Genomic DNA, 70,967 nt, shown 5'->3' on the forward strand with positions numbered 1-70,967 from the left:
GCTAACTGCCCGCCCTGCCCCTCTCACCCATCCCCTCAGCCAGTTGTGTTCACAGATGCACCCTGAGAACCTGGAATGGAGCCTAGCATAATGAATGCCTAGCAGGTACTCAGTACACATTTGTTGAACGATCGAATGGCCCAGGACATTTAACGAGGTAGACAGCATCATCCTTTTTCTGGATGAGGAAACTGAGGCGCAGAAAGGTTAAGTATACCTGAGATCACCTGGTTAGGAACTGATGAGGCAGGTTTTAACCCAGGTGCTCTGACTCATAAGCCCTGTGCTAAGTGAAATGCAGAATAAACACAAAGCTTCAATGAGATAACAGTGTACAGGGAGGTGTCGCGTCAGGGGAAGGAACTGGACAGGGCAGGGAGGATTGATCTGATGCTGTGTGCTAGGAATTTCTGGGCCCTGCATTTTACCTGCTTTAGAACTGCAGTGGGCAGAACTGTGAGCACAAATTACCAACACTCAACAGGTAGTTCTCTGCCCAGTCACAGGGCTGGGAACCCAGGCAGAGGATCTGGACTTTTATTTATTTATTTATTTATTTTTGCGGTACGCGGGCCTCTCACTGTTGGGGCCTCTCCCGTTGCGGAGCACAGGCTCCGACGCACAGGCTCAGCAGCCATGGCTCACGGGCCTAGCCGCTCCGCGGCATGTGGGATCTTCCCGGACCGGGACACAAACCCATGTCCCCTGCATCGGCAGGCGGGCTCTCAACCACTGTGCCACCCGGGAAGCCCACAGGATCTGGGCTTTTAGAGCAGGCTGTGCTATTTGCCAAAGTATCTTAGTCGGACCTGCCTTGGCGAATCCTTGCTTCTTCCCCAGCTTCTCCTCCAGGCCATGGTGCCTGGCTGGTGTTCCTGAGAAGGGGGTGCACATGAATCCTGTTAATGCTGAGTCAAGTTAAGTCTGAAGGGGGTGGTTCCCACTTGTATCTGCAGGTTCCAGGTAAGAACTCTGGGTGGCCCGGCCTGCATCTGGCTTTATTTGGGGGAACAATCACTTTACACAAAAATGAGCTTTACTCCTTTGCTTTGATCCATCACCTGCAAAAGTCACAGAATCCAAGCATACGGCAGATGGTGGCTCCCAGTAACTCCCCTACTCAGGAGTGATTATTCATAATTGAGAGGAAGAAACAAAAGGCTCCCAAGTCCAAGGAATAAGGAAAGCAACACTGCTAAGAAATCCCGTTCCTCAGTCCATCCACCTCTTTCCCACCTGCTCAACCAGGCCACTTTCTTTCAGGGAACTGGTATTGTCCTACTTGATCTGAGAAAAATCATTTATCTGCAGTAGTGTATCACCTCTAGTAGATGTAGACATTTCTTTGCCTTCTTCCGTGGGAGAATCCAACTTCAGTGCCAGATGAAGAAAGAGGAGGGTTGGTGGGAATCAGGCCTGCTCAGGGACCTGGTACATGCTTGCTCCCAAACCCAAGAATCTGTAAGATTAAGGACCCCAGGAAGACCCCTCTGAGCCTTTGAGCTATGTTCAACATAGGGCAGTCGCAAGGAGCCCTATCTAGAGGTCCAGAGGCCCTAATTCTTCTTGCCCCTCACGGCCCCTGGACTTCAAGTCAAAGTCCCTTAACCTGTCCCTCGGCCTCAGTGTGAACAGCTAGCTACACCCTACACTGAAGGGAGCAATAAGCACTCCGACCACCCACTGGGGGCCGGGATTGACCTAAGTCCCTCTGCGCACTCCCCGGAGTTGTCCTGAAGGGATGTGTAATGGCAGCTGTGAAAGTCCACAAACCCCCCCAAAAGCCGGAGCTTACACCTTGGGCATCCGATAGACGACGAATCGGGGAGGTGAGTCTTACTTCCTCCAGTCCTCCTCGTCTCTTCAGCGGCCGCGGGCCGGACCTAGAGGAGGGGTTTGGGCTGTAAGGGGGTTGGACCTGCCAGGGCGCGGGGTGCGGGGTGGTCACACCGGGATTCTGAAATGTAGCGGCCCACTGTGCGCGGCAGCCTTCTTCCTCCGCTCCCCCTCCCAATTCCTGCATTCAGCCTCGGCTCCAGGATCGTCCCTTCCGGGCGTCCCCAAGCCCGTGTGGGAGTCCGAAGGGGTAGGACAGCGAAGAGAGGAGCCCCCAGGCCAACCTTCCCACACCGGCGGCCGTCCACGGCAGGACGCACCCGCGCGAGCCCTCCTGCTGACCGTGTTCTCTGTCCTCCCGCTCCGCCACCCGCCTCCAGGCGCGGTCCCAGCTGAGCCTTCGACGACCCGGCCTCCCGCCCCGCCTCGACGCGCGCCCCCCGCGCGAGCCCGCGGGGAGGCAGGGCAGAGGCGGTGTGGTTGACCCACAAAGCCCCCGGCCAAGCTCCTAGGCCGGGGCGCGAGCGAAGCGGAGCGGGGCGTGGCAGGGCGGGGCGCGCCGGCCGGGCCGGGCCGGGCCGGGCCGGGGGTGTCGGATGTCACCCCCAGCGCACACCTCGGCCGGGGGGCGGAGGAGCGAACCACTGAGATGCGGAGACCTCCCCGGTCCTAGAGCGGAGCAGGAAGTGTCCCAGGGGAGGGAGCCGGAGGGCTTCGGCCTTTCCTTTCCTCCGCGTCCGGCGGGCTCCGGAGGCGGTCAGGCCTGCACGGCCCGCCAACTGGGACGCGGCGCGGCGGTGAGTGCGGCCCAGGCGGCCCAGGCTTCTGTGGCCCGCGCGCCCTGCCTCGCTTCCAGGAGCCGTGCGGTGAGTCTCCGGGGAGGGGGATAAGACAACACAAATGTTGTTTTTCAGGCGCCTCCATTTGCTACCATTTCTTCCCTCCTAAGCGGAGCCGTGGTTTTCTGGATGAGCAGGAGACGGGGACTCGGCTAGCCAGGGACGGAGTGGCCTCTGCAGAGAACCCGCCTCAGGAAGCACACCCGGGGGACCGGGCTGGAAGGATGAGGAGCTGCTGCCGCAGACTTCCGCCGCAGGAGGGATTTGAGTTAGACGCAGGGAAGGAGTTCCAGGCTGTGAGGTGAGGAGCCGGGAACTGGGTAAAGTGGAGGTGGATGTGTGTGTATGTGTAGGGAGGGAAAGGAAGAGAGGGAAAAGGGAGAGAGATCTGGAGCGAGGAAAGGCTTGCCCTTTTTCCTGGCATAAAATGCCCATCCCCGCCTCTTTCTGCTGATCCAGCTCTGTTCCTCCGCCTAGAGCTTCTTTGAGCATGCCCCGCCCCCCTGTGGGATCCTCTTGGGACCAACGTTAATTCATTCATCATACATCATTTCTGAGACTCCTATGTGCCAGGTGCTAGGGTGACAGGAACACGGCTGTCTGGTTAGGGATGATGGGCAGAGCCTAGAGCCAGATGCCCTAGAGCGGTCATCTGAGTACTGACTGAGGGTGGGGCACAGGTTGGGTGCAGACCTGAGGAACCTAGAGGCCCTGCAGGTGTGTGATGGCTGAGTTCATGGAACGTGGCAAGTGAGTAAGGCTGAGATTGGGTGTCAGATGCAGGAGCAGACACTGGAGGAAATCCGGAGGCGGGGCAAGCCGTAGTGTGTCCAGCCAGATACCCTCAGGGTCCTTTTATGCCAGTCTGTATTTGTTTTTATGTTGGAAAGCAAAGAGGTATAGAGATTTGGAGTTTTCTGATTGCCATTCAGTGGCTTTGTTGTTTTTCTGTGAAGAACACTTGTCTTCCTGTGAAATGGGAATGAGGCCTGCGTTTTGCATGGAACCCTTGCGGGGTGGGGGCACTGAGCTGTTGAGAGTAAGGTGCTGGCATGCTGGGGAGCCTCATAAACCTGCTGAGGAGGGCAAGTGACCATGCCCAAGGATCTCAGAGGCCTTATGGTGGCGGGGGTGGGGGGACGATTGTGTGCGACCTCATGTGCCATTCGTTTTCCCTGGGTCCCATAGTTTTGAGTAGTGGCTGCTACTCTCTGATGTCGCTCTGTATGTGTTCACTGGGGAGGTGGAAGGGCCCCTGAGCCCCACCCTGCAGATGTGGAGGCTGTGCCATGAGTGCCCAACCTCTGTTCTGCCTGAGAAAGGTCTGTGAGGTGTGTGTGGTTTTCTTCATTGTGGTTTGAAGAGAAGAGAAGGCAAGATGGGTGGAGGCCAGGTGGAAGGTCCAGACATCGTTAAACATATGCTAAAGTTTACTATTCAGACTTTAGTGAGTTGGGTGGAAGTTCATCTGAAAGCACTGATGTTTTTAAATACATAATGTTATTTTTCTGTAAGAAACACAGGATGTGACTGCCTCTTGACTTTCTCCATCTCTTGTCTGGGGATCTTCTAGGCTGTCTGCTTTATTCCCTGCTTCCCAGTGCATATTCCACTGAGCAAGGCCAATTCTCAGTCTGTGTTGGTCTAGCACTGATCCTCAACCCTAGCCACCAGCAGGATGAATTTCCTGGATCAGCTTTTAAGACTTTTCCTGTACATGTCTGTCTTTGTCCTTCTAGCTCATTTTGTAAAGGTCTCAAGGGCAAGGACGGTGACTTTGGCTCTGAAGCCTCAAGATAGCGGCCTTCTCAGCTCGTCTTTCAGGTCCTTTCCAGGAGGACCTGGACACCGAAGGTACCACAGAGCGTTAATTACATCTCTCTCATGCATGCGGCCCTGTTGGTCTCCTGGGATGCTTGGAATGCCAGTGCCACGTTGAAATGCCACTGATTTTCTCCTGGACTCCCTGCCTTGTTTGTCCAGTCACCCAGTTAGGGGAATCAAAATGATGCTTTTGGGAATGGGGTCATTCCTTCTCTCCCTTTGTGTAAGGATCATCCACACTGACACTTCTCACGTGTCCCAGGGCTTCTCCCAAGGGCTGGTCTCTGTGGGCTTTTTCACTTTTCCCATCACCACCCCCAAAAAACTACTGCAGGAGACCAGAACATTGAAGCCAGTGATTTCTGTTTGGAAATAGGGTCGTCTTCTGCTGCTGACCCCCATCAAATCCCATCATGCCCACAGCCCTGTGCCCCCGAGTCTTGGCTCCGAAGGAAAGTGAGGCGCCCAGGAAAATGAGGAGCCCACCAGGAGAGAACCCTAGCCCCCAGGGTGAGCTTCCCAGCCCCGAGTCCTCCCGCCGCCTCTTCCGACGTTTCTGCTACCAGGAGGCGGCGGGCCCCCGAGAGGCCCTGCACCGCCTCTGGGACCTGTGCCGGGGCTGGCTGCGGCCTGAAAGGCACACCAAGGAGCAAATTCTGGAGCTGCTGGTGCTGGAGCAGTTTCTGGCCATCCTTCCCCGGGAGATCCAGAGCTGGGTGCGGGCCCAGGAACCTGAGAGTGGCGATCAGGCTGTGGCTGCTGTGGAGGCACTGGAACGAGAGCCGGGGAGACCCTGGCAGTGGGTGAGCAGAGCGGGCTGGGCTGGGCTGGCTGGGAGGATGGGAAGGGAGAGGGAGAGAGTGGGGCTGGGCAGCAGGTGTGGAAAGGGTGGCCACCTTGTGCTTTGATGGTTTGGTGGGGTCACGCGTCCCCTGGCCAGGGCTGAGGAATTCCATCTAGAGCTATGTGCTTCGGTTATGCCCACGTTGAAGTTTGGTTTCCTAAAAAAGCAGATTCCATTCCCTAAAGGCCCTAATTGGTGGCATGGTTATGTTACCCCCCCCTTTATAGCCCCACACAAGGCTGGGACTGAGCTTCTAGTGGTAGAGTCAACAGTCAGCAGGCCCGGGGAGGGAGGGGTTTGCCCAGTTGCTGGTCCTCATCTGGCCAGGGACCTCTCCACCGAGCTCTGAAAAGCCCTCTCTGGGATTGCAGCTCAAGCACTGTGAAGACCCCGTGGTGATTGACGATGGGGACAGCCCTCCAGACCAGGAGCAGGAGCGGCTGCCAGCAGAACCCCAGAGTGACCTTGCAAAGAGCCAGGACGCCCAGCCCATGGCCCTGGCTCAGGGCCCCGGGCTTCCAAGCAGACTCTCGGGCCAGCTCAGCGGGGACCCAGGTAGGGAGCCCAAGGGAGTGGGGAAGGGGTATTTTGTACCTAGTCCTGTGGACTTGGAAGTAGCCCTTGACATTTTTAGTTCTCTCCTTCCCCCTAAGTAGCCTGGAACCATTTTCTGCGTCTGGTTCTTCCCTAGAGCAATTCAATCAGAATCTCATGAGAGTATCCTCTTCATGGGTGCCAGGTCTTCCCAGAGGGACCTCTGCTATGGGTAGGTGTTTTTGAGGCTGCATCATTTTGTCTCTTTGAGGGCGCACCTCTGGGCTTTGTTGGTCTGGGGGCAGCTGTGCACCGTCGCTGTCCCAGTAGGGCCTGTGTGGGGAACTGAGCCATGGCCATGTCCTCTTGTCTCTCTGAACCTCTCTTTCCCCAGCCAAACAACTTCTGCTCTCATGATTGTTATAATATTGAAAAGAAATATAAAAATGCTTCCTAGGGGATAGGGTGATATCTTCAGGACTTGGAGCATGGATGTTGGCTAGCCATGTCTGAATATCTGTACAAAGTGCACTAATGGCCACAGGCAGGTGGCTTTGGCAGCAGACACACTTGGCTTTGGATCCTCCAGGTATGACCCGGGGCATGCTTCTAAACTCTGCAAGCCTCAGTTTCCTGGTCTGTCCAGTGGAGATAATCTCAATAAAGTCTGTCACATGAAATTTTGGTTTCCCAGTACATATAAAATTTGTGTTTACACTGTAGTCTATTAAGTGTCCAATAGCATTATGTCTAAAAAAAATCAATGTACATACTTAATTGAAAATATTTTTTTGCTGACTATCATATGAGCCTTCAGCATGATGAAATCTTTTTGCTGGTGAAGGGTCTTGCCTCCATGCTGATGGCTGCTGACTGATCAGGATGGTGGTTGCTGAAGGTTGGGGTGACTGGCAATTTCTTAAAATAAGACCACAGGGGCTCTCCTGGTGGCACAGTGGTTGAGAGTCCGCCTGCCGATGCAGGGGATACGGGTTCATGTCCCGGTCCGGGAAGATCCTATGTGCTGCGGAGCAGCTGGGCCCGTGAGCTGTGGCCACTGAGCCTGTGCGTCCAGAGCCTGTGCTCCACAGCGGGAGAGGCCACAACAGTGAGAGGCCCGCGTACTGCAAAAAAAATAATAATTAAATAAATAAATAAATAAATAAATAAATATATATATATATATATATATATATATATATATATATATATGACCACAATGAAGTTTGCCTCATCGATTGAATGGTTCCTTTCACGAACAATTTCTCTGTAGCATGTAATGCTGTTTTATAGCATTTTACCCACAGAACTTCTTTCCTTTTAAAATTGGAGTCAGTCCTCTCAAACTCTGCCATTGCTTTATCAACTAAGTTCATATAATATTCTAAATCCTTTGTTGTCACTTCAGTAGTCTTCACAACATCTTCACCAGGAGTAGACTCCATCTCAAACCACTTTCTTTACTCATCCGTAAGAAGCAACTCCTCTTCCATTCAACTTTTATCATGAGATTGTCACAATTCAGTCACATCTTCAAGCTCCACTTCCAATTCTGTTCTCTTTGCTGTTTCCACCACATCTGCAGTTTCTTCCTCTACTCAAGTCTTGAACCTCTTAAAGTTATCCATGAGGATTGGTATCACCTTCCTTCAAACTTCTGTTAATGTTGATATTTTGATCTCTTCCCATGAATGTTCTTCTTTTTTTTTTTTCTTTTTTTTTCTGGCTGTGCCGCGCAGCTTGTGGGATCTTAGTTCCCCAACCGGAGATTGAACCTGGGCCCTGGCAGTGAAAGCACCGAGTCCTAACCAGTGGACTGCCAGGGAAGTCCCGTGAATGTTCTTACTGGCATCTAGAACGGTGAATCCTTTCCAGGAGATTTTCAGTTTACTTTGTCCAGATCCATCAGAAGAATCACTGTGTATGGCAGCTGTTGCCATGTGAAATGTATTTCTTAAATGATAAGACTTGAAATTTGAAACTACTCTTTGACCTGTGGGCTTCAGAATGGATGTTATGTTAGCAGGCATGAAAACAATGTTAATCTCATACATCTCATCAGGGAGCTCTTGGGTGACTAGTCAAAAAGCACTACTATTTTGAAAGGAATCTTTTTTTTCTGAGCAGTAGATCTCAACAGTGGGCTTAAAATATTCAGTAAACCATATTGTAACCAGATGTGCTGTCATCTAGGCTTTGTTCCATTTATAGAGCACAGGCAGAGTAGATTTAGCATAATTCTTAAGGGAAGTTTTAGGAGTTTTGGAATTGTAAATGAGCACTGGTTTCAACTTATAGTCACCAAATGCATTAGCACCTAACAAGAGAGTCAGCCTGACATTTGAAGCATTGAAGCCAGGCATTGCCTTCTCTCTAGCTCTGATAGTCCTAGGTGGCACCTTCTTCCAATATAAGGCTATTTTGTCTAAACTGAAAATCTGTTGTGCAGTGTACCCACCTTCATTTAATGATCTTGTCTAAATCTTCTGGATGACTGGCTGCTTTACCTTGGATTTTTATGTTATGGAGACTGGCTTTTTCCCTTAAACCTTGTGAACCAACCTCTGCTAGCTTCAAACTTTTCATTTTCAGCTTCCTCACCTCTCTCAGCCTTAATAGATTGAAGAGAACTAGGGCCTTGTTCTGGATTAGGTTTTCGCTTAAGGGAATGTTGTGGCTGGTTTGATCTCTCCTGACCACTAAAACTTTCACCATATCAGCAATAAGGCTGTTTTGCTTTCTTGTGTGTTCATTGGAGTAGCACTTTTAATTTCTTTCAATAACTTTTTGTTTGCATTTGCAGCTTGGCTGTTGGTGCAAGAGGCCTAGCTTTCAGCCTATCTCAGCTTTTGACATGCCTTCCTCACTAAGCTTAATTATTTCTGTCTTTTGATTTAAAGTGAGAGGTATGCGGCTCTTCCTTTCATGTGAACACTTAGAGGCTATTGTAGGGTTATTAACTGGCCTGATTTCAGTAATGTGTCTCACAGACTAGAGAGGCCCGAGGAGAGGGAGAGAAATGTGGGAGCCATTGGAATACACACAACATTTATCAGTTAAGTTTGTTGTCTTATATGGGCATGGTTTACAGCACCCCAAAACAATTAAAATAGTAACATTAAAGATCATTAACAATTACAATAGTAACATTAACACTGATCACAGATTACCGTAACAAATACAATAATGGAAAAGTTTGAAATATTATAAGAATTACCAAAATGTGACACAGAAACATGAAGTGAGCAAATTCTGTTGGGAAAATGGTGCCAGTAGGCTTGTTTGATGCAAGGTTGCCACAAACCTTCAGTTTTTCAAAAAAGTAATATCTGCAGAGTGCAATAAAATGAGGTATGCCTGGATACTCATAAAATACTGAACAGGGGGCCTGAACTGCCCATGATTTGTTTTTGTTTGTTTGTTTGTTTGTTTTTTTGCTGTGCTGTGCAGCATGCGGGATCTTAGTTCCCTGACCAGGGATCAAACTTGTACCCTCTGCAGTGGAATCACGGAGTCCTAACCACTGGACAACCAAGGAATTCCTGCCCATGATTTCTAGTTGAAGTAATTAATCATCATGGAAAGAAGTGGTGCTCTCAGCTTGAAGGAAGTGACCTGTAGTGTGTGAGGGTTAGTTTGGGCAGACTTGTGCTACAGTTGTGCTACAGTTATAGATAGAAAAAGAAAGTATGAGGAGACCAGGAATGCGTTCTTATGATTCACAGAAGTTGTCCTTGTCATTGTAATAAGTTTTCAGTTTTTAAAAGTTACATACTACATTTTTTTATATGTGAAACTGTACTGATTTCTGTACAAGTCAAATTCACACTCCAGCCTCTCCTTGGTTAAAAGTCAAGACAGATGTGCTAGTTTGTTTGGGCTGCCATAATAAAGTCCCACAGACTGGGCAGCTTAAACAACAGAAATTTATTGTCTCACAGTTTTGAAGGCTGGAAGTCCTAGATCAAGGTATCAGCAGAGTTGGTTTCTCCTAAGATCTGATTCTCCTTGGCTTCTAGACAGCCATCTTCTCCCTGTTTCCTCACATGGTCTTCCCTCTGTGTGTCTGTGTCCTAATCTCCTCATATTATAAGAGCATCAGGCATATTGGATTAGGGCTCACCCCAATTACCTCATTGTAACTTAATTATCTCTTGAAAAGCCCAATGTCCAAATCTAGTCCCATTCTGAGGTACTGGGGGTTGGGACTTCAACATATGAATTTGGCAGGGATGCAATTCAGCCCATAACCACAGGCATGAGAAACAACCATTTGCCCAAATAAACAATGCACGTGCAAGCAGCCTGGGTTACGCAGGTTGATGATGGCCATGACAGGACCCTGAGGAGGAGGAGGAGGTGCTTCAGGAACTGTAGCAGCCTCCTCACTTCCTGGTGAAGTTCTGAGATAATCCAGCTACCATGGATGGGCTTTGGGTCAAAAGCCCATTTCCTTCCATTTCCTTGAGCAATAATGAATGGACAAAGTAGGCATGATGAGTTAGCTATTAAGAACACCTTAGGGCTTCCCTGGTGGCGCAGTGGTTGAGAGTCCGCCTACCGATGCAGGGGACTCGGGTTCGTGCCCCGGTCCGGAAAGATCCCACATGCCGCGGAGCGGCTGGGCCCGTGAGCCATGGCCGCTGCGCCTGCGCGTCTGGAGCCTGTGCTCCGCAACGGGAGAGGCCACAACAGTGAGAGGCCTGCGTACCGCAAAAAAAAAAAAAAACACCACCTTAAACGTTCAGGTGATTTATCATTGGGAAGCACTTCCAGTAAAAGCCATATAATTCCTAATCTTGAAGCTTTTCCCCAAAATATAGATTTTGTTTAGAGGCTGAAAGCTTTCCAAAGTAATCTTTAAAGCGTCAATGTGCTCATTTATAATGGTGAAAGATAGGGTAGGGCTGTGTTTTATACCCCGGAAGGTGGTAGGTATGAGAGCAGAATTAAAACATGCCTTCCTCAAATCCATGCCCACCTAGCGTGATCTTCTGGCAGCAGAGTGATGAGGCTGCCTTCTCCTCACACACCCCCACCCAAATGTCACTGCTGGTCTGAGCTGGCTCCTGTCTCAGGCTGTTGTTCCAAATAGCCACACCTGCCCCTGCTGTTTGCTGACAACTTTATGTCCCAGGTGTGAAAGGTGAGGAACACGGGCTTCTAATGTTAGCTTTGACACTGATTTCACATTATGAGCTGTGGTTTAACCTCCCAGATTTTCTCCAAACTGCAGCTTATTCTGTGAAAGGAGTACCTTTTGAAACAGCTCATTGTGACATGGCTGCACCATGGGCCAGGTATGCGGCTCACTTCTTGCAGACGCCTGGGCATGTGCTGGTCAGGGGAGAGAAATCAGTTGAGAATGTAGCAGAGGCCCTTGGTAGCCCAAGACAAGGGAGAGTGAGATGATCCCAGTACTACAGTGTGTACACAGTTTTGAGTGATGGTGGTTGGACACTGTGGAAAGTGCTCTTCCAGGAGCATCTGATAGAGATAATAGTCTTTCTTAAAGAGCTTTGCAATTTATAAACTTATAAATGTATAAATTTATATGACACTGGAGTCCCACAATAATCTTAATTGGTAACAGCTCTCACTGACCCCTTTTACTCCATGGAGCTTTAACCTTCCTTTCCCTTGTATTGTGGATAATACAGCTGAGGTCCCTGGACCTGCAGGGAGTCACATAGCTAGTTGGTGGCAGAGCCAGCTGGAACCCAGGCATTCCGTTACTGCCACCACTGACATGTCTGAAAGCAAAGTGACAGAAATCCTTATTTTGCAAGTGCTTTTTGTTTTTTAAACTTAAATTATTTATTTATTGGCTATGCTAGGTCTTTGTTGTTGCACGCGGTCTTTCTCTAGTTGCAGCGAGCGGGGGCTACTCTTCATTGTGATTTGTGGTGGCTTCTCTTGTTGCCGAGCACAGGCTCTAGGTGCGCGGGCTTCAGTAGTTGTGGCTTGTGGGCTCTAGAGCTCAGGCTCAGTAGTTGCGGCACACGGGCTTAGTTGCCCCGTGGCATGTGGGATCCTCCTGGACCGGGGATCGAACCCGTGTCCCCTGCATTGGCAGGCGAATTCTTAACCACTGCGCCACCAGGATAGTCCCGCAGGTGCTTTTTATGTGCATTGTCTGGTAATCCTCTTTCTACAGGTGAAAAAAGAGACCCAGGATTTTATGAGCTACCCATTTCTGATCTCTTTCAGTCCTGCAAGACACTTCCCTCCTTCAGGAAGCGAGTTTGAGGGACGCACAGCAGGTGACTGCCCTCCAGCTGCCCCCGGTGAGTGATTTCTTCAAGGGTCTTTGAGAACCGCATATTTGCCTCTCTCTAAGCTGCATGGCAGCTTTTCCAGGACCCCAGCCAGCTTGCTGTCTGCCCCACTGGTTGTTCAGCCCTAGCAGAGAAAAACTAATACAGGAAGGGGATGAGTTTGTAAGATGCTCTTTTGCATCCCTCCTGCCTGTGTAGTCCTGGCTGCTCACCATGCTGGCTGTTTGTCACCTTCGGGAGCCTTTGTGCAGACAAAGATGGTGGAAAACAAATGCCCTGGAGTCCTCGTCTATTGTCCTCTTGGCATCTTAGAGTTCCTTTCCTGTGAAAAAAGAGAGACCTCTTCACTCTTTTACACTTCATAGGGTATTTTTTAAATTTAATAATAATCACGGTAGTAGCTATTTCAGAAATACTAGGAAATGGAGGGAAAAAGCACAGATTATTTCAGCACCGTCACACAACCGTGCAGTGAGTTGTTAGGGAGTCTCCTCTGCATTTTCCCCTTCCGTGTTCCCTCACGAGGCTTACTTTCTCAGGTGTCCTCATAGGATAGGGGCTGGTGTTGGTCTGGCAGGTGCTCTCACCCACCTCTTTTCAGCCCAGTTTCTGCCTTTGGCCTTGGTTTCTCACCATACCCCTTCATTTTTATTTCTAACGCTTTCCATTGGCTGGCATAAAATTTAGTTACTATACCACAGAGTCATCTCCTCCCACAAGACTGGGCTGTGTGAAGGTATGGACTTTGTTTTGTTTCTGGTTTCCTGGCAGCTGGAAGACTGAAGGACAGTAGACGCACAGGAAACACATCTCAAGTCTGCTGTCCGCGCAGTGCATTTGATAAGACTTTAAACTTGGGGAGTGGAGAGGGCTCAGTATAGGAAGGAATTAACCAGGGTACATGGGATGGGGTGTCTCTATTCCCTCAGCACTGTACTCATGGGCCCTAGTGCTCCGCACACGTGTTTCAGCATCTACTATGTACTGTGATAGTTGTTGAACACAAATGACCCAAAGGAGATGAAACTCATATTTCTTATTAAAACTTGATACCTTTGACCAGTATGACACACAAGGAGATACAGTGACTTTAATATCTAATGAGCTTTGGTATTCATCTTGTGAAAGGAAAATGTAGATTTTGATAAGTCAGTGCTGTTTTATCACTCTATTGAGGATAGTTTCTGCCTAGTGCACTAGAAATCACCATTGTGAAGGTCTTTTTTTTTTTTAAGTTTTAAAAAAAAATTCATTTGTGGTAGAATGTGCATAACATAAAATTTAGTATCTTAACCATTTCTAATGTACAGTAGTGTTTTTTAAGTGTTCAGTAATGTTAAACATTCACATTGTTGTGTATTTTTTCATTTTCCCAAGTTGAAATTCATCACAAATTTAGTTAATTCCTTCCATTCCCTCATACCCCCAGCCCCTTGAAACCACCATTCTACTTTTTCTATGATTTGACTACGCTAGATAGCTCATACAAGTGGAATCCCACGGTATTTGTCTTTTTCTGACTGACTTATTTCATTTAGCGTAATGTCCTCAAGGTTCATCCATGACTTAACATGTGTCAGGATCTCCTTCCTTTTTAAGGCCGAATAATATTCCATGGTATGTATGTAACGCATTTTGTTTATCTGTTCATTCATTGATGGACACACCTTTTATTATAAATAATGCTGCTATGATCATGGGTGCACATAAAATTTATATATTTTCATTTTTTTACACAATTGTAGATTCACATGTAGTTGTAAGACATAATAAGAGATCCCTTGTACTTTTATACTAAATAGTAACATCTTGTAAAAATATAATACAGTATCACAACTAGCATATTGACATTGATACATATAGGATACAGATCATTTGCTTCACTGGAGGATCCTTCATGTTGCCCTTTATAGACAAACCCACTTCTCTTTTACCCCATGCTCTCACCCTTCTCTGACAACCACGAATCTGTTTTACATCTCTGTAATGTTGTCATTTCAAAAAAATTACGTAAATGGATTTATACGATATGTAACATTTGGGAATTGACTGTCAGCATAATTCTGTGGAGCTTCAGCCAGGGTTATACATGTATCAGTAGTCCATTCCTTTTTTAGTGCTGAGTAGAATTCCTTGGTTTGGATATATCACAGTTTGTTTAACCCGTTACCTGTTGAAGGACATCTAGGTTGTTTCCAGTTTGGGGCCATTTTGCATAAAGCTGCTGTAAACATTTGTGTACAGGTTTTGTGTACACAAAATATCAGTCTTCATTTCTTTGGGGTAAATGCGCAGGCATTCAGTTGTTGGGTTGAATGGCAAGTGCATATTTAGTTTTTCAGGGAACTACTACATCCTTTTCCAGAGTGATTGTACCATTTTGCGTTCCTATGAACAATGTATGACTGATCTATATTTTTCACGTCCTCCCACCATTTGTTGTCACTTTTAAAATTTTATTTTATTTTTTTTAATTTTAGCCATTCTGATATCTCATAATGATATCTCATTATGGTTTAAATTTGCATTTCCCTAGTGACTAATAATGTTGTACATCTTTTCATGTGCTTATCTGTCATCTGAATATCCTCTTATGTGAAATGTTTCTTCATGACTTTTGCCTGTGTTCTAAGTGGACCATTTACTTTTTCACTGTTGTTTTCAAGAGCTCAGTATATATTCTAGATACTTGTCCGTTGTTGGATATGTGTTTTGCAAATATATCCCTCACTCTGGAACTTGTCTTTCCATCCCTTTAACAGAGTTTTTAGCAGAGCAAAAGTGTTAAATTTGGATTAAGTCCAGGTTGAGTTTTTCCTTTTAAGGATCATGCTTTTGGTGTAAAGTCTAAGAACTCTTTGCTTAGTCTTAGATCCCAAAGATTTTCTCCTGTTTTTTCCTAAAAGTTATATAGTTACGCATTTTACATTTAAGTCCATGATACATTTAATCTATGATCTGTGATCCATTTACATTTAAGTCCATGATCTCTAAGTTTTGTATAAGGTGTGAGACTTAGGTCAAGGTTCATGGTTTTTGCCAGTGGACATCCAGTTGCTCCAGCACCATTTGTTGAAAACGTTGTCTTTCCCCCACTGAATTGTTTTTGCTCCTTTATCAAAAATCCATTGAGCATATTTGTGTGGGTCTTTTCCCAGGTTCTCTGTTCTGTTCCATTGATCTATTTGTCTCTCTCTCTACTAATAGTACATAATTTTGATTATTGTACCTATATACTAAGTCTTGAAAATTAGGTAAATTGATTCCTCCTTTTTAATTTTTTTTTCTCAAAATTATTTTAGCTATTTTAGTCCCTTTGCCTTTCTCTGTGAATTTAGAATAATCTTGTCCATATCTATAAAGGGTATAACTGAGATTTTGATAGGAATTTTGTTAAACCTGTATATCAATTTGGGGAGCATTGACATTTTTATCATCTGAATATTTCAATCTGTGAATGCAGAATGCTTCCCCATTTACTTATTTTTTTTTATTTCTTTCATCACTGTTATGTAGTTCTTAGCATATAAATTTTGTATGTGTTTTGTTAGATTTATACATAGGTACTTCATTTTTTGAGCAATTATAAATTTTATTTTTAATTTTGATGATAACATCCATTTAATAGTATAAGAAACACAATTGATTTTTGTATGTTTATTTTCTATTCTGTGACCTTGCTGAATTCATACATCAGTTTAAGGAGGGTTTGGGGGTTTTATTTTATTTTAAACAGTTCCTGGATTTTCTGTGTAGAAAACCATGTCATCTGCAAATAAAGGCAGTTTTCTTTCTTTCCAGTTTTTATGCTTTTATTTCCTTTTCTTGCCTCATTCCACTGACTAGAACTCCCAGTACAATGTTGAATAGCAGCAGCGGGGGACAGACGTCCATCCTTGCCTTGTTCCCGATATTAGGGGGAATGCCTTCAGTCTGTCACAATTAAGTATAATGTTAGCTGTAAATTTTAAATAATTATCAAGTTGAGTAAGTTTCTTAATTTCTGTTTTTCTGGAGTTTTTGTGATGTGTGATTGTTGAATTTGTCAAAACCATTTCTACTTCAGTTGATATGATCATGTGAATTTTCTTTAGGCTGTTAATATTATGGATTGTATTGATTGACTTTTGAATATTGAACCAGCCTTGCTTCCCTGGAATAAATGCCTTCTTGTCATGGTATAAAATTCTATTTATATATTACTGAATTTTATTAGCTATTATTTTGTTAAGGATTTTTATATCTATGTTGATGAGAGATACCTGTCCGTGGTTTTTGTTTGTTTGTTTTCTTTACTGCCTTTGCGTAGTTTTGTTCAGGGTAATGCTAGCTTCAGAAGATTAATTGGGAAGTGTCCCCTCTTCTTGTTTTCTAAAGGAGATTGTATAGAATTAGTGTTCATTCTTTGAACATTTGGTAGGATACTCTAGTGAAACTATAAGAACCTGAAGGTTTGGGGATGGGGTGGGTTGTGTGTGGTATTTTAATTATATATTAAACTTCCTTAGTGGTTATAGGGCTATTCATACTATCTGTTTCATAGTGGATGAGTTGTGGTAGTATGTATTTTTCAAAGAATTGTTTCATTTCATCTAAGTTGTTAAATTTTTGTGTGTGGAGTGATTTGTAGTTTTCCTTTATCATCCTTTCTGTTATCAGCAGAGTCTGTGATATCCCTGTTTCATTCCTGATATTGAAAATTTGTGCCTTTATTTTTTTTTTGTCAATCATTTCAGAGGTTTTCAATTTTATTGATATTTTCAAAGAGCTAGTTTTCTCTATTATTTTTCTGTTTTCAATTTCATTGATTTCTGCTCTCATATTATTTTCTTCATTTAACATGTTTGGGTTTTTTCTCCTATTCCCTTTCTGGGTTCTTGAGGTGGGAGCTTAGATAATTGATTTAAGACTCAAATGTAAGCATTTCTGATGTAAGCATTTTAGTGCTATAAATTTCCCTGCTTTAGCTATGTACTGCTTTAACAAGGTCCCACAGATTATAATACAATGTATTTTTTTCAGTCTCTTCAATGTATTTTTAAATTTCCCTTGAGACTTCTTCTTTATCACACTTTAGAAGTGTGGTGTTAAATTTCCAAGGGTTTGGAGATTTTCCCATTACCTTTCTATTATTGATTTCTATCTAGTTCGATTCCATTGTTTTCAGGGAACACACTGTATTATTTCAACTCCTTCAAATTTGTTGGGAGTTTCTCCTCCTTCCAGGATTTCATGACCCAGTGTATGGTCTGTCTTGGTATATATTCTGTGGACATTTGAATACAAAACATTTTGCTGTTGTCTAGTGAAGTGCTCTATAAACGTTGATTGGCTCCTATTAGTTGTTGATGGTGCTATTGAGTTCTTCTGTATCCTTGCTTATTTTCTAATTGATTGTTGTATTAGTTTTTGAGAGAGGGCTGTCGAAGTCTCCAACTATAGTAGCTGATTTGTCACCTATAGTAGTTGATTTGTCTATTTCTCTTTTCTGTTCTGTCAGTTTTTGCTTCACATATTTTGCAGCTCTTTTGTTTGAGACATACACATTTAGGATTGCTATGCCTTCTTGTTGGACTGACCCTTTTATTATTATATGTAATGTCCCCCTCTCTCTGATAATTTTCTTTATTCTGATGTACCTTATCTGGTATAAATATAGCTACTCTTTCTTTTGATTAATAATTGCATATTAAGTATTTTCCACCCTTTCACTTCCAACCTGTCTGTATCATTAGGTTTGAAGTGAGTTTCTTTTAGATAGCATATAGTTGGGTCATGTTTTTTAATCCATTCTGCCAATTCACTGTGTTTTCACTGATATACATAGACCATTTGTATTTAATGTAATTATTGGCATGTTAGGGCTTAAGTCTGTTCTGTTTTTTTTTTTCTACTTGTTCTGTTTTTTGTTTCTTCATTTTCTTTATCTTGACTTCCTGTGGATTACTTGAACATTTCGAAGAAGTCCATTTCTGTTTGCCTAGTGCATTGTCAAGTGTATATCTTTATATTGTTAAAAAAAATATTCAATGACGCTTGTTACAGATGGTAAGGCAGACTTTATTCAGGACCATCTTGACAGGTACAGGGACCACTGTAATGGAATTTTACAGTGGAGGAGAGAGGTGGGGCTTAATTCCAAATACAGCATGGGCAAATGGGGACTTATAGCTTATAGCCAAGAAGCAGGGTGGGGTCAGTGGATGGAAAATTAATAAGAGAAAGCATCAGGGATAGAAGGGATTCTGGCTAGACCAACCTAACAGGATTCTTGCTGCAGACAGGCCAGGGTGACAAGACATCACCTAGGATGAGGAAGCCAATCAGATGTGGAAGACAGGACGTTCTGGTTAAACTGACTTATGCTAAAATTGAGTTTTACAAGTAAGTGCACAGATGGGCCCAGGGAAAGGTTCAGGAGCCTGACAAAATTTGGTCAAGCAAAGAATCTTTGTCAATATAGCTTTTTAGTGATTGTGTTGCAGGAAAAATGGGGCACGAGAGGATGGTCATGTCCCAGGTCTTGGAGGAGTTCCTGGGACAGCCACTAAGTGAGGGTCCTTGGCTTCGCACAGGAAAGAATTCAAGAGCGAGCCATAGTAGTGTGAAAGCAGTTTATTTAGAGAGATACACACTCCGCAGGCAGTTTAGGCCTTCTCAGAAGGCAAGAGGCAGCACTGAAATATGGGGTGGTTAGTTTTTATGGGCTGGGTAATTTCACAGGCTAAAGAGTGGGAGGATTATTCCAGTTATTTGGGGGAAGGGACAGAGAGTTCCAGGAATTGTGCCACCGCCCAGTATTTTGGCCTTTTATGGTTGGCCTCTTATGGTTGGCCTCTTATGGTTGGCCCCAGAACTGTTATGCGCCTGTGGGTGTGTCATTTAGCATATGCTGATGTATTGCAAGGAGCATATAACGAGGCTCAAGGTCCACTGGAAGTCAAATCTTCCACCATCTTGGGCCTAGTAGGTTCTAACCGGTTTTTGTGGTATCCTGTTCTTAATGGTTGTGTCATTTTTTTAATGGTTGTGCCCTTCCCCCTTCCTTCCTGTCTCAGTTGCTCTAGGTATACATAACTTATCACAAAACTTTACATCCCTTCCCCCTCCTCCTTTTATAATACAATTGATTTAAATAGCTTCTCTACATACATCTAGAACCACGTCAGACATTTACAACCATGTCAGACAATATTATAACTGGTGCTTCAACTATCAAATATTTATCTAGAAAACTTTAAAAGGAGAAGAACAGCCTATCGCCTTTGCTCATATTTTGACCTAACTTTTTCCTTTCTTCCTTTCTTATGTTCCATAGTTCCTTCTTTTATTGTTTCCTTTCTGTTTAGAGATTTTTTCTTTAGCCATTCTTTTAGGATAAGTCTGCTGGTGGCAAATGTACCCTTTTTTTTTTTTTTTGGGCAGCGTTGGGTCTTCATTGCTGTGCACAGGTTTTCTCTAGTTGCCTCGAGCGGGGGCTACTCTTCCTTGTGGTGCACAGGCTTCTCATTGCAGTGGCTTCTCTTGTTGCGGAGCACGGGGCTCTAGGCATTCGGGCTTCAGTAGTTGTGGAACGCGAGCCCCAGAGCACAACAGTTTCAGTAGCTGTGGCTTGTGGGCTTAGTTGCTCGGCAGCATGTGGGATCTTACCGGACCAGGGATCGAACCCGTGTCCCCTGCATTGGCAGGTGGATTCTTAACCATTGTGCCCTCAGGGAAGTCCACAAATGTACCTTTTTTTGATTCATTTGAAAATGTCTTGGGCTTCTGAGGGGGGTTGGGAGTTCCAGCTCCCCATGTGGTCTCCACTGATACAGTGTGTGTTAGGGTGGTGTGGGGGAAGGACTATTATTAGTCAGCAGGGATGGAAGTCCCAGCTCTCTGCTAGGCCTTGGCCTTCTCTGAGACCACCAGTGGGGGTGTTGGGGCACTTCACTGCAGCCTGGTGAGGGTGGAAATCTAGGCTCCCACTCATTCTGTGCTAGCACGAGCAAGTTTGGGGGCCTTGTTGTTTTGTGGTGCTTGGCTGGACTAGAGCAGTTATTGTCTGTCTAGCTACTTTCCTGGTCCTGTGGCTGAGAGAACAGGCTTTTGTTAGGGTTGTATTTTTATCTGTGCCTGTTGGTATTTTGGGGTCACCTGCTCCTTCAGCTTCAAGTTTTGATATATGAGGCAGAAAGAAAAACCAGGGTACTCACCACTCTGTTGTTCCTTGCTATGTTGTCTGAGGTCCCTAGCTGGTGTGCCTTCCTCTCTCCACCTTTCAGAGAGAGTTTGCTATGTTTTTTTAATATATAATTTCCTGGGGTTTAGTTGTACTTAGTGGGGGGAATTAAAGGAATGTATGTCTGCTCCATCTTCGAGAAGGCAGCAGAAGTCTCCTCTGAAAATTTAATTTTAAATGGACATATTTATTTCCCCCACCCATTCTTGTTATAAAAATTGGCAAGATTTAGAAAGTGAAAGGATATTACATGTTTCCAGTTATCTGAGAAGATCTCTGAGTGTTTTGATGAACTTCCTTCTTTTCTCTGCTGTTTTGTTTGTGCCTTTCTGGGATCATGCTGTATTGAGTCCTGTTTTTATGCTTTGTCTCCAGTGTGTATGTAAGCATTTCTCCATATGATATGAAAGCTCCCTGGGTATCCTGCTAAGTGGCTGTGTCAGATTATCAGTGATTGGAGCATCATTGATCCATTTACCGGGACCTGAGACTTGGGTTTGCTTACATGATGCCATGAACATCCGTGCCCACCGTCTTTTGTTCCTATTGCAGTTTGGGGTAGATTTCACAGACACCTATCCAAGGCTTACAGGGGAAAAACATCCATATCTATTTTGAAAAATACATAACTGCCAGTTTTTTCTTCAGAATCTTCAGAACCAGACACCTCTGCAGTGCTGTCTTAGAGCACAGACTTCTTTCATATTTCACCAATAGTGGCAATTACCATCTTTTTCTCATTAAGAGACTTGTCAGGGAGGAAAAAAACTTTTTCTTCTACTCTCTACGTTTCAGTGGCTGGCAAAATGCAAACTGAACTGATAAAAGACAGATTAACAGGTGAAAAATATTTATTTTATAGGGCTATGGGATGCCTCAAAGAAATGAAAGGAAAACTAGAAGGCAGTCAGACCCAGAGAATTATACCATTTTAACTACAGGCAATACATTTATGGAGAAATGACAAGACAAAGAGGATTTTGAGCTTCAAGGGCTGGTAAATTGTGGGAAGGTAGCTATATGTGGAAACTAATGGAAGATAAAGGTTATTTAGTTAAATTTGTTATGCTGTCTCTGGGCTGATAAAGAGTCTAGAGTTCTGTCTGGTTATTAAGAGTCACATTGCCCACCCTGGTAGGAGGGGAGAAGTCCTTCACAAAGGAAAATTTACGACCTGCCTTTAGGCAAGTAGGGGGAGGGTACTTCTGCAGTCTTTCTGTTTCTCCACTGCCTACAGCTCAAAACAACCGTTAAGCCAAAGTGGCATATTTTGGGGTGGTGTATTCTTACCCTCTTCAAGACCAACATCAAGTTCTTTGCTGCAAGCGCTTGTGAGGAGAGCCTGTGGCTTCCTGAGGCTTGTCTTCCACTCTGTGGAACTTGTCTTGGACAGGCTTCCCCCACACTGGCCTCTGGCTAACAGTAAAGCCACTTAAGGGCTGATAACTAGTAGGCTCTCAGGCTCCACCCCAGACCTGCAGGGGCATAATGTGAATTTTTACCAGGATGCTTGAGTGATTGCTATGTACATCCAAATTTCAGAAGCCCAGTTCCAAATGGATTCATCTTTAGAAAATTTTAAAATATTATTTTTATTTTTATCTTTTGCTTTGGCATTAATATCAAGCTTGGGGAAGACTGCCAGAATAGAAAAGACTTGCAAATACTCTTCACTTTAATTCCCCCATTCTCTATCACTATCTCTCTCCCTCTCCCTTCTCCCTCTCTCTCTCTTACTCTGTCTCTGTCTCAGCCCCAACGGCCCCCCCCCGCCATTTTTTTTCCTGAATCTTTTAAGGAGTTATATGCAGACATTCTTCCCCTTTTATCTGTTTGTTCATGCCGAGGGGGCATATTTCCTAAAAGCAAGGGCATTTGCTTACATAACCATAATACAATTTTTACATTCTGGAAATTCAACATCAAAATAATAGTCATAGGGCTTCCCTGGTGGCGCAGTGGTTGAGAGTCCGCCTGCCGATGCAGGGGACGCGGGTTCGTGCCCCGGTACGGGAAGATCCCACATGCCGCGGAGCGGCTGGGCCCGTGAGCCACGGCCGCTGAGCCTGCGAGTCCGGAGCCTGCGCTCCGCAACGGGAGAGGCCCCAACAGTGAGAGGCCCGCGTATCACAAAAAAACAAACAAACAAACAAAAAAAAAACCAAAAAACAAAATAATAGTCATAGAGCATCATGCTTCCCAATTATTAGTTGTCCTATGTCCAACATTTTCTCCTTGGAATTTCAATGTTTGTCACGGCATCAATAGTTCTGAAGAGTGAAGGCTAGTTGTAATGGCAGACTCTGCTCAGATAGGTTCTAACTCACGATGAGATTCAGGTTACACGTTTTGGTGGGAGTGCCAGGCTGGGTTGTCTTTCCCCATGTGTCACGTCGAGGGCACTGAAGTGGGTGTTCCCCATATGGGTCATGTAAGCTCTGATCTCTGGGGTAAGGGCCTCAGGTGGTTTGTTGGTTTGTTTGTTTGTTTGTTTTAATAAATTTATTTATTTTTGGCTGCGTTGGGTCTTCGTTGCTGCACAAAGGCATTCTCTAGTTGCAGCGAGCGGGGGCTACTCTCTTCATTGTGGTGCGCGGGCTTCTCATTGCAGTGGCTTCTCTTGTTGAGGAGCATGGGCTCTAGGCACGCAGGCTTCAGTAGTTGTGGCACGTGGGCTCAGTAGTTGTGGCTCGCGGGCTCGGTAGTTGTGGTGCACGGGCTTAGTTGCTCCGCAGCATGTGGCATCTTCCTGGACCAGGGCTCGAATCCGTGTCCCCTGCATTGGTAGGTGGATTCTTAACCACTGCACCACCAGGGAAGTCCCTCTCAGGTGGTATTTTAATATGACATATATACATATATAAGTTATGTATAATTGTTCCATATTTGTTTATTTTTTATATTAACATTTTTTTAAATCTTCACCATAATGATGACTGAAAGTGGTCTTTATATTTTTGCTTCTTTTAATCTGTTTTTTGAGCTATAATTTGCATATACCTATTTTAAATGCAAAGTTTAGAGAGTTTTTGACAAGTGTCTACACATGTAACCATTGCCCAGTCAAGATACAAAACATCTCCATCACCTCAGAAGTTCCCTTTTTTTTTTTTTTTTTTTGCGGCACAGGCCTAGCCACTCTGCGGCATGTGGGATCTTCCTGGACCGGGGCACGAACCTGTGTCCCCTGCATTGGCAGGCGGACTCTCAACCACTGCGCCACCAGGGAAGCCCCCTTGTGCCCTTTTGCAATAAAGCTGTGCTCTCCTGCCCAGGTCAGCACTGATCTCCTTTTTGTCACAATAGATTTGTTCTTCTTTTTTAAAATTTTACATAAGTGGGATCATATAGTATGTGGTCCTTGGTGTCAGGCTTCTCTTACTCAGCCCAGTATCAGTAGTTTGTCCCTTTTTATTGCTGAGTAGTATTCCATTGTATAACTACATCACAGTTGGTTTATCCAGGGCAGTTCCCTGGTGGTCCAGTGGTTAGGACTCCATGCTCTAACTGCCGACGACTGGCTTCAATCCCTGGTCAGGGAACTAAAATCCTGTAAGTCATGCAGTGCAGCCAACACACACACACACACACTCACACACTCACACACTCACACACACACACACGGTTGGTTTATCCATTGACCTGTTGGTGAGTATTTGGGTCACTTCCACTTTTGGCTGTTATGAATGAAGCTTGTATGAGCATTCATATACAAGTCTTTTTGTGGATGTATGTTTTCCTTTCTCTTGGGCAATTACCTAGGAGTGAAAGTGTCATGGGGAAGTGTATATAATTAATTATAGGAGAATTAGCTGTTTTCTATAATGATTTAACCACTTAGACTCCTACCTGCAATGAATGAAAGTTTCCGTTTTTACACATCTTCACCATATCCTGGTATTGTTATTTTAAAAAACATATTTTGGCTATTGAGGTGGATATCTCAATATGATTTTGATTTGCATTTGTCAGTTGACTAATGAAGTTGGGTATCTTTTCATGTGCTTGTGGATCATTTCTACATCTTTTGTGAGGTGTCCAATATTTTCCCTGCTTTTTGGGTTGCTTATCTTATTGTGTTTTAAGAACTTTTAAAACATATATATTCCAGATAATGTCCTTTGTCAGATATATGTATTAGGAATATTTTCTACCAGTCTATAGCTTGCCTTTTCATTGTTTTAATGATGTCTTTTGAAGATTGGATATCTTCAATTTTAATGAGATTGAACTTATCAGTTTTTTCTTTTATCATTTAATGCTTTTTGTGTCCTGTCTAACAAATCTTTGTCTACCCCAAGGCCACAAAGATTTTCCTACTGTATGTTTTATAGTTCTAGGTTTTACATTTAGGTCTTTGGTTTTTCTTTGTTTTTTTCAGTTGTGTTGCGTAGCACGTGGGATCTTTGTTCTGCAACCAGGGATCAAACCTGTGCCCCTGCAGTGGAAGCAGGGGGTCTTAACCAGTGGACCACCAGTCCCTTTGGTTCTTTTTTTTTTTTTTTTTTTTTTTTTTACTACATTGGGTCTTCATTGCTGTGCATGGGCTTTCTCTAGTTCAGTGAGTTGTGGCTTCTCCTGTTGTGGAGCACGGGCTCTAGGTGCGCGGCTTAGTTGCTCCGTGGCACGTGGGATCTTCCCTGACCAGAGATCGAACCCGTGTCCCCTGCATTGGCAGGCAGATTCTTAACCACTGCGCCCCTTCGGTTCCTTTTAAAATTATATTTTGTGTATGGTATGAGGTGTAGGGTTTTTTATTTTAATGTTGATATTTAGTTGTTTATCACCATTCACTGAAAAGATTTCCCTTTCTCCCATTGAATTGCCTTTGTCAAAAATTGGTTGTCCACATATGTCTGGACATCTGGGCTCTACCTGGTACCCTGATTTATGTTTTGATCCTTTATGCCAAGAACACTATAACTTTATACTTAGTTTTGCAATTGGTAGTGAGTCCTCCAGTTTGACTTTTGTTTTTCAAAGTTCTTTTGGCTACTCTAAGTGCTTTGTATGTCCTTATAAATTTTAGAATCAACACATCAATTAAAAATAAATAAATAAAGTCTCCTGGAGTTTTTATGTGGAATTGAACTGAATTTACAGATCATTGTGAGGCACATTGACATCTTAACGTTTTGAAGTCTTCCCATCTAGGAACATGTTAAATCCTTCCATGTACTTAGTTCTTCAGTGTTTGGATGGGGTACACATTTGGTAAACATTTTCCTTAAGAATTTCATGACTTGATGCTATTCTAAGTGGTAAGTTTTTTTAATATTTCATCTTCCACTTGTTCATTATAGGAATACAACTGATTTTTTGTATGCTGACCTTCTAACCAGCAACCTTGTTAGTTTTACTTATTAGTATAGAAGCTTTTTTGAAGATTCCAGAGGATTTCTATGATTGGATTGTAAGAATTTTGGCCTCTAGGCTTGGGCGAAATTCATCACCTTTCTTTTTGAAACTTTATCAAAGTGAAGATTTTTTTGTATATATATAAATTTATTTTTGGCTGCGTTGGGTCTTCATTGCTGTGCATAGGCTTTCTCTAGTTGTGGCGAGTGGGGGCTACTCTTTGTTGTGGTGCACAGGCTTCTCATTGCAGTGGCTTCTCTGTTGCAGAGCACGGGCCCTAGAGTGCGTGGGCTCAGTGGTTGTGGCTCACGGGCTCTAGAGCGCAGGCTTAGTAGTTGTGGTGCACGGGCTTAGCTGCTCCATGGCGTGTAGGGTCCTCCTGGACCAGGGCTAGAACCCATGTCCCCTGCATTGACAGGCGGATTCTCAACCACTGCACCACCAGGGAAGTCCCCAAAGTGAAGATTGATAACAGTATTTTATATACATTTTTTCATATACTAGTAAAGGTGAACTTTTTTTCATATGTTTTAAAATATTTACTTTCTTGGTTCCCTCACCTTTTTTTATTGGGATGGAAAGGTTTTCCAATTGTGTTGTAAGGGCTCCATATATTTTAAATACTCTTTGCCTTTCATAAGTGGTGTGCCTTTATTCCCAGTTTGTCATTTGTCTTTTAATTTCATTCATGCTTTTTTATTACTATGGATATTTATAATTTTTATGTGGAGTTTCATATGGCCTCTCTATTTTTAGTGCCTGAAAGCCTTTGCAGGGGTGGGGAGGCTTCAAGTTTTTTATTTTTATACTCTTTATGATCAAGGATCAGAATCTAGTTTTATTTCTAAGTAGTTAGCCAACTGTATCAGGCACATCAGATAAAAATCATCTTTCTTTTTCCCCATTGATTAGGGTTCTGTTTTTTTTTATTGTAGATTAAAGTCTTAGGTGTACCAAATTTTGTTTCTGGACTTTTTCTTCTCTTCTGTGTTGGCCTGTTTTTGTTCCAAAGCCACATTGCTGATTTTGAAGCTCTTTTCTAAAATGATCACCTTACTAATTTGTTAAACATTTTCTTGCAGTTCTTTATATGTCATTAATATTACTGATTACTCATATCACCATAAAGTGATTGAAACACTTAGATTTTTAAAAAATTGAAATAGTGTTATCTTTTCTTTTATGATAGTGAAGTATATCCACAGTTGATAACAAGCTGGTTTAAAAAAAATAGGAAGAGCAACTCATTAGAAAATAGAAAAATAGGCAAAGAAAAAAAGCGAGCATCTTAAGACAAAACCCAACTGGCCAATAAATTCATGAAGAGATGTTCATCAAGGTAAAGGGAGTTACGCTGCTGTGATTGCTTCGTACCCACAGTGTTGCTAGAACCTTAGATATTTGACAGTACCCAGTGTTGTTGGCAAGGGTGTATGGAAATAGGTGTGCCAATGTATTGCCAGTGGGAGCGTACTTTAGGTACCCCACTTGAAGAAAGATGTGGAAATACTTAATGTCGGTCAAGATGTATGTTCCCAATGTTCCCTCTACACATCTACTCTGGAGACACTCTTACACATGGATGGGGTGACAGAAGAGAGAGTTCACTGAGCTGGGAAAGACCTAAACATTATGACAGAAGAATAATTCAATGGAATTGTATACATTAAAGTCAATGAACTAGACCTACGTATATCAACGTGAATAAATCTTAACTAGAATGGTGCATATAAGGCAAGTTTAACATTTAAATACTTACAAAAACAGTGCTGTCATTTCAGGCTATATTTGGATGTAGTGGGAGTTTCAAAGCCATGCATAGAATATTAAACACCAAATCCAGAGTGCAGCTTCCCTCTAGGAAGCTCTGGGGGTGGGACTGGGATCGGGAGAAGCTCAGAGGAGACCATAATCCCACCACACCCTTGCAAAGAAAACCTGAAGCAAAGACTGTCACCTGTTAATAGTTTATACATCTTACTAGTGGGTACATGGGTATTTTATTTCAGGGGTGGTTTTTTTTGGTTTTTTTTGGCCGTACCACTCAGCTTGCAGGATCTTAGTTCCCCGACCAGGGATTGAATCTGGGCCACCGCAGTGAAAGCACTGAGGTCCTAACCACTGGACCGCCAGGGAATTCCCTAGTTTTTAATAATATTAAAATATAAATGATACATGCTTAGGTAGGTCTTCAGACACTAGAGAAAAGCATAAAGAAGAAAAGAAACCTCACATATGATTCTGCAAAACATTGTGTTCTACGTTCTTTACACACATTTTTGCATACATCTCTAATTTACTTAGGAACATTTCCTAGAAATAGAATTACTGGATCACAGTGTAAGCTTCTGCTACATTCTCCCAAATATTGTTCAGAAATGTGCAGTTATTTCCAACCATGTATAAAGGCCTGTTTTCCTACATCCCTAAGTACCCAGGGGAGTATCCCACTTTTAATCTTTCCTGATCGAATGGACTTGGGCAAAAAAAAGTATAATAAATAAGTAATTGTAAACATATGCCTGTGGTAACATAAACATACGACTTGAATTTTATTTATATCCCAGATGACTGACATTTTAAGACAATGTATGTTTAGCAAGATTTCTAGGGGCCCATTAGAAAGCTTTAACCAGCAATTCCCAATCTTGACCTCTTGTCACAGTCACCCGTGAAACTCTTCAAAATATTTTTCCTTGAAAGGGTAATGCTATTTCATAATTCAGAAGACACTAGGTGATATTACTGAACCAATATTAAATTTCTCGGTTGTAGAGCAGTTTCTTTTTCTAAAAAATATATTCATTTATTTATTCATTTAAGAAACATTTATTGAAATCTGTTCTGTGCCAGGTATTGTGTTGGACATTCAGCATACATTATCTCTTAGCCCTCACAATCACACCGTCTATCTATTGTTAGCAGTACTATTATTATTTTCTTTTTCACACACACACACACACACACACACACACACACACACACACACACACACACTGTATTTTATTTTTACAAGAGATAAATAAACTGACACCAAGCATTGTAAATGCATGACCACAACAAAAGCAACAATGATGGCAATTACCAAACACGAAACACACTCATACTGTGTCATAATATTGACATTCAGTCCAGTCATCCTCCACTGTAACAGCTCCTTTACTTTGCAGTGAAAATTGATTAGTATATTTTTTGCCGTGTAGAGCAGTTTCTTGACCATGGCTCTGTTGACATTTTGGCTGGATAGTTCTTTGTCGAGTTGGGCTGTAGGGGTGTGTTGAGCAGCATCCTTGGCCTCCACCCGCTCGATGCCAGTGGTGCCCACCCCTCAGTGGTGACAAAAATGTCTCCAGACACTGCCCGATATCCTCTGGGTGCAGAATCGATCCACTTGGTTGAGAGCCACTGTGCTAAAAAAGAATTGTGCTGATGTAGGAGAGTAACATCTTTCTTAGGAGATACACTCTGTCACATGTTGGGGTAATGACCTGTGGTACCTGCAACTCCCCAGATATCTAGGAGAACAAGAGAACATACCCAGTCACCATGTATGTGAGAGGAGGAAATGTGACAAAAGGGCCAAATGTTCATTTATTGACTCTAGTTGAACAGTGGTATATCCTTCATGTTCATTGTATTACTCTCTAGGTTTAATTTTAAAAATTAAAAAGCGCGTATGTGGGGGAGGAAGTGTCCAGAGGTACCAGAGGAGATGCATTGAAAATTCTCCTTAACCAGGTCCCCGCCCACCCGTCTACCCGCCAACCCCCGCACCTGGCCCCTGCCCCCCAGGCAACCGCATGGCAGTAACTGGTAATATTCCAGAGATTTAGATGCAAGGACATGTGTTTAAAATATTGTGAATTCGTTTCCTTTTTTTTAAAAAAAAAACAGATGTTAGTATATTATACAGAAGTACTATGGGTTGCTTTTTTTTTTCTTTTTTTGTGGGTTGCATTTTTACCCCCAAATTTTATTTTGAAGTCCTTTTCAATTAACTGTATAAAGGGCTTTTTAAAAAAAGAAAAAAACCAAATGGAATTTTATTTTAAATGCTTTGTGATTGAAACACTTTGCAGAAAACATGTGCTTGTTAAGCCAATATATAATGACATGCTTAATAGAAATAATACATGCATGTATTTCTGTTATTCTGGGATTAGAAGGTACAAACAGAAATGTCAACTAGACCAGTAGTTGTTCATCTTTCATATTTTACTTCTCCCAAATATTCTATCAGATGATCAAGGTTCCAGATTATTACAAACAAAACAAATAATTTTTCAATGATGTTTACATATACCACCAATTATCATATTAGTATTTAGAGGAAATTTGAGAACCTAGCTTCATGGTCTAACTGGCTAAGAATTACATTTCAATTTTGTAAATGACTTCTTTATTTTTATGGACTCGCAGTATTATGTGGATATGCCATCATTTCAGAAATTAAAATTAATTTTTGACACATTCTCATGGTTTATAACACAAAGTATAAGAAAAGTCTCCCTCCTGCACGTAACCCTGGGGGTCCTAGCATCTTTTGCAGAAGCAGCTGACGGTCAAGACTTTTAGGTGCTGGGCACACAGGGACCATCTAGACAACCTCTGCTTTTTTCATGTAACAGTACACCTTGGAGGGCTTCCTACGCGGTACAGAGAAGCCCTTATTCTTTCTAACGGGGGTGTGATCAGGCCTTGTAGGATGTCCTGTAGCTTACTTAAACAGTTCTTTGTTGATGAGCATAGACCTTGTTTTCAGCTTTAACTATTATCTATGATCATCAATGCTGCAGCGAAGGAGGTCATACAGAGCTCATGCTGCACATGTGCAAAATAAACTATAGAAATGGAATCTCTGCATCAGAGGGTGAACACGTGGGTAATCTGGTGGACATTTGCCTACCTGGGAGTTGTGGGTTGCAGCCTCCCCAGCACTGTGTAGGAAGACCTCTTCTGTACATCCTTGGCCACCCTGTGAGGCATCCACTGTTTGGATTCTGCCAAAACAGATGCATCCAAGGTGGATCTCAGGCTAGAACTAGGGAATCAGTGTGAGCCTGGAGCAGCCTGTCTGCTTTTTCTTTCTCCCATCTGCACGTGTTGCTGGGGGCTCTGCCTCAACCCCGTCTTCCTTCCCACTTGTTTGTAGCATCCCTCCCCTAGCTTGTCCCTGGATTGAGGTGTACCTGTTCTCCTGTGGTTTCAGAACCGGGTTTCTTCTTTCAAGGATATGATCTTCTGCTTCTCAGAAGAGGACTGGTCCCTTCTAGACCCTGCCCAGACTGGCTTCTACGGAGAGTTCATCATTGGGGAGGACTGCGGCGTCTCACTGCCTCCAAGTAAGACTTGATTAACTCTCCTCTCTCCTGAGACCAGGCATCTATGGGGCCCATATCTGACCTCACTGTTCACCTCAAAACCCTGATGGGAGGTCACCTGTACACAGTGGCCCCAAGGCCACTTTGCAGGTTGACCGTTGCCTGCTGCTGTGACATGTAAGTTAGGCTTGTTAGCTGGCTGTTTTGCATACAAAACCAAATGTAACTTGTATCCCTTGCATTTGCTTTTCTTCTATCAGTCTTGTCCTACGGATCTCTTCATTGCTGTTTTTTCTAACTGATAGGCCTGAAAGAGTTGCCCCAGGCCCACAGCTTCCCCTTTAGTGTCCTCCCTCCCCCATCCTCTCCCTGCTTGCTCTGGCCTTTCCACTTCTCTGTGGCCCTGTGTGGCCCCTGTCGGTGTCATGGCCTGTCGTGTGTCCCTCCAACTTCTCTCTTCTCTGCCTGTCCCACAGTTGCCTGGGACAGGCAACGTCTCTCTCCTCCCACCCTGGTTTCCTGTGGGAGCAGATCACTGATGAATGTGTATCCTTCCCTTTTCTGTGAATAGATGACCCAGCTGCCCAGCTGGATCTCTCCCAAGGAGAGGAGAATGAGCCACGTGTTCCAGAGCTGCAGGACCTCCAGGGGAAGGATGTGTCCCCGGTCTCCTACTCAGGTGAGTAGTGATACCAGAACTTGATGAATAGAGCAGGATGGAAGGCCGCTGCCAGCCAGAGGCAGACCTGCTCCCTCTGTCACCGCTGGACCATGTCTTGGTAGGACAAGTCTTGCCTCCTCCCTCATTCCTTACAGAAAGAATATGGGGGTTTTACTTTTGTTAGGTGTGGGGCTTGCACTTCATCAACCAGCAACTAGGATGTAATGGCAATATCTTTCTCCTCTGCTATAAGTGACACCGGGCTTGTGCTGACAACCCAGTGGCCCCTCTACCAGTGAGGTCAGATGCTCTCCAAAGGTCAGGTAGGGGAGGAGGAGGGTGTGCTACCTCTTGGCCGGGCACTGGGCGCAGTGCCTCTGGCCGCTTCACCTGTCTACTCCTTCCAGCCACGTACTGCAGGCAGTGTGAGGAAAGTGAGGCAGGGGGTGGTGCTGGGGCTTAGCTGACATGACACAGTTCAGCAGCAGCATTTCCCAGCTCCCTCCCCACTCCCAGCTTTCTGTGTCACCAGAGCTTGTGTTTGTAACCACTGTGCTGTAATGCCTCGAGATGTCTGCTCCTTCAGGGGGAAAAAGCTCTGTGTGGTGTCGTCAGCAGACCCTTGACCCCTTCCCCTTTGGGACCTAAAGCTGGCCCAGAGCAGATCTGTATTTCACTCACTATCCCCACCTGGAACAAGCATCCAGGGCCTCTGGTGTGGCTAGCTTCCCATCCCATCTCTACCCCAGCAGGCCCTGTCCAGGCTGCATTTATGCAGCGTCTGCGTGGAGTACTGGAAATCCCACCACAGAAAATGGAAATGACAGCAGGGATGGCAGTTACTTGTCCACAGTCAAGTGGAAGGGGCAGAACCAGGATCCACATTCCTTCTATCTAGCTTCAAAACCCACGTTCGTGGTGTTGGCCCATTTTGCCTGCAGATTCATTTGCTCAACAGACATTTACTGAGTGGCTGCCCTGAGAGGGAGCCTAGGCCTACTCTTGGATCACAGCCTGGCATCTGTTAAGATGCAGCCCCCCCAGGTGGTGCTGCAGCTGCAGGGAAAATCAATGTTTTCATTTTCTTCTCTGGAAAGACTTTCCAAATCTCCAGCCATTCCAGACAGAAGAAAGAAGAAAACGGGATGAGCCACAGGTGCCAGAGTTCCAAATCTGCCAGCAGACAGTGCTCCCTCAAAGCACCTGCCCAGGTAAAGGAATGCCTGAGAGGGTGTGGGGGAGTGTGCCCCTGGGTGTGTGACGTGCGGCTTGAGTGTGCATATGTGTGTATATGGTGTGTGGTGTGTGTGTGAGCTTGTGTGTGCGTGTAGCGTGGCGCTGTGATACGGCATGTGGTGATGGCATGTGTGATGTTATGTATAGTGTGTCTGGTGTGTTGCGTGTGTGAGCGTACATGTGTGGTTTGTATGGTATGTGGCATTGTGTGGTATGCATGTGAACACGTCTGCATGTGTGTGGGCATACACGTGTGAGTGTGCGGTATTTATGTACATGGTATGTGTGTGGTGTGTGCATGTGTATAACATCTGTGTGTGAATGTATGCGTGCATGGTGTGTGTGTGTGTGTGTGCGTGCATGCGTGTTGTGTATGTGTATACATTTGTGCTAGTGGTAGGTTCAGGAATTGAACTTTCTGAAATTCCTGCTGACAGTTCCTTGCCAGCTGGCTGCCTGCCCCAGTTTTGTTTTGCTAGGTTCTCTTCCAGCTCACTCGCAATCTGAGACCTTCCCCTCCTTTCCTTTCTCTTGTGGGTTGAGTCAGGATGCTGATGTAGCGCTGTTGACCACCTAGTTTGTGTATTTCTTCCCTGAGCAAGGAAGACCAGACTCCCGGGACAAAGTGTTGAAATTAAAGAACAGGTTTGCAGAATGCTGACAGGGGGACCTCTGGAGAACATGCCCCAACTGCTTTCAGCAGCATTTAGACTCCAAGTGATGCTGGTAAAAGTTGCCAGCTCCAGAGGCGAAGACTAAAATCCCGCCATATTTAATGTCCTCAGTTTTCAGCCGTTCTTCCAAATATCACACCCAAGTCTCCGGTCCTTACTTAAACCCACTGTGTCATGGAGGACTTTCTGCAGCTATGAAGACTGACTCATGTACAATCTGTGATGCCTTTTGGAAGCAAGATTTGCATGATACTTTGGTATTTCCGCCTACCACCGCGCAGGGTTCATGACCGTTTGTGTTCACCCCCTATCCTATGTGGACAAAAGGGATTTTATGTTTATGTAAATCTACAGTAGATCTAGATGGACAGTACTCCCTCCCCACAACCTTGGGTGCTCACCCCTGGTTTTCTAAGGAGCTTGCTTCTTTCTGTATGCTGAGGATGATTATTCATGTGTAGCCCATTCTCGGTTCTGCCTGATGAAAGCTTGATTCTAGAGATACGTTTTGAATCCTCTTCAGCTTCTTCATTCCCACAGCATGTCTCAGCCCTGGCAGCATCCTTATAGAATGTGGATAGTCAGTAATCCCCAGGGGACTTTTTTAGCTCCACTCTCCCTTTGCTGGGCTCTGACACAGAATATACGTTGAAATGGCAAGAAGCTAAGGGTTGCTATCTGAGATCAGTGAGAGATGATAGATTGCAAAGAATAGGCACCGTTTCTATTTTGGTAGCCTTTCCCTTACTTCTGACAGCAGGTGGAGGGTCCACATCCCCACAGCCACGCTCATGAGGGACCCTCCCAACTGGTTCCATTTGTGTCAGTCCAACCAGCACATTATAATGCTGCCACTGCGATGGAATATCTTTTTTTAAATTTATTTATTTTATTTATTCTTTTTTCGTGGGGGGGACTGCATTGGGTCTTCGTTGCTACCCACGGGCTTTCTCTAGTTGAGGCGAGCGGGGGCTACTCTTCATTTTGGTGCACAGGCTTCCCACTGCAGTGGCTTCTCTTGTTGCAGAGCATGGGCTCTAGGTGCGTGGGCTTCAGTAGTTGTGGCACACGGGCTCAGTAGTTGTGGCATGCAGGCTCTAGAGCGCAGGCTCAGTAGTTGTGGCGCAAGGGTTTAGTTGCTCCGTGACATGTGGGATCTTCCCGGACCAGGGCTGGAACCCATGTCCCCTGCATTGGCCAGTGGATTCTTAAGCACGGCGCCACCAGGAAGCCCAGAATATCTTTTCTTGTTTATTGTGTTTTCTCTGTGACTTGCCTAGTTAATATTCTTTACTTCTTTTTTTCTTTTTTGCCCCTTCCCCCTTCACATTTGGTAAGCTCTGTGTCTTTATGTCCAAAGCACTGCACCAGTGTAAGGTCTTTACATGATTTGTGCATTGTATCCTTGCCACAACTTCTGAGATAGATACTGTCTCAGCCAGCACAGGCTACTACAGCAAAATACCATAGAGGTATTTTCTATTAAACAATAGAAAGTTATTTCTCACGGTTCTGGAGATTGAGAAGTCTGAGATCAAGTCAACAGCAGATTCATTGTATGGTGAGGGCTCTCTTCCTGCTTGTAGCTGACTGCCTTCTCCCTGTGCGCTTGTATGACTTTTCCTTGGTGCATGCTCATGGAGACAGAGCTCCTGTCTCTTCCTCTTCATATAAAGGTACTAATCCCATCCCAAAGGTCCCACCTTCAAGACCTCATATAAACCTAATTACCTTCCAAAGGTCCCATCTCCCATACCATCACATTGGGAATTAGTGCTTTGACATACAAATTCGGGGGGGGGGGACACAAACTCTTGGCCTGTAACAGGTACTATGATGTCTCCATTCTGCAGCTGGGACCCCCCCAAGCTGAAGTCTCTTGCCCAGGCAGCATCTGACACTCACAGGCTGTGAGTATCAGGCTGAGGATCTGAACCCATGTTACAGGGCTCCAGACCCATGCTCTTAATTCCACATTCGTTTGCCTTTTCCATGAATTAGTAGAAACTCAAAATTGTGGGTCTCAATCTGTTACCTCTTAGTATTTGTACATAATTCCTCCTGTTTTTTTTTAACTTTGTTTATGTGTCTTTTAGGACATAAATGGTTTCCTAAAAACGTTTCTAATGTGTAAATGCAGTTATTCATCTCTTCTTTGATTTTGTGTTTTGCTTAAGAAAGCCTCCCCATCCTAACATTATAAGAATCTATTAGTTATAATGCGTTTATTTATTTATTTTTTAAAATCTAGCTTCCTGTCCTCCCTGCTTCTCTCCTTAGCACCCTCGGCTGACAGGGCATGATTTATTCCCAGGCCACCGGAACAGCCAATTCAGCCTCCCTCTCCTGTTCTCTTCACCCCCCGCACCCCTTGCACTCATCAGTGCTGAGCTGACACAGCCCTGGTGTTACTCTTTCTCTGTGGTGTTTTGGGCAACACATCTATGAGTTGCGTCTCATCTGGTAGGAATTCTTTACACTGTTGTGTCAGTGGCACACAGCACTATTGTTGATTTATTTCCCCCTTTTTAGAAACTGCATCTATTTTTGGTCACTTCATCTGATTTAAGGGGATGTCATCCTATATGCACTGTATTTATTAGTCTCCTAGGACAGCTGTAATAAAGTACCACAGACTGGGAGGCTCGAACAACGGAAATTGATTTTCTCAACATTCTGGCAGCTTAGAAGATTGAGACCAAGGTTTCAGTAGAGTAGTTTTCTCCTGGGGCCTCTCTTCTTGGCTTGTAGATAGCTGTCTTCTCCCTGTGTTTTCACATGCTCATCTCTCTGCATGTCTGTGTCCTAACCTCCTCTTCTTACAAGGATACCTGTTGGATTAGGTCCTGCCCTGTTGACTTCATTTTAACTTAATTACCTCTTTTTAAAAAAATTATTTATTCATTTATTTAATATCTGGCTGCATTGGGTCTTCGCTGCCGCACGCGGGTTTTCTCTAGTTGCTGAGAGCGGGGGCTACTCTTTGTTGCAGCACGCGGGCCCAGTAGTTGTGGCATACAGGCTCTAGAGTGCAGGCTCGGTAGTTGTGACACACGGGCTTAGTTGCTCCGTGGCATGTGGGATCTTCTCGGACCAGGGCTAGATCCCGTGTCCCCTGCATTGTCAGGCAGATTCTTAACCACTGTGCCACCAGGGAAGCCCCCACTTAATTACCTCTTGAAAGACCTTATCTCCAAATATAGTCACATTCTGAGGTGCTAGGAGTTAAGACTTCAACATGCGTATTTTTAAGAGGAAGAGGATGCAGTTCAGCCTGTAACACTTCACCCTCTGTTCCCCCATGATTCATGCTTCTCATATGCAAAATACGTTCACCCTATCCCAACATTCCTTAACCTGTTCCAGCATCATCAAGATTTATTGTAAATCAGGTTTGGGTGAAATTCAAGGTGTACTCACTTCCAGCTGTGAACCTGTGAATCCAGACATCAAGTTATGTGCTTCCAAAATGCAATGGTAAGACAGGCAGAGAGTAGACACTCTCATTCCAAAAGGGAGAGATTGAAAAGAAGAAAGGCTGATGGCTCCCAAGCAAGTCTGAATGCTGGCAGGGCAAATTCCGTTAGATTTTAGGGCCTGAGATTCATCTTTGGCTCAGTGCTGTGTCCACACTCTGGGCCTGTGGACGCAGTGGCAGTCCTGTCGACCTCTGAACTGCCGTTGGGGCTGGTCTTCCTTTTCCTTCAAGGCTGATGCATGTTTGCAGCCAGGTAGCTCTATCAGTTTGTTCTAGAAGTCTGAGAGCCTTCTTTCAGTTCATCCTGTCTCCTTCCTTTTTATTCCAAGATGGCAGTGTTTCGGCTCATACAATGTTCTTAGAAACACTGTAGGCCTCCCATGCGATTTACAGTAGTTCAGACCGTCAGACAAGAGGGTCCTCTACAGACCATTCCTAGGATTATCTCCTCTCCATTCCCGGCTTCCGAGAAGGTTGATTGGATCCAAGGTTGTCCCGCCACACCCTTGGTGTTCTCCCCAGAATATACTTTTTCATTTTTTGCAGTATAGGTAGACTGAAAATTTTCTAAATCTTCAAGACTTCCCTAACCACTTCCCAGTCTCACGTTCTGCCCAGTCCCCCTCACACTTGTGATGGATGGACAGATACCCCCATGGACTCTGCCCCTCCCATTGTCTCTCCTGCTCTCTGTGGCTTTGGGTCTTCCTGCTATGCTCTGTCCGGTTTCACCTGCTCTCACTTTCCCTAAGCTGCCAGAACTCTCCTCTCTCCAGCAATTAAGTCCAGAATAACCATATTCCTACTAATATCTTGAAGGGCCTGGCACCACTGCCCCCCACCCCTGTTTTAGACCTGAGCCCCACGTTTCACAAAAGTGAGGAAACAGTCCTGAGGAGAGCTGCGCGGTGGGCTCTGGGCTGCAGGCCAGGACTTCATACCGGGTTCCCCAGTGCCCACCCACTTCCTCCCCACGGTACTAGCTTTCCAACATCACAGGCTTGGGATCCATCGAACGAGCTTCTTCTAGTCAGTTTATAAAGTCCAGGACATCTCTGTGCATCACCACTAGTGGCTGTTGGTGGGCCTCTGATACGACACTGAGAGGGAGAGAGGATCTTGGGCAGTCTGGGACCATTGAACAGCTCTGACATCACAGCAGGGCTCAATTCCCCTTCAGCCCTGAGACCTTGGGCACACCACCCGAGTTTGCCTATGTTTATAATGTGGCAAATAAGGTATCACTCGGTGTATCCAGGAGCAAATGGGACTGGGCATGTCAGAAGTCTTGCACAACCCCTGGGGCATTTAAGTGCTCAGAGTATGGTAGCTGGCAGCTTCCTGGCAGTCTGTTTGTAGATTATAGGGTCTTCCTCTCAAGGCTTTTAATGTACCCTGACAGATTTTTTTCCCCATGCCTGTTTAAGGAAGTCAAGGTTAAGTGATATGTAAATGCTCAAGTCTTAACACGGATAGATACAAACTCTTAGAGCTTGGAGGGGTCTCAGTGGCTAGGAAAAAAAAAAAAAAGATTGGGTCTGGGGGCTTAGGAGAAAAAGGTAGGGAAGGGGGAGAGAGGAGAAAGAAGCACCCAGGATATGTTGGCAGAGTGTGGCTAAGGGTTTCCTCGCCACTAGATGCACCAGAGGTATCTGCAACCGGAAGATCCCTTGCAAAAATGTGGGTTCCTGGACCCACGCTGAACCTTTCTGGGCAGGGTTCGTAGGGGCTAGAGTGTGGCCTGGGCAGCACCACTGACCTCCATGTTGCTTTCTGGTAGCCGGAGGTGATGCACCATTTCCCGACAACGGCCTGGATGAGGAGGTGACCATCGAGATTGTTCTATCCAGCTCTGGGGACGAGGACTCCCAGCTCGGCCCGTACTGCACAGACGAGCTGCAGAGCCCCACGGAGAAGCAGCACAGCCTCCCTACCTCCCACCGGAGCGGCCCCGAGTCAGGGGGTGAGGTGCAGACCTCCTCCAAAAAGTCCTATGTGTGCCCGAACTGTGGCAAAATCTTCCGCTGGAGGGTCAACTTCATCCGGCACCTGCGGAGTCGCAGGGAGCAGGAGAAGCCACACGAGTGCTCGGTGTGCGGGGAGCTGTTCAGTGACAGCGAGGACCTAGACGGGCACCTGGAGACCCACGAGGTCCAGAAACCTTTTAGGTGCGGGGCCTGTGGGAAGAGCTTCCGCCTCAACTCCCACCTGCTCTCCCACAGGCGGATACACTTGCAGCCAGACAGACTCGAGCTACTGAAAAAGAGAGAGCAGGAGGCATCGGGGACCATGGGCGGGGATTCCGACGCCCTCCTGGCAAAGGGCAAGGCCAAGCTGCGCTTCCAGTGCTGTGACTGCGGGAAGGTGTTCCAGCGTCCCGACCACCTGGCCCGGCACCGCAGTAACGCGCACATGATGGACAAGTCCCGGCCCTTTCAGTGCCGGTACTGCGTCAAAAGCTTTTCCCAGAACTCTGACCTCCTCCGCCACCAGCGCCTGCACATGAAGCGCCGGTCCAAGCAGGCGCTGAACTCCTACTGAGTCAAGGGCGCACACGTTGTTGGGTGCAGCTCCAGCCTGGGGAGAGCACATCCCGCTCATGCTCGCTACTGACTGGTTCCAGACTCCTCCCCGGGACAGAGACCACACCCTCCTGACCTTTACTCTCAGGTAGCAATGAGATCGTGGCCAGCTGAGCGTTTGTTCTGTCTCTGCTGTGCCGGAAGCCGGGAGGGCGTGTCACCACCAGCTTTGACTTGCCCAGTGTTTCCGGCTCTAGGAGAACCCTGTCCAGTGCTTCCCCAGCGGTGGAGGGCCTGGGGCGCCCCCTACTGCAGTGACCCCTGGTGTGGGGGGGGTCTGTCCCTTACCGACTAACTTTTAATATACTCCCATCCTGTGCTGTCTGAATGCCCACCCCATCCTGAGGTCTGGAGGTAACTGTACTTTCTACCTGACAGCAAGAAGCTGCAGATGAGGTGATGGGTTAGGAGGAAGCCAGGAAGGCGGGGTGGGACCCGTGGGCACAAGGGCGGTAGGGCCAAGCACACCAAACCATGTCATGTCATCAGAAGTCTGAGTCCTTGTCACCATCTGGTCCTCAGGAACACCTCAAAATTATGAGAAGGCCCCTTCAGGCTCAGAAGCCTTGGTGGGGGGCTTTATAGCTTCTCGCCAAATGGAAACCTTTTATTTGTGATGGTGGCTGGTTATTAGGGATTGTGAGCTCATTTAAGGCAAAGCCCACATTTTAAATTGTATGTTGGCACACACTCCCCAAAGTGTCCTTTCTTTATACCCTGAAGGTCCTTGGTATATGCTTGTGGGTTAGAAGTGAAGTCATCATCATTTGAAAGGCACTTAAGTTTCCTTTCCCGTTGGGTCGTGTCTAGGAAAGGGGAGCTCAGCTCCAGTGAAGGAGAGGTTCTTTGGCTGGGTGAACTGAGCAGGGGAAACAACAGAGCCTTTGGTGAAGTCACTCTCTACATATATAGTAACTTAGTGTGCCAGTTGTATTAGTTCATTAGGGCTGCTGTAACAAAGTACCAAAAACTGGGTGGCTTAGAACTACAGAAATTCATCCTCTCGGTTCTGGAGGCCAGAAGTCCCAAGATCAGAGTGTCAGCAGGGTTGGTTTCTTGTAACGGAAGGATCTGCTCCATGCCCTCTCCTTTAGCTTCAATGGTTACTGACAATTGTTGATATTCTTTGTCTTGTTGAAGCATCACCCCATCTCTACTTTCATCTTTACATGGTGTTCCTGTGTATGTGTCTGTCTCCAAATTTTCCCTTTTTATAAAGACACTAGTCATATTGGATTAGGGCCTACCCTACTGTTTCCAGTATGTTCCCATCTTAACCCATTGTATCTGCAGTGACCCTATTTCCAAATAAGGTCACATTCTGAGGTACTGGGGTTAGGACCTCGACGTGAATTTGGGGGGGATGGGGAGACACAATTTAACCCATAAAACTAGATAATCCTGAGGTTCTGCTGTCATTGCTGATTCACAGGTGAGTCAGTACAAACTTGGGTTAGCTTGCTCTCAGTTCCATTGGAAGCAGGATTCAGATCCAAGCTTCACCTCCCAGGGTGGATGTCCTTCGCATATAGCCTTTAAATTTCATTGCCTGGGGTTCTGGACTGGGAGTGACCGCTGGTAGTGAAACCGCAAGCAATGAAAACCATGGTCTTGTTCCTGGCAGACTGGCCAGGTTGGCTCAGCTCAATGATAAAGCACAGAGGCTATAGAGTATCGGCGACTAAATCAGAAAGCCAGCCACCAGGCATGCGTTATGTACTTGTATGTCAGGTCCCATTAGCAGGCAGTAAGGCTGGGCAAGTGAACGCAAGGCCCTTTGTTCCTTGTCAGCCCCTTCATTGTCACGTTGAGAGACACTGCTGCCACAACTCAGTGAAAGAGTTACAAGGTTTTATAGTTATGATTACTGTGCCTGTGTAGATTCATCTACATACCCAGGAACAGTAAATGCAATAAAATAATTTGGTCGTACCCTGAACAAGAAATAAACTATTGAGGCTCTTTGTTTTCTACATAGTTTGCCTCTTGGATTGATCTTCCAGGAAAAGGGGAAAATATGAATCTTGAAGGCCAAGGGAGGGGAAAATTCCAAACTGAACCCAGATTCCGTGTACATTTACCCCACCCACCTGTGCACTCTTGCCCAAGGATTCTATTCAGAGGGGAGGTTATGATCCCAAGAGGAACACTACTCTACTTAGTGTATTTTATCTGAAAATCGTAAGTAAGAAAGAAAGGGAATGTGAGAGAATTGAAACCTTTGGGGACGCTGTGCATCTGTCCAGTACCCACCAAATATTGTGAGGGGGTCCCCCATTCACTTACGCAAACCTGACCAAGGTACTTAGCTAATCAGAAGGTTACCTTCCCCCTGGATTCAGAAACCACCCTACTGGGTGATGCAACTCAAATCCCAGGTTCTTTCCATGCAGAAGAACCAATGCAGTTACCTGCTCTGGAGAAAGCTCTTCCAGAAGATAGGAGAACTGACCGACTTAGTCCCTTCCCACCCTCCCTGGGTAGCTGGGCAGACAGGTGAGCTATGTTTCTACCTTGCCATGGGTGTTCAGAGACCCCACATCTGAAGAACATCTGTCCTCCCTGTTCATCTGATGCCTTGGCATTGTCCCCATAAATTCACAGGTGCGTAATAAAATTCGACTCACTGAATTAATATTTGCGTTTGACTTTTCATTTTAGTTTAAAAAGTAACAAGTAGCACAGCTGAGAGGGATGGTCAGTTGGCCTGACAAAGAGAAGTTGAGGCGGAAGGATGCTGAAGATGGCCGTCTGCACGTCAGGCATCACCTTGTGAAACTTCCGGGCCTCAGATAGATAGTTCTGGTCACCTGATCTGACTTCTCTAGAGGAGACAGGAAGTAACTGCTTCTTTACACCAGGGATGGGATGAACTCCTGGTAACACCATAGCTGTTTCACCCAACCTCTGCCATTTTCATGTAGCATCTGTCTCCTGACCTCTTGCCACAGCTGGGAAAAACAAAGACAAAGCCAGTGGTGGGAAGGAAGGTCCCTTGCTATTCTTAAGTCAACTCATGGCACAAGTGGAAGAGAAGGCACAAGTCTGTGCCTACCTTGGACTTGGAGATTGATCCTGGTTGCTTTTTTCCTATGAGATAGTTTCCCTTCTCTACCAAAAACAGAGTTTTGGTCAGGCACAAACACTTAAGCTTGCAGCATAATGGAGGGAATTTGATGACATTTTTGTCACCTTCCCAATTCCATCAACTAAACCCAGGTGCATTTCCTATTAGGAACAAAAGTTGATACTTTTTTGTTTTATGAGGAATGGTCAATGCCTACCAGTGGTCCAATGCAAACGAGTCTACAGATTAGGTAACATGCATAAGAAGGCAGCTTAGCCGGCAAAGGATCATTGGGAGGAAGACTGGATGACCAGGCTCTCCTGCAGCCCTGCCGCACAGCTAAGGCACCCAGCATCTGCAGGCTGGTTATTTGGGATCATAAGTTCATCAAGGGCAAAGCCCTGGGGTTCCATCCATACCTTTTGACCATCCCATACAGATTAGGAGTTTTATCCTCCCTCTAAGCCATAGCCAACAACCAGAGCACCATGATTAATGTGCATATAATCACCAAAGTACACTGCAGTATTATTAATTCCCCATAAGATGCAGAACTCTCTTAAGAAATGGAAGAGCAGATTCACACATTAATGGGAAGGGCCAGTCTTCACTCGCGTATCTTGGCTATAGCCAAGGAGATCACAAGCAGATTGGTAACCCCCTCAAGACAAAGGGCTGTCTCCTCAGCACACAAATAAATGGCAGGGGATTGCCCTTTTCCCATCACCCGCTAAAAAACGGTTTGGTGCAAGTCGTGTCTGTACTAGCCTATTATGTACAGGTCTTGCTACATCTTGTCAAAATGTAAAGGGGCCAGGATACCTGCCCTGAAAACGTTGCAAGTCAGACAAGGTGCAGACTTAATAGTTGGGGTAAATCAATCCCACCCAAATCAAGCTGGATCACCTTTGAAAGTGTCTTGTGTGCTCTGAAAAGAGATGGGGGCCTGCTTCTAACCCACTGAAGGTAAATTCAGAGTGATTTCTAGATTTAAAAATATATATATTTATTATTTATTTATTTTTCGCTGTGTTGGGTCTTCGTTGCTGCACGCAGGCTTTCTCTAGTTTCAGTGAGTGGGGGGGCCACTCTTTGTTGCGGTGCACGGGCTTCTCATTGTGGTGGCTTCTCTTGTTGCAGAGCACGGGCTGTAGGTGCGTGGGCCTCAGTAGTTGTGGCTCGTGGGCTCTAGAGCACAGGCTCAGTAGTTGTGGCACACGGGCTTAGTTGCTCCGTGGCATGTGGGATCTTCCCGGACCAGTGCTCGAACCCATGTCCCCTGCACCGACAGGTGGATTCTTAACCACTGCGCCACCAGGGAAGTCCTAGATATTTTTAAGTATTTCTCTGAGTAAATATTTTGGAAAAGAAGATTTGGAGTGGAAAAGAGTATAAGCTCATATTGAAATCATATCAACACAGCATCTTCAGCAAACAATGAGTCGTCAAGTTGCAGGTAGGGGGTGGGGTTGCTAAGAGTGGCTGGACCAAATTTCTCTTGGTCTCCTTTTTTGCAACTCATATTTTTCTAGAATGGCTTGGCTGATGTCCAGGTGATATTCTGTGGTCGTGATCTAAAAATTTCACTAGCAACTTTCTTTAACCATCTGCTCAAGAAGCCAAAAGTCTAACAGATGTGCACTCACCAAATTTATGGAAGGAGAACCAGGTGCACCAGCAAAGATGGCCACTGAGATGAGAGATCCAGGGGCCTCAGCATCCTTAAGGCTGTCTCCTGTACCTGTGGAGATTTTCATGTAGCTGCCTTTGGTGACAGCAGAGAACTTTGGCTCAGGCACACTCTCTGTGTTTTGAGAAGGTGCTAGGCAGGTGGGCAGTCTTGGGGTTCAGAGCGGGTAGGCATAGACCCACATTGTAGTTGGGAAGGAGAGGGTGGACAGATACCTGGTATATTCTCTCAATGTTTTCTCCACTGCTAATCACCCACCAAGAACTGAGAGCTCATTGTGTTTACCTGTTTACATTGTCAGCTCAGTATCTGAATCAAAATGGGATATTGATAATGGGCGGTAAAAGGGTGCACCTTGTCAATTCTTCCCTCCCAAGAGAGACTGGACTCCTATTGGAGCAGGAGCTTGGAAACCAGCTTTTCCAAGTGCTGAGAAGAGCCTGCTGCTATCATAACGCAGATGCTCTGACACCAACTGGGTGTCCACTGTGGACAGGGAATGTTGCCTGCCATTCCAGTAAACAGGGATCAAGCCATCGGCCACGGCAACCCTGCCCCTCCCTCCCTGACTGTGCGCCCTGAGGGGAATACAGGATAGAGAAAAACAGGGACTTCCCTGGCAGTCCAGTGGTTAAGACTCCGCACTTCCAACACAGGGGGTGTGGGTTTGATCCCTGGTTGGGAAGCTAGAATCCCACATGCCAAGGATAGAGAAAAACAGGAAGCATTATGTGCTTTGGATACTGACCCTATATAGTTAAGATGCTTATCTAAGGAATAAACTCACTGAGCCCAGATTCTTGCATCTTCCCTTACAGAGAAAAGTGCTAAAATCATTCACTTGAGGTGTCTGTTTTTGTGATTAGCAGTAATAAATGCAGTCACTCTCCCACTAGGACGGACACTCTGAGAATATGGAACACATGATTTTTGGTTTTGTTACTCTTCTGGGTGAAGGTGAGATTTTTCTGAGCTGGATTTTAAGGGGCAGAGGGAAGCAAATTCCTTTTTTGCAACTTTTCATGTTCACTTGGGAAAGAAGTCTGAGACAAAAGATTGTCTGAAGCCACACAGCCTCTTTCTCCCTAAACCTGAGCTGATCTCCTTCGGCCTTGAGAAAGGGCCCTCCAGGGGATATCAGTGCTCTAGCCCATGTGCTTCACACCCCCTCCCCAACCCATGTTTGGGTCACAAGATTTGGCTGAAGAAGACAGAACCACAGCCCTGGCTGAGTTTCAGGCTCTGGACAGCAAAGGTGAAGTTGAAACTGAGCAGGACCCTGTGGGGCCCTCCTGGGCACAAAGGCCTTTCTGTGTCCCCCATTTCTTGTTTGTAGGAAATAGACTTCATTCAGCCTCCTTGACCTTCCCTGAGTCAAAAGGGTGGATCCAAACAGTTGCTAATCAGGGCAGGGAGAAGAATGCCGAAACAAGGAAGGAGCTGTCAATAAACAATAGTGCAGTGTTGGGGCAGGGTCCTAGTTCCTCCTCAAGGAATATGCATAACAATATCTTTGAGTTCTTCTGCTGGAACTAAGGCCCCAACCCAGGTGAAGGATGGTAAGTTCATGCTGCGCACAAGATTCCTGGAATACTGCCCAGTTTCCTCAGCACCAACCAATCAGAAGAAAGTCACACACCCTGCAGCCCTCACCCTAAATTTTGCCTATGAAAACACCCCCCCCCGAAAAAAAAACAGAAAACAAAAAAAGACAAAACAACTTTTCCTCCTACACCATTGAGGAGCTCAGGGTTTTTGAGCATAGGCTACCCATTCTCTTTGCTTGACCCTGCAATAAACATTTCTCTGCTCCAAACTCTGATGTTTCAGTTTATTTGGCATCAGTGTGCATCAGGCACACAAACTTTCTTCAGTAACAAAGTCATGATAAATCCAGGGAGGAAAAAAAAAATCATTTTTAATGAAAAGGCCCTGGTCAGCTTTGAAATAGGTTAAGGGTGACACATAAAGGAAGGGGGCAGGGCACAACCATTAAAAAGAACCACACAACCATTAAGAAGCACAGGATACCACAAAAACTGGTTAGAACTTACTAGGTCCAAGATGGCGGAAGATTCAACTTCCAGTAGACCTTGAGCCTCATTATACACTCATTGTAATACATTAGCATCTAAATGACACACCCACAGGTGCCATGACAGTTCCGAGGCCGACCATAAAAGGCCGAAACGTGGGTGGTGGCCCAGTTCCTGGCAATCTCTGCCCTTTCCCCAAAATAGTTGGAATAATCCTCCCACTCGTTAGCCTATGAAATTACCCAACTCATAAAAGCTAACCACTCCCACACCTCGGCGCCACTCTCACTTTCCAAGACCCTGACCTCATGCCCTGGGGTCACCTCTCTTGCCTCCTGAGATGGCCCATACTCTGTCTATGGAGTGTGTATCTCTTTGAATAAACCTGCTTTAACTTTACTCTGGCTACCTCCTGAATTCTTTCCTGCGTGAAGCCAAGGACTCTCACTTGGTGACCCGCCCCAGGGACTCACTAGAGACCTGGGACATGACCATTTTCTTGTGTCCCATTTTTCCTAGAACATGGGGAAGAGACTTCATGAGAAGAGGACTTGTTTTACCTGGAAACACCTAGGAGTTGCCTTCACTGCTCATCCCTCTCCTTTGCTCCCTTGGTGGCTGTGAGGGACTTATAAAGTCCAGATGCCTTTGGCTTGGCAGCTGTGGGCAATAGATGACATTAACACTTGGGTGCCACCTATCTATTCCTCAGAGGGGCAACTCTCTTTGGGACCCCAAAGTATTACTTTGGGGACTGCTTTATTCCAACAAGGCTACAACAGAAACTCCATGGTGGGGTGGGGTAGAAGGCAGGGGTGGTCCATTTCTGGGTGTTGTGTATCCTCGTGCACTTTTGTCTTGATAATCAGATCAAACCACCAACAGTCATGGAAATACTGATATCTTGGAGGTACTCAGCTCTCCCAACTATAATCTCCTGCCCCTCCCTAACCTCCGTCTGTCTTTTCCGTCTTGTCTGTCTGTTTTCCAAAAAGGCATGTGACGGCTTCCCTGGTGGTGCAGTGGTTGGGAATCCGCCTGCCGATGCTGGGGACACGGGTTCGTGCCCCGGTCCGGGAGGATCCCACATGCCGTGGAGTGGCTGGGCCCGTGAGCCATGGCCGCTGAGCCTGTGCATCCGGAGTCTGTGCTCCACAACGGGAGAGGCCAGAACAGTGAGAGGCCCGCGTACGACAAAAAAAAACCAAGCAAACAAACAAACAAAAAAGGCATGTGAGTGCAACAGAGAGACCTAGGGAGGAGATCTGACTGGATTCTGGTCTCACCATCCTGCATAGCCCTGAGCATTTTCCTGGGAGTCTTTTAAATGCTCTGAGCCTCAGGAGTTTGCTCAGTGACAGTCCCCTTGGCCTGCATGGGCAGAGGCACAACTGTGCTTGCCAAGCTTGTAACCTGAGCTCAGCCCTGCGTCATCTGAGCTAGAAAGGGAAAGGTACACACATAAGTTGTGCAAGATTTTATGTGAACCTCGATATGCCCCTCCTTTTGGTAGATGGTAACCCAAGAAGCAGGAAAAAAGGCTCAGGAATTTCCCTATTACTGGAAGAAACTTGTGTATTTACCTCTTATGGCAACTGGAAGAGCTTTGTCCATTGTTAACTCATTTAATCTTCACAATTATTTAGCAAAATAGGCGCAATTATTACCCTCATTTTATGGATAAGGCATGGAGTGGTTAAGGAATTTGATTAGGGACACACAGCTGACCCAAGATTCCAATTCAGGCAACCTGTATAGGTAGTCTGGGCTTTTCATAGTGTGCTGAGTTACTGCTCACTAAGGCATTAAGCAATAAACTCCACAAATGATTTTTAAATTGCTGCTGTGATGAAGGCTACAGACAAGAAATGCAGAGAGAAGATACAGGGAGGTATTCCTTAGTCTATGAGGTCAGGGAAGGCTTCCATGAGAAGTAACTTTGAAAGTGAGATGGGGCAGATGAATAAAAAGTAGCAGGAAAAAGGGAGGGGACAGGAATTACCACAACTGGTAGGACAGAGAATAGGCCAGAGTAGCACCAGACCTTGTACTTTACCTTGAGAGTCCATTTGGACAAGGGTGTGACATATCTAATTTTGTGTTTTCTAAGATGTTTCTGCTGCAGTGGGGTGAAGGGGAAGGAGTACTGGGGATACTGGAGAGGGGCAGCAGGTACAGGGGAGATAGTGAGGTATAGGGGAGGGGCAGTGCAGTTCAGTGTAAGGCAGTACAGTACACAGGAAGGGCAGTGAGTTTTAGGGGTGCAGAGGAGTGACAGTGAGTTTTAGGAGAGAAACAGTGGGGGCAATGGGGTGCAGAGGAGGGGCAGTGGGGTACATTGTAGGGGCAGTGAGTTTTAGGGTAGGGACAGTGAAGTCAGGGGAAGCAGGCAGTGCTGGGGATTTGGGGGAGGTGAGTTTCAAAGCTGTTGAGCTAGGACAACTGAGATACCAATCAGGAGCTGTTAACAGCAACAGAGGTGCAGAGAAGTAGAGAGATCTGAGAAATATGTGGGAAGTAAGCAGAGGAGAACTTCCCAGTTTCTTTTTTTTTTTTTAACCTCTTTTTTGGAGTATAATTGCTTTACAATGGTGTGTTAGTTACTGCTTTATAACAAAGTGAATCAGTTATATATATACATATGTTCCCATATCTCTTCCCTCTTGTGTCTCCCTCCCTCCCACCCTCCCTATCCCACCCCTCTAGGTGGTCACAAACCACCTAGCTGATCTCCCTGTGCCATCGGCTGCTTCCCACTAGCTATCCATCCTATGTTTGGTAGTGTATATATGTCCATGCCACTCTCTCACTTCGTCACAGCTTACCCTTCCGCCTCCCCATATCCTCAAGAACATGCTCTAATAGGTCTGTGTTTCATTCCCGTCCTACCACGAATCTCTTCATGACATTTGTTTTTCTTAGATTCCATATATATGTGTTAGCGTATGGTATTTGTTTTTCTCCTTCTGACTTACTTCACTCTGTATGACAGACTCCAGGTCCATCCACCTCACTACAAATAACTCAATTTCGTTTCTTTTTATGGCTGAGTAATATTCCATTGTATATATGTGCCACATCTTCTTTATCCATTCATCTGTTGATGGACACTTAGGTTGCTTCCATGTCCTGGCTATTGTAAATAGAACTGCAATGAACAATTTGGTACATGACTCTTTTTGAATTATGGTTTTCTCAGGGTATATGCCCAGTACTGGGATTGCTGGGTCGTATGTTAATTCTATTTGTAGCTTTTTAAGGAACCTCCATACTGTTCTCCATAGTGGTTGTATCAATTTACATTCCCACCAACAGTGCAAGAGGGTTCCCTTTTCACCACACTCTCTCCAGCATTTATTGTTTGGAGATTTTTTGATGATGGCCATTCTGACTGGTACGAGATATCTCATTGTAGTTTCAATTTGTATTTCTCTAATTATTAATGATGTTGAGCATTCTTTCATTTTTTTACAGAACTAGAACAAAAAATTCCACAATTTGTATGGAAACACAAAAGACCCCGAATAGCCAAAGCAATCTTGAGAATGAAAAATGAAGCTGGAGATATCAGGCTCCCTGACTTTAGACTATACTACAAAGCTACAGTAATCAAGACAGTGTGGTACTGGCACAAAAACAGAAACATAGATAAATGGAACAGGAGAGAAAGCCCAGAGATAAACCCACACACATAAGGTCACCTTATCTTTGATAAGGGAGGCAAGAATATATACTGGAGAAAAGACAGCCTCTTCAATAAGTGGTGCTGGGAAAACTGGACAGCTACATGTAAAAGTATGAAATTAGAACACTCCCTAACACCACACACAAAAATAAACTCAAAATGGGTTAAAGACCTAAATGTAGTGCCAGACACTATCAAACTCTTAGAGGAAAACATAGGCACAACACTCTATGACATAAATCACAGCAAGATCCTTTTTGACCCACCTCCTAGAGAAATGGAAATAAAAACAAAAATAAACAAATGGGACCTAATGAAACTTAAAAGCTTTTGCACAGCAAAGGATACCATAAACAAGACCAAAAGACAACCCTCAGAATGGGAGAAAATATTTGCAATTGAAGCAACTGACAAAGGATTAATCTCCAAAATTTACAAGCAGCTCAATAACAAAAAAACAAACAACCTAATCCAAAAATGGGCAGGAGACCTAAATAGACATTTCTCCAAAGAAGATATACAGATTGCCAGTTTCTGACTTGAACAGAAGGGTGATATTTTGAGAAGGAAGGAATATTTCCACATGAGTTCGGTGTGAGACTTGCTGAGTCTCAGGGTAGCCACAGGGAGAGCCAGCAGGATATGCACATCTGGAAATCAGGGAGAACTTCAGGCTGCAGGGGAAACACTTGTCACTGTAATTTGAGGTGTGAGAGTAAATGAGATGGCCATGGGAGAAAGCACATAAGGGCAAGAGACCCTGGATGGAGAGTCCTAGGAAACATCTATATTTAAAAGTCTCAGTCCATATCAGCAACCAAGAAAAATGCAGAAGGCTGCAAATTAGAAAAGAGTTTATTTGGAGTCTTGGAAATTGCAATTCAGGAGACAGACTCAGGTAAAACCCAAAGAGTTTTCTGGGAAAGAAAGAGTCAGTGGCTTATAAAGGCAAAAGCCACAGAGCTGTTAAAGTTGTCTGGCAAGAATTATGATTAACTCTGATACAAGAAAGAAAATATTTAAGGGTTAGCTAAAGATGGTGGAGTAGAACGACATGTGCTCACCCCCTCTTATGAAAACAGCAGAATCACAACTAATGGCTGAACAACCATCAAAAAAAAAAAAAAAAAAAACAACCACTGGAACCTACCAAAAAAGACACCTTACATCCAAAGACAAAGGAGAAGCCACCTGAGGCAGTAGGAGGGGCACAATCATGACATAATCACATACCTGCCAAGTGGGTGACACACAGACTAGAAAACAATTATACAACAGAAATTCTCCCACTAGAGTGGAAGTTCTGAGCCCCATGTCAGGCTTCCCAGCCTGGGGGTCTGGCAATGGGATGAGGAATCCCCAGAGAACCTGGCTTTGAAGGCCAGTGGGATTCATTTACAGGACTTCCATAGGACTGGGGGAGACAAAAACTCAACTCTTGGGGGGCACACACAAAGTCTTGTGAGCACTAGGACCCAGGGGAAAAAAAAGCAGTGACCCCAAAAGTGACTGGCCAGACCTACCTGCTAGTATTGGAGTGTCTCCTGCAGAGGCAGGGTGTGGGGGGCAGGGGGCTGTGGCTCACTGCAGGGACAAAGACACTGGGAACAGCAGTTCTGGGAAGTACTCATTGGTGTGAGCCTTCCTGGAGACTGCCATTAGCCTTGAAAAACAGCCTGTAGGCTCCAGAGCTATGTAGCCTTAGGTCAAACAACCAACAGGGAGTGAACACAGCCCCATCCATCATCAGAGAAGTAGATTAATGCTTTACTGAGCGTGGCCTTGCCCAGCAGAGGGACAAGACCCAGCTCTATTCACCACTACTCCCTCCCATCAGGAAGCTTGCACAAGCTTCTGAGATAGCCACATCCACCAAAGAATGGACACCAGAAGTAAGAACTGCAGTCTGTGGAAAGAAAACCACAATCACAGAAAGTTAGACAAAATGAAACAGCAGAGGGTTATGTCCCAGATGAAGGAACAAGATAAAACCCCAGAAAAGCAACTAAGTGAAGTGAAGATAGGCAACTTTCTGGAAAAAGAATTCAGAATAATGATAATGAAGATGATCCAGGATCTCAGAAAAAGAATGGAGGCAAGGATTGAGAAGATGCAAAAAATGTTTAACAAAGACCTAGAAGGACTAAAGAGCAAACAGAGATGAACAGTACAATAAATGAAATGAAAAATACACTAGAAGGAATCAATAGCAGAATAACGGAGGCAGAAGAATGGATAAGTGATCTCGAAGACAGAATGGTGGAAAACACTGCTGTTGAACAGAATAAAGACAAAAAAATGAAAAGAAATGAAGACAGTCTAAGAGACTTCTGGGACAACATTAAATCCACCAACATTCATATTAGAGGGGTCCAAGATGGAGAAGACAGAGAGAAAGGACCTGAGAAAATATTTGAAGAAATAATAGCTGAAGACTTCCCTAATATGGGAAAAGAAACCGTCACCCAGAGAGTCCCAGGCATGATAAAGCCAAAAAGGAACACACTGAAACACATAGTAATCAAATTCACAAAAATTAAAGACAAAGAAAAAATATTAAAAGCAACAAGGGAAAAATGACAAATAACATACAAGGGAACTCCCATAAGGTAATCAGCTGATTATTCAGCAGAAACTCTGCAGGCTAGAAGGGAGTGTCAGGATATATTTTAAATGAAGAAAGGGACGAACCTACAACCAAGATTACTCTACCCAGCAAGGATCTCATTCAGATTCGATGGAGATATAAAGGCTTTACAGACAAGCAAAAACTTAAGAGGATTCAGCACCACCAAACCAGCTCTACAACAAATCCTAAAGGAAATTCTCTAGGCAAGAAACACAAGAGAAGGAAAAGACCTACAAGAACAACCCGAAACTATTAAGTAAATGGTAATAGGAACATACATATCGATAATTACCTTAAATGTAAATGGATTAAATGCTCCCAGCAAAAGACACAGACTGGCTGAATGGATATAAAAACAAGACCCAAATATATGCTGTCTACAAGAGACCCACTTCAAGCCTAGGGACACATACAGACTGAAAGTAAGGGGATGGAAAAAGATATTCCATGCAAATGGAAATCAGAAGAAAGCTGGAGTAGCAATTCTCATATCAGACAAAATAGACTTTAAAATAAAAACTATTACAAGAGACAAAGGACAATACATAATGATCAAGGGATCGATCCATGAAGAAGATATAACCATTGTAAATATTTATGCACCCAACATAGGAGCACCTCAATACATAAGGCAAATACTAACAGCCTTAAAAGGGGAAATCGACAGTAACACAATTATAGAGGGGACTTTAACACCCCACTTTCACCAATGGACAGATCATCCAAAATGAAAATAAATGAGGAAACACAAGCTTTAAATGATACATTACACAAGATGGACGTACTAGATATTTATAGGACATTCCATCCAAAAACAACAGAATATACATTTTTTTCAAGTGCTCATGGAACATTCTCCAGGATCGATCATATATTGGGTCACAAATCTAGCCTTGGCAAATTTAAGAAAATTAAAATCGTATCAAGTATCTTTTCCGACCACAACGCTATGAGACTAGATATCAATTACAGGAAAAGATCTGTAAAAAATACAAACACATGGAGGCTAAACATTACACTACTTAATAAGGAAGTGATCACTGAAGAAATCAAAGAGGAAATCAAAAAATACTTAGAAACAAATGACAATGGAGACACGACGACCCAAAACCTATGGGATACAGCAAAAGCAGTTCTAAGAGGCAAGTTTATAGCAATACAATCATACCTTAAGACACAGGAAACATCTCAAATAAACAACCTAACTTTGCACTTAAAGCAATTAGAGAAAGAAGAACCAAAAAAACCCAAATTTAGCAGAAGGAAAGAAATCATAAAGATCAGATCAGGAATAAATGAAAAAGAAATGAAAGAAACAATAGCAAAGATCAATAAAAGTAAAAGCTGGTTCTTTGAGAAGATAAATAAAATTGATAAACCATTAGCCAGACTCATCAAGAATAAAAGGGAGAAGACTCAAATCAATAGAATTAGAAATGAAAAAGGAGATGTAACAACTGACTCTGCAGAAATACAAAAGATTATTAGAGATTACTACAAGCAACTGTATGCCAATAAAATGGACAACCTGGAGGAAATGGACAAATTCTTAGAAATGCACAACCTGCCGAGACTGAACCAGGAAGAAATAGAAAATGTGAACAGACCAATCACAAGCACTGAAATTGAAACTGTGATGAAAAATCTTCCAACAAACAAAAGCCCAGGACCAGATGGCTTCACAGGCGAATTCTATCAAACATTTAGAGAAGAGCTAACACCTATCCTTCTCAAACTCTTCCAAAAGATAGCAGAGGGAGGAACACTCCCAAACTCATTCTATGAGGCCACCATCAGCCTGATACCAAAACCAGACAAAGACGTCACAAAGAAAGAAAACTACAGGCCAATATCACTGATGAACATAGATGCAAAAATCCTCAACAAAATATTAGCAAACAGAATCCAAGAGCACATTAAAAGGATCATACACCATGATCAAGTGGGGTTTATTCCAGGAATGCAAGGATTCTTCAATATACGCAAATCAATCAACGTGATACACCATATCAACAAACTGAAGGCGAAAAACCATATGATCATCTCAATAGATGCAGAGAAAGCTTTTGACAAAATTCAACACCCATTTATGATAAAAACCCTGCAGAAAGTAAGCATAGAGGGAACTTTCCTCAACATAATAAAGGCCATATATGACAAACCCACAGCTAGCATCGTTCTCAATGGTGAAAAACTGAAACCATTTCCACTAAGATCAGGAACAAGACAAGGTTGCCCACTCTCACCACTCTTATTCAACATAGTTTTGGAAGTTCTAGCCACAGCAATCAGGGAAGAAAAAGAAATAAAAGGAATCCAAACAGGAAAAGAAGAAGTAAAGCTGTCACTGTTTGCAGATGACATGATACTATACATAGAGAATCCTAAGGATGCTACCAGAAAACTACTAGAGCTAATCAATGAATTTGGTAAAGTTGCAGGATACAAAATTAATGCACAGAAATCTCTGGCATTCTTATACACTAATGATGAAAAATCTGAGAGTGAAATTAAGAAAACACTCCCATTTACCATTGCAACAAAAAGAATAAAATATCTAGGAATAAACCTACCTAAGGAGACAAAAGACTTGTATGCAGAAAACTATAAGACTCTGATGAAAGAAATTAAAGATGATACAAATAGGTGGAGAAATATACCATGTTCTTGGATTGGAAGAATCAACATTGTGAAAATGACTCTACTACCCAAAGCAATCTACAGATTCAATGCGATCCCTATCAAATTACCACTGGCATTTTTTACAGAACTAGAACAAAAAATTTCACAATTTGTATGGAAGCACAAAAGACCCCGAATAGCCAAAGCAATCTTGAGAAGGAAAAATGGAGCTAGAGGAATCAGGCTCCCTGACTTCAGACTATATTACAAGGCTACAGTAATCAAGACAGTATGGTACTGGCACAAAAACAGAAATATAGATCAATGGAAGAGGATAGAAAGCCCAGAAATAAACCCACACACATATGGTCACCTTATCTTTGATAAAGGAGGGAAGGATATACAGTGGAGAAAAGACAGCCTCTTCAATAAGTGGTGCTGGAAAAACTGGACAGCTACATGTAAAAGTATGAAATTAGAACACTCCCTAACACCACAAAAATAAACTCAAAATGGGTTAAAGAGCTAAATGTAAGGCCAGACACTATCAAACTGTTAGAGGAAAACATAGGCACAACACTCTATGACATAAATCACAGCAAGATCCTTTTTGACCCATCTCCTAGAGAAATGGAAATAAAAACAAAAATAAACAAATGGGACCTAATGAAACTTAAAAGCTTTTGCACAGCAAAGGATACCATAAACAAGACCAAAAGACAACCCTCAGAATGGGAGAATATATTTGCAAATGAAGCAACTGACGAAGGATTAATCTCCAAAATTTATAAGTAACTCATGCTGCTCAATAACAAAAAAAACAAACAACCCAATCCAAAAATGGGCAGAAGAACTAAATAGACATTTCTCCAATGAAGACATACAGATTGCCAACAAACACATGAAAGAATGCTCAACATCATTAATCATTAGAGAAATGCAAATTGAAACTACAATGAGATATCATCTCACACTGGTCAGATTGGCCATCATCGAAAACTCTAGAAACAAGAAAAGCTGGAGAGGGTGTGGAGAAAAGGGAACCCTCTTGCACTGCTTATGGGAATGTAAATTGATACAGCCACTATGGAGAACAGTATGGAGGTTCCTTAAAAAACTAAAAATAGAACTACCATACGACCCAGCAATCCCACTACTGGGCATATACCCTGAGAAAACCATAATTCAAAGAGTCATGTACCAAAATGTTCATTGCAGCTCTATTTATGATAGCCAGGACATGGAAGCAACCTAAGTGCCCATCAACAGATGAATGGATAAAGAAGATGTGGCACATATATACAATGGAATATTACTCAGCCATAAAAAGAAATGAAACTGAGTTATTTGTAATGAAGTGGATGGACCTGGAGTCTGTCATACAGAGTGAAGTAAGTCAGAAGGAGAAAAACAAATACCATATGCTGACACATATATATGGACTCTAAGGAAAAAAAAATTGTCATGAAGAGATTAGTGGTAGGACAGGAATAAAACACAGACTTACTAGAGCATGGACTTGAGGATAGGGGGAGGGGGAAGGGTAAGCTGTGACGAAGTGAGAGAGTGGCATGGACATATATACACTATCAAATGTAAATTAGATAGCTAGTGGGAAGCTGCCGCATAGCACAGGGAGATCACCTCTGTGCTTTGTGACCACCTAGAGGGGTGGGATAGGGAGGGTGGGAGGGAAGGTGATGCAAGAGGGAAGAGATATGGGAAGATATGTATATGTATAACTGATTCACTTTGTTGTAAAGGAAAAACTAACACACTATTGTAAAACAGTTATACTCCAATAAAGATGTTTAAAAAATAAAATAAAATAAAATAAAAAATAAAATAAAATACATGTTTCTGGCCCCCCCCAAAAAAAGATTGTGCAAACTCTTTGGAGGAAGAAGTAATAAAATTTTTTTTAAATTAATGGAAATTTACAACTAATATAATTTGACAGTCCCCAAATAACTTTACAGGTTATTTTTCTGAATAAATTCATTGAGAGTTATTACAAATTCTCTGTTATATTTGTTATATTAACCTTTGTAATGTCATTGACAAATACAATTGAGTGATTTGTACACACCAATTATATCTATAGGCTTTTAATTTTTTGCTTTCCATTCATTTTTGCATCTCAGACTAGACTTCTGGAACCTTTGTCTTTTTCTTCAATTAAGTTATTAGAAAGTATTTTATTAAACTTTGATTATAGATAAATGCTCTCCCTTGATCTAAAATGTCTAACTTTTCTTGTTTTTTTCTTTCTTTTTTTTTTTTTTTTTTGGCCATGCCACGTAGCATGGGGAACTGCAACATGCAGGATCTTATTTCCCCGACCAGGGGTCGAGCACATGCCCCCTGCAGTGAAAGTGCAGAGTCTTAAACACAGGACCTCCAGGTAAGTCCCTTTTCTTGATTTCTTAAAGTCAAAAAGTATAGTTGATTTTCATTATTTGTGGGAGTTATGTTCTGCAATGTTACTTAAAACACTGAATTAACAGATACTGTTTCATTGTTCCTAGAAGAAATGCAAGGTTAGGTTAGTGTGTCCCTGGGGTCACAACATTTTTATCAATTGATTAATACATAACCTTGTTTTATGTGTATTTCTGTTTAAAGACAATTTATTGTCTTTAATATGTTTATTTTTTGTATTTATTTTTATTTATTATTTATTATTAATTAACATTGAACTCATGGCCAACAGCACTGTAACTCACTGTAACTCAAGGTGATTATAACATATAATGTTTTTGGTAAGGCACATTACAGAATTCCATGCTTAGTCACACTAGACAGCACATCAGAACTACAATTGGGGGCGATCTTAAACAGGAAAATCACCAAAATGCAAAATTATGGCTGTAAATATTTCACAAAAATGATCTTGTTTACTGTATAAAAGCTGAAACAAGAAGACGGAGCATTGCCTTGTTGACTTTTGTGGGGAATGTGCATATCAGATGGCTCAAGTTTTTTGCTTTTCTATGCACATTTCTGAATCATTATGGAAATACTGTGAATATTGTTTTGGGGGTTATAAATAAATTTTAATAAGTAAAATTACAAATATGAATACACAGTTAAAGTGGTTTGCCATATATAGTTTTATGTTTAAATTTTCTTACAGTTTTAAGATAATATTTTCTCTTGACTTCCATTAGAGATTTTGTAAATTGTACTGAAACTCACGATATTTTTTTAGGTAGCTTGCTTTCCTCTGTTTTGACTAAATTCATTTTTTCCCTAAACATTGGTGTTCCTATTAACTATGCTGTGTCTGTTTATGAATACCCAACTTTAATAATCATGCTTACGTCTTGGTAGGTTGTATGATTCTAGGAATTTATCCATTTCTTCTAGGTTGTCCTGTTGTTGGTGTATAATTGTTTATAGTAGTTTCTTGTGATCCTTTGTATTTCTTTGGTATCAGTTGGAATGTCTCCTCTCTCATTTCTGATTTCATTTGAGTCTTCTCTCTCTCTTAAGTCTAGCTAAAGTTCTGATACTTTGTTTTCCAAAAAACCCAACTCATAATTAGATTGATATTTTCTATTGCTTTCTCTCCTCTTTTCATTTATTTCTGCTTTGATCTTTGTTATCTCTTTCCTTAAGCTAATTTTGGTCTTACTTTTTCTTGTTTTTCTAGTTCCTTGAAGTGTAAAGTTAGGTTATTTGAGATCTTTCTTTTTTCTTAAGGAAGATCTTTATCACTATGAACTTTCCTCTTAGAATTGCTTTTGCTGCATCCCATATATTTTGGTATATTGTTCTTCTTTTGTGTTTTTCCAAGATATTTTAAATTTTTCCATTTGAATTCTTTGACTCATACGCTGTTCAGTATTGTGTTGTTTAATTTCCATATATTTGTAGGTTTTTCCATCTTTCCTCTTGTTTTTGATTTCTAGCTTCATACTATTGTGGTCAGAAAAGATTGTTGGTATGAGTTCAATTTTCTTAAACTTGCTGAGTCTTGTTTTATGTTCTATCATACGATCTATCCTGGAGAATATTCCATGTGGACTTGATAAGAATGTATATTCTGTTGCTGTTGGATGGAATATTCTATATATGTCTGTTGATCCTATTTGGTCTAAAGGAGGGTTGAATTCCAATGTTTCCTTGTTGATTTTCTGTCTCATGATCTATCCATTGTTGATAGTGAGTTATTGAAGCCCCCTACTATTACAGTATTGTTGTCCATTTCTCCCTTCAGATAGGGTGTGTATATATTCATAACTCTTGTATCTTTTTGATGTTTTGACCCATTTATCATTATATAATGACCTTCTTTGTCTCTTGTCACCATTTTGGGTTGGCACTTATTTGGAATATTACCTTGCATCCCTTTTTGGGAAATATTATCAACCCATTTTCCCAGTTGAAATAGGTCTCCTGTAGGCAATACATACTTGGGTCTTGTTTTTCTTATCCATCCAGACACTCTGTGCCCTTGGATTGAATTAAATCCATTTTCATTTAGAGTAATTATTGATATGTAAGGACCTACCACTGCCATCTTATTGTTTGCCTTCTCCTTTGCTTTGTATCTCCAGTGGTTTATTTTTCCCCCTGTGTCTCTGCCTACCTTTGTAAATTGGTGGTTCTCTATGGTGGTACACTCTATCTCCTCTTTTTTATGTCTAGTGAATCTACTCTAGAATTTTGCTTTGTGGTTACCATAAGGCTTACATAAAACATCTCATACATAAAACAGCCCATTTTATGCTGATAGCAACATATATTTGTTTATCTAATAAAGGTTCCACCCTTTACTGCTCCCCATATATTTATTTATTTATTTATTTATTTATTTATTTATTGGTACGCGGGCCTGTCACTGTTATGGCCCCTCCCGTTGCGGAGCACAGGCTCCGGACGCGCAGGCTCAGCGGCCATGGCTCACAGGCCCAGCCGCTCCATGGCATGTGGGATCTTTTTGGACTGGGACATGAAGCCGTGTCCCCTGCATCGGCAGGTGGACTCTCAACCACTGCGCCACCAGGGAAGCCCCCTTTATATATTTTTGATGTAAAAATTTACCTCTTTTTATACTGTGTATTCATTAACAAATTATAGTATTCATAGTTATTTATAATGATCTTATCCTTTAACATTTATACTATAAGTAAGTGGTTGACATGTCATTCTAATAGAGAGTTATAGTTTTCTAATTATGACTGTCTATTTTCACCATTACCAGAGTGTCGTGTACTCTCATATGTCTTTATGTTGCTGATTGATGTCTTTTCACTTCAGCTTAAAGAGCTCCTTTTAACATTTCTTTCAAGGCAGATCTAGTGGTGGTGAACTCCCTCAACTTTTGTTTATATGGGAAGCCTTTATTTCTTTTTCATATCTGAAGGATAACTTTGCTGGATAAAATATTCTTGCCAGGAAAGTTTTATCTTTTAACACTCTGAATATGTCATTTCATTCTCTCCTGGCTTGTAGGATTTCTGCTGAGAAATCCACTGATAGCCTAATGAGAATTCCTTTGTCAGTTACTTTCTTTTTTTTCTTTCACTGCCTTTAAGATTCTTTTTCTTTTTTTTTAACCTTTTGGTCCCTTTCATCAATTCCCTCCCCCATCCTACTCCCCTACTCTAGCTTATGGCAATTACCTATCTGTTTTCTGTATCTATGAGTTGTTTTTTTTTTTTTAAGACTCTACATATAAGAGAAATCATATGGTTTTGTCTTTCTCTGTTTGACTTATTTCACTTAGCATAATGTCCTTGAGGTCTATCCATGTTGCCACAAACGACGAGATTTCATCTTTTTAAATGACTGAATAATATCTATATTTATATCTATATATCTGTGTATCACATTTTCCTTATCCATTCATCTGTCAAATGGAAATTTAGGTTTTCATGGTTTGACTATTGTAAATGATGCTGCAATGAACATGGGGGTGCATATATCTTTTTGAGCTAGTGTTTTTGTTTTGTTTGGATAAATACCCAGAACTAGAATTTCTGGGTAAAGATCCTTTCTTAATCATTGATTTTTGACAGTTTTATTATAATATGCCTTGGAGAAGGTCTTTTTGCATTGAGATAATAAGGTGTTCTATTAACTTCATGGGCTTGGATATCCAAGTCCTTCCCCATGTTTGGGAAGTTCTCAGCTATTATTTCTTTAAATAAACTTTCTGTCTCTTTCTAATTCTCTTCTGGTACACCAATTCTTATATATGCTCTTCTGATTAAATCTAATAGCTCTCACAGAATTTCTTTACTTTTTAAAAATCTGAGTTTTCTCTCCTCTTACAATTGAATTATTTCTATATTCTTATCCTCCAACTCACTTATTCTTTGTTTGATCTTGTCTGCCCTGTTAGCAATATTCTCTATTTCAATCTTTATCTCATCATTGAATTCTTCAGCTTCAGAATTTCTGTTTGGTTCTTTTTTTTTTCTTCTTAATAGTTTCAATACCTTTAGTAAAACTCTCCTTCATTAATTTTATTCCTGAGTTTACTAAAATGTCTTTCTGAGTTTTCTTGTAGCTCATTGAATTTCTTCATAATGGCCATTTTGAATTCTTTATCAGTTAGATCAAAATATTTCATGCCTTGAGTTGGTTGCTGGAGAATGATCATTTTCCTTTGTGATACAATGTTTCCTTGATCTTTAAAATTCTTTTTGAAGGTATGTCCTTCTGCTTTCACAAGTGAAGTAGTAGACAACTCCTTAAGATTTTTTAATATCTTCTTTTGTTCTTACAATTCAACAGATTGGCTATTAGAAACTTTTCTTTTCTATTCCAGATGGTGGTGCTATATGTGCAAGTTTGTTGTTCCCTTTTCCAGAGCTGGCTCTTGTGGATGCCCTTGAGCGCACACACAGAGCCAGCAGCAGAGTGTGGGGAGGTGTGGGCTTAGAACCTGAAGTTTTGTGGGTGCACATGGACTGGTGGGGTGATTGTTGAGTGAGGCACATCTAGAAGTGCATGGGCAAACCTCCTGCTGAAGTCCTAAAGCAAACAGGAGGAAATGCATCTGAAGGAAGTGTGTTCCTTCAATATACTTTGCTATTTTTATCTGCTTTCCTTCTTTTTCTCTCACTCCCCTCAGCCACGGAATTTTTTCCTCAGAAATATGGATGCTGCTGGAGAAAAATATGTCCTTCTACCTGCAACTCACACAACTGTTGCAGCTCACCAATTTTGCTTTCTTGCTCTGTAGGAGAGGCTGCTGCTTCCCACCACCTCTGCTGGAAAAGTTGCTGCTAAAGGCTCAGCCCCTTGCAGTGTCACCCTGGGTGACACTTGGCAAGTGTCCATCCTCTCCTCTGCCTCCAAACTTATCTCTGTTCTGCTCTGATGGTATGCCAAATTCTCCTCTCAGGCAGGCTGGACCTCCACAAATTCTCTATTGCCTGTAGGTATTCACCCAATTTTGTACTCTCTAGCTTCCCTTTTTTCTGCTTGCAGAAAGTGGGAGTGGGGCAGGCTCACCAACTCCCTTGGTTCTGCAGCTCCCACCATGGTTCTATCCTCCCACTTTAGGTTGCACAGGGGGATAGAAATCTTCCAATGCCCTGGTGTAATGTGTAGAGACATTTATGTTTGGTTATGGATCTTCATTTAATTGTTAATCAAAGAGGAGAGAAAAGAGGAATGACACACACCAACATGATGCTGAAGTCACCTGAGAATATTGTTTGGGATTGTATTTTGGGGGTCACTTATTAGCTTACAAACTTTGATGTTCAAATCTCTCCCTAGGTTTATGAAGTTTTCCACCATTATTTCTTTTAATTATTAATCTCCCTCTCTGCTCCTTCTGGGATTCCACGGATACCTAGATTAGTTGTACTAATGGTGTCTATAGGACTCATGAGTCCTATAGACTTTTTTCATTTGTTTTCATTTTTCTTTTTGCTTCTCTGACTGGATAATCTCAAAAGCATCAGCTGACTTATTCTTCCTTCTGTTTTGTCCTTTCTGACATTGAATCACTCTATTAAATTCTCCAAGCCAGTCATTGCATTCTTCAGCTCCAAAATTTCTTTTTAGTGCTTTTTAATGTTTTCTATCTCATTATTGAGCTTCTCGTTTGTTTTTGTATTGTTTTCCTGACTTTGTTAACTTGTGCATCTGTGTTTTCTTGTAGCTTTCTGAACATCTTTAGAAAAATTATTTTGAATACTTTGTTGGGCTATTTATGTATCTCCATTTCTTTGGGTCAGTTATTGTAAGTTTACTGTGTTCCTTTCATGGTGTCATTTTCTCTTACTTTTAACCTTCTTATCACCTTGTATAGTTACCTATGTATTTGACAAAGCAGTCACCTCTGACTTTATGGCCTGATTTCTGTGATGAAAAACCTTTACCTACATGTTGGAACATGCTGGAGCATCTGGTGACCCGAGGTTTAGTGGTGCACATCACCAAGTGTAGTTTGGTGTGTTGTGGCTCTGAGTCTGGGACGTGTGTAATATTTTGTTGGGTCAGGCTGCTGTGATCCACAGCATCAACAACTCTGTGGTCCTTGGCAAGCACTGCCAGGGCTCTGCAGTGGCTGAAAGGGTGTTTGTGATCCTCAACTTTGCTCCCAGTCTAGTGGCTAGGACCAGGGTAGGCAGTGGTTGTCAGAATAGTGGTGTGTACATACTCATTTGTGGTTGCCAGCTCTAAGTGCCTGTGAGTAGCAGTGGCCAACTTCTAATGTACACATAGTTGTGGACAGTGGGCCTGGTCCAACTGTGGGCACACTGGCAGCTGTGGGGGCCCTAGCTGTCAGCATGCATTCCTGTGACTGCAAGTTCTTGCCATGTGTGCCTGGCAGTGTGTGTCAGTGACTGAAGTTGAACCTGATCATGCAGATATACAGCTGAAGATGCTAGATGCAGGTGAGTCCAGTGGTGCAGGCCAGTGACAGGAGACAGAGCCAGATCTACACCTACAAGCAGCTGTTGGGTGTGGGTGTGGGTGTGGGAGAAGGAGTGGGAAGAGACTCAGTGACTGGTATTTGTGGGGTGAAAGCCAGTTAAATCTGAAGGTGGGCCACAGCAGCTCTGCTGGCCATTGGTTTCTTCAGTGGCAAAAGTTGATGGGTTTTTCTGCAGAGTAGGTCCCTAGGAATTGTGGTTACTCTTGTTTCATGGCTGTTATTGGTATCCCCTGGTATTCATTCTTGTTTCTAGACATCCTTATACATCTCAACTTTGTCATTCTTTGGGTGGGATGTAACCTAAGTGAGATCTAATGTGGTGCCAGCTTGGGAAGCTCGTTGCTTCCTCCACTCTTCCCTTGTCAGTGAAAGAAACTCTTTCCAGATGGGGAGTTTTCTCTTGGCAATGAGCAGTGTCAGTCTGGGGTTGGGATGATGCAGGCAAAACAAAACTGTTCTTCTTTCTATTTTTATACAGCTATTCCCAGGATTTTTTTTGTTTCACTGTGTTGCTGAACTTTCTTAAGTGGAGTCCTGAGCTCTCCCAGAGCTATTTTGTTTATGGATAACTGTCTAATTGCTGACTTTTGTGGAGAGATAGAGGTTGAGGTTTCCTACTTTATCATCTTGGTGCCATCACTTCTACACTAGGGCTGTTTCTGAGTGGAACTGGTGACGTGCTTTTTAGATAGTTCTGGATATTAGTCCAGGGCCCCAGATCTAAGGCTGATTGAATCCAGGCATTGCCTTGTCTTGTATCCTCCTGAAACAGTCTCTCTCTTGCCACTCTTCTAACCATTAACGCTAAAGTCACAGATATAATGTTTTCAAAGAACTTATCTTCTAAAGAACTATATCAGCCAAGCTTGTGCTTTGAGATGTTTTTTTCCAGTTATAATAGAAACCAGCTTAGCTGAACTGACTTTTTAGGGGAACATTATGTGTCACACACCTAAGACACTCACCCTACAGTTGGTTAGGGAATGCCATCAGCAAAGAATCCATCCTAATAATTTTAGCAAAAAGACTCATGTGGTCATCAAGGTCTGCCCTATTCTGGTCAGGAGCACATTATTGATTTGGCCACTGTTGAGAAAACAATGAGGTCTTTGATTGGTCAAAACAAGTCACATGCTTCTTTACCTTCTTCTGTTTGGGAAACAGAGAAATGTGTTGCATATAAGAACAGTGCTCATTTTAACAGAACTAAGAAGCAACTTTGTAAGATAGGCAAACATTTTAGAAATTCAATTTGCCTACAGTGTGTGATATTCCCTGATAATATTAGTCACCATTGTCCAAACGTGTCATGTACCAGTATCCTCTTTATAAAAATAATTTTGCTGAACAGGGCATTGTAAGATAAGCAAGTTTATCTTCATTTCCTTCAACTGTACATTCTTATATTCATTGATACTTCTGTCTCCATGGGGTACCCTGAAAAGGCCTTCCATCACCATCAACCTCTTTTCCAAAGGCTTGAAAAGACGAAAAGTTAAGATGGCTATTAATTATCAATGGGTGGGAGATTATGTAAATTCATTTAAAAGTCTTTTTAAAATTCAAGGTTTTATGCTAACCAATTCTTAAACACAATGTGTGTTTCTGGTTAGGTTAAATAAAAAATTTTTTCCTTGCATACAACATTTTTGGATAAAAGATCTGAATAAAAATAAACAATGTGGCTTCCCTAGTGGCGCAGTGGTTGAGAGTCCGCCTGCCGATGCAGGGGACACGGGTTCGTGCCTCAGTCCGGGAAGATCCCACATGCCGCGGAGCGGCTGGGCCCGTGAGCCATGGCCGCTGAGCCTGCGTGTCCGGATGCTGTGCTCTGAAACAGGAGAGGCCACAAGAGTGAAGGGCCCATGTACCGCAAAAAATAAAAAAACAAAAACGAAAATAATAAACAATGTCTTAGAAAATGTAAAGTTTTAATTACTGAGACATACCAGACATCATTGACTATGAGACAGCACAGGAAGGCTTGAGCTCCTGCACTTTCTACCCAAAACATCTCTGGATATCACCCACACTCACGAGAAAGATAAAATGATGTCATAGACAAACAATATCATTTGAATCTAACTGCCTTGATCAGGCCCTGAGAAACTAAGGACTAAACTAATTTATTCAGGCTGCACTGGCCACCCCAGGGTAGAACTCCCTAGGATAGGAGACCACACTGGGAGCCTTGTTAATCTGATTGACTAATACATGCCTTTTTGAGGTGCCCTTACATGTTAACTCTTTGTTTCCAAGGGTACTGCGTGTACCTCCTGAGAATGTCCTTCTTGTGTGGAAACCCTGCTTATCATGACACTGCCTCTGCCCTGTCTCTTCTCTGGGGCTGGATATGGCTCCAGGTATCCAAGTTCCTGATGCACCTCTCTCTTAGTTATTTGGATGCCAAAATGCCTTGCCACCGTGCTGCACATTGCCCCCAGTGTTCTAAGTTACAACTTTGACCCACTATCACAGAAGCCATACTATTGCTTCTCTATGCCCTGCCCCCAGGGTCCTGAGTTAGGTCTTTAAGCCACCATCACTGAGCTATGATGTTGTTGCTCTGTGTCCTACACCCTGGGACCTGAGTCAGGACTCTGACCTGCCATCCCCAGGGCATGCTTCCATTGCACCCCACAGCTGGGTCCAGGCCATTGCTATGCCTTTTAATCCCTGGCCCCATGCTGCTTCATCCTGCTTCCCCCCAAGGACCGAGTCACTACTATGAGCTCCAGTAACTCAGACTCTCATTCCATAGTGACTTTCATGTCTACATTTCACACACCACCACCACTGTCACAGCAAGTACTCCTGTGCCACACGCCCCAGGTGTCACTATAGTTCTGCAAAACCTTGAGTCCAAGACATGAATCTGCTGATGCTCTGAGTACCTGTGTCCCAGACCTGGCACTAAGAGGAATTTACTCAGCTAGAACTTTCCCAATGGGCAAAAAGGAGAACAAGAAGACCCCAGCAGCTTTTTGCACTGACAACCTCAATAGATTTAGCCTTCACTGTCACCACACACACCTGCAGTATTCCCTTAGTCTTGGTCACCATGGAACCCTAGAGTCTTTCCCAAAGTTGACCTCAGCTGATGGAGATTCAAGGAGACCATAACACTGCACCCTCCCTGGAACCAGGGATGTTACACCCCACCTCACAGGTGCCCTCACAGCCACCTTCAACTGAAGGTCTTTCCAAACTGAAGTCAGTCCATAAAGACTGGAAGAGGTGACTGTTCACTCAAATGCACAGATATCAATGCAAAGGCATTAGAAACATGAAAAAGCAAGGAAACATGACATCACCAAAGGAACAGAATAATTTTTCAGTAAACAACCCCAAAGAAATTTAGATCTGTGAGTTACCTAAAAAAAAATGAATTCCAAATGATTATATTAAGGAGGTGCAATGAGATTCAAGAAAACACAGACAACTCAATAACTCAGGAAAGCAATATATGAACAATATTAGAAGATCAATAAAGAGATAGAAATCATAAAAAAGAACCAAACAGAAAATCTGAAGCTAAAGAATACAATGATTGAAGTGAAAAATACAGTAAGGAGATTCAACAACAGGCTTACTCATGCAGAATCTGTGAACTTGAATACAGATCTTTTGAAATTATCTAGTCAGAAGAGAAAAAGGAAATAAGAATGAAAAAAGTGGAAACAGTCTATGTGAATTATGGGACATCAGTAAGTGAAATAATATTTGCATTATGGGAGTCCTGGAAGGAGAAGGGAGAGAGGGAGAAGAGGCAGAAAGCTTATTTAAAGAACTAATGTGGAAAACTTCCAAAATCTTCAGTGATATATGGATATCCATGTACATGAAGCTCAAAGATCCCCAAACAGACTCAACCAAAAGAGATCTTCATTGGAAGATCAGCAAGAGTGAGTAAAAATGACAAAGCCAACTACAGAATAATCAGAAAAAAAAAATTAAAAATGGTAATTGTAAACCCTTACTTATCAATAATTATTCTAAATGAAAATAGTTTAAATTTCTCAAGAGACATACAATGTTGAATAGGGAAAAAAAGATTCAATTATCTATTGTCTACAAGACATTCACATAAGATTTAAGGACTCATATCTGCTGAAAGTGAAGGGATGGAAAATGTATTCCTTCTGAAACTTTTCCACAAACTTGAAGGTGGAGGCAGTTCCAAACTTATTTTATAAGGTCAATATTATCCAGATGCAAAACCAAATAAGGACACATAAGAAATAAAATTATAGGCCAATATTTATTCCCTGATGACAATGGATGCTAAAATCTTCAACAAAATACTAGAAAACCTAATTCAAGAGCATATTAAATGCATTATACACCATGATCAAGTGAGATTTATGCTTCAAATGCAGTGATGCTTCAATACACAAAAATCAAGATGTGATATACGTCATTAACAGAATAAAGGATAAATTCATATGATCATCTCAGTAGGTGCAGAAAAAGTATTTGACAATATTTAACACCTTTTTATTACAAAACTCTCAATAAATTGAGTTTAGAAGAAACATAGCTAAACATAATAAAGGTCATATATGACAAATTGACAGCTAATATCATACTCAATGATGAAGGATTATAAACTCTTTCTCTTAGGTCAGAAATAAGAATGCTCGCTCTTACCACTTCTATTCAGCATAGTACTCAATGTCCTAGCCAGAATAATCAGCCAAGAAAAAGAAATAAAAGACATTCACACTCAAGAGGAAGAAGTAAAATTGTCTCTGTAGATGACATGATCTTGTATCTAGAAAGCACTAAAGACTTCACAAAAAAAATCTTAGGACTAATAAATGAATTCAGTAAAGTGGCAGAAAAAAAATCAATATACAAAAAGCAGTTGCATTTCTGTAAACTAACTGAACTATCTGAAAGACAAATTTAAAAGTCAATACCATTTACAATTGCATCAAAACATTAAGATACGTAGAAATGAATTTAACCAAGGAGTTGAAAGATCTGTATACCAAAACTATAAGACTTTTACAAAAGGAGTTGAAGGGGACAAAGGTAAATGGAAAAAAAAATCCCATGTTCTTGGGTTGGAAGAATTAATATTGCTAAAATGTTCATACTGCCTGAAGCAATCCACAGATTCAGTACAATTCCTATCAAAATCCCAATGGCATTTTAAACAGAAATAGAAAAAAAACTATCTTAAAATGTGTATGAAAACACAAAATAATACAAATAGGTAAAGCATCTTAAGCAAGAAGAACAAAACTGGAGACATCACAATTCCCTTCTTCAAACTGTATTAGAAAGCTATAGTAATCAAAACAGTACGGTACTGGAATTAAAGCAGGCACTTAGACCTATGGAACAGATTAAGAGCCCAGCAGTAAACCTACACATACATGTTCAGCTAATCTTTGACAATGGTTCAAAAACACTCAATGGCAAAATGATATCCCCTTTAATAAGTGATGTTGAAAAATTGGATATCCACATGCAAATGAATAAAACTAGACCCCTATCTTACATAACTCAGAAAAATTAACTCAAAATAGATTAAAGACTTAAATATAAGACCAGAAATTGTAAAACTCCTAGAAGAAAACATAGGGAAAAATCTCTTTGACATTGGTCTTGGCAATAAATCTTTTTTGATAGGATGCCCTAAGCACAGACAACAATAGCTAAAATAAATAAGTGGGAATACATCAAACTAAAAAGCTTCTGTACAGCAAAGAAAACAACAAATTGAAAAGGTAACCTACAGAATGGATGAAAATATTTTCAAACCATATATCTGATAAGACGTTAATATCAAAAAAATATAAAGAACATATATAACCCAATAGCAACCACCAACATAATCCAATTAAAAATGAGCAAAGGACTTGAACAGACATTTTTCTAAAATAGAAATCCAAATATCCAATGGGTACTTGAAAAAATGCTCAGTTTTACTAACTATCAGGGAACTGCAAATTAAAACCTCAATGAGGTATCAACTCACACATGTTAGGATGTCTCTTGTCAAATTGACAAGAGATAAAAAATGTTGGAGAGAATGTGAAGAAAAGAGAATATTTGTGGACTCTTGGTGGGAATGTGTCAGTAAAACCATTATGGCAATATATTGATACATATTTTCCTTAAAAAATTAAAATTAGAACTATCATATGATCAAGCAATCCCACTCCTGGTATTGTCCAAAGGAAACAAAATCAGTATCTTGAAGAAATATCTGTATTCCCATGTTCATTGTGGCATTTTTCACATAGCTAAGATATGGAAAAAAATTGAAATGGGTTAAAAAAGTGGTTTAAAGTGTTCAAAGGTGAAGTGCTCTTAACACATGAATGGATAAAGAAAATGTGATGATACATACAAACATACACAGAGAAATATTATTCAAAAAAGAAGAAAATTTTGTCATTTGTGACAACGTTGATGAATCTGGAGGGCATTATGCTAAGTGAAATAAACCAGAAAGAGAATGACAAATACTATTTGATGTTACTTAAAAGTAATTTTAAAAGCTGATTTTATGAAAAGAGGGTGTATAATAGTGAGGGGCTGGGGGTAGGGAAAATGGGGAGATGTAGGTCAAAGCACACAAACTTTCAGTTATAAGATAAACTAGTTCTTTGGGGAGGGGGGAGGTA

The 70,967-nt window shown here is 43.0% G+C and overlaps 1 protein-coding gene across 2 annotated transcripts; it reads left to right on the plus strand.

Moving 5' to 3' along the window:
• The first annotated feature begins 2,397 nt into the window (after positions 1–2,397).
• ZNF496 (zinc finger protein 496) lies at positions 2,398–42,326 on the plus strand. 2 transcript variants are annotated; one of them, XM_059061703.2, is made up of 10 exons: positions 2,398–2,633; positions 2,751–2,976; positions 4,415–4,529; positions 4,876–5,302; positions 5,715–5,898; positions 12,088–12,164; positions 30,968–31,079; positions 31,630–31,737; positions 32,817–32,930; positions 38,888–42,326. In XM_059061703.2, the coding sequence occupies exons 4-10, from the start codon at positions 4,913–4,915 to the stop codon at positions 39,646–39,648; spliced, it is 1,746 nt and encodes a 581-aa protein (XP_058917686.1). In that variant the 5' UTR covers positions 2,398–2,633; positions 2,751–2,976; positions 4,415–4,529; positions 4,876–4,912; the 3' UTR covers positions 39,649–42,326. The 2 variants fall into 2 exon arrangements, with proteins under 2 accessions (XP_058917686.1, XP_058917685.1); XM_059061702.2 differs by having other exon boundaries at positions 2,399–2,633; positions 30,947–31,079.
• The last annotated feature ends 28,641 nt before the right edge of the window (positions 42,327–70,967 follow it).

The sequence above is a fragment of the Kogia breviceps genome, chromosome 4 (assembly GCF_026419965.1).
Source record: "Kogia breviceps isolate mKogBre1 chromosome 4, mKogBre1 haplotype 1, whole genome shotgun sequence".
Classification (NCBI taxonomy): domain Eukaryota; kingdom Metazoa; phylum Chordata; class Mammalia; order Artiodactyla; family Physeteridae; genus Kogia; species Kogia breviceps.

Bases quoted from the DNA above. Each gene is read 5' to 3' on its own strand.
- ZNF496 (XM_059061702.2), top strand. From the start codon at position 4,913: ATGCCCACAGCCCTGTGCCCCCGAGTCTTGGCTCCGAAGGAAAGTGAG. The intron at 5,303-5,714 runs GTGAGCAGAGCG...CTGGGATTGCAG, and splicing joins CGGGGAGACCCTGGCAGTGG to CTCAAGCACTGTGAAGACCC. The intron at 31,080-31,629 runs GTAAGACTTGAT...TTCTGTGAATAG, and splicing joins CGGCGTCTCACTGCCTCCAA to ATGACCCAGCTGCCCAGCTG.